The sequence below is a fragment of the Camelina sativa genome, chromosome 8, assembly GCF_000633955.1.
Source record: "Camelina sativa cultivar DH55 chromosome 8, Cs, whole genome shotgun sequence".
Taxonomy (NCBI): Eukaryota; Viridiplantae; Streptophyta; class Magnoliopsida; order Brassicales; family Brassicaceae; genus Camelina; species Camelina sativa.
The window spans coordinates 10,024,507-10,096,595 of NC_025692.1; the positions used below are offsets into that span (position 1 = coordinate 10,024,507).

The 72,089-nt window shown below is 34.8% G+C and overlaps 6 protein-coding genes and 3 pseudogenes across 6 annotated transcripts; 8 read left to right on the forward strand and 1 right to left on the reverse strand.

Moving 5' to 3' along the window:
• LOC104706851 (protein fork head-like) lies at positions 16,653 to 18,527 on the forward strand. The gene is made up of 2 exons (XM_010423078.2): positions 16,653 to 17,979; positions 18,092 to 18,527. Exon 1 carries the CDS (start codon positions 16,751 to 16,753, stop codon positions 17,423 to 17,425), a length of 675 nt encoding a protein of 224 aa, XP_010421380.1. The 5' UTR covers positions 16,653 to 16,750; the 3' UTR covers positions 17,426 to 17,979; positions 18,092 to 18,527.
• LOC104709377 (F-box protein At5g25290-like) lies at positions 21,119 to 32,342 on the forward strand. The gene is made up of 2 exons (XM_010426003.2): positions 21,119 to 21,216; positions 31,514 to 32,342. Exons 1-2 carry the CDS (start codon positions 21,119 to 21,121, stop codon positions 32,340 to 32,342), a joined length of 927 nt encoding a protein of 308 aa, XP_010424305.2.
• LOC104706852 (F-box protein At5g25290-like) lies at positions 32,809 to 34,644 on the forward strand. The gene is made up of 2 exons (XM_010423079.1): positions 32,809 to 33,037; positions 33,408 to 34,644. Exon 2 carries the CDS (start codon positions 33,422 to 33,424, stop codon positions 34,616 to 34,618), a length of 1,197 nt encoding a protein of 398 aa, XP_010421381.1. The 5' UTR covers positions 32,809 to 33,037; positions 33,408 to 33,421; the 3' UTR covers positions 34,619 to 34,644.
• On the forward strand, positions 44,241 to 45,866 carry LOC104706853 (F-box protein At5g25290-like). Its single transcript, XM_010423080.2, has 2 exons — positions 44,241 to 44,387; positions 44,639 to 45,866. Exon 2 carries the CDS (start codon positions 44,640 to 44,642, stop codon positions 45,843 to 45,845), a length of 1,206 nt encoding a protein of 401 aa, XP_010421382.1. The 5' UTR covers positions 44,241 to 44,387; position 44,639; the 3' UTR covers positions 45,846 to 45,866.
• On the forward strand, positions 47,015 to 48,193 carry LOC104706854 (annotated as a pseudogene).
• Positions 52,030 to 53,204, forward strand: LOC104709379 (annotated as a pseudogene).
• LOC104709380 lies at positions 54,658 to 55,713 on the forward strand (annotated as a pseudogene).
• On the forward strand, positions 58,988 to 61,438 carry LOC104706855 (probable glycosyltransferase At5g25310). Its single transcript, XM_010423081.2, has 4 exons — positions 58,988 to 59,335; positions 59,488 to 59,663; positions 60,312 to 60,660; positions 60,751 to 61,438. The coding sequence occupies exons 1-4, from the start codon at positions 59,048 to 59,050 to the stop codon at positions 61,417 to 61,419; spliced, it is 1,482 nt and encodes a 493-aa protein (XP_010421383.1). The 5' UTR covers positions 58,988 to 59,047; the 3' UTR covers positions 61,420 to 61,438.
• LOC104706856 (ACT domain-containing protein ACR2-like) lies at positions 61,611 to 63,940 on the reverse strand. The gene is made up of 7 exons (XM_010423082.1): positions 63,749 to 63,940; positions 63,583 to 63,634; positions 63,342 to 63,456; positions 63,190 to 63,257; positions 62,382 to 63,101; positions 62,187 to 62,291; positions 61,611 to 62,012 (listed from the first exon to the last, which is right to left on the reverse strand). Exons 1-7 carry the CDS (start codon positions 63,817 to 63,819, stop codon positions 61,629 to 61,631), a joined length of 1,515 nt encoding a protein of 504 aa, XP_010421384.1. The 5' UTR covers positions 63,820 to 63,940; the 3' UTR covers positions 61,611 to 61,628.

Here is a 72,089-nt window from a genome sequence, read left to right on the forward strand (position 1 = left end):
TGCAAGCAGCGGGTTTTACAAACCAGAAATCCAAACCAATTGCAGTTTTAACTCAGCCTTAAAATCACGATCTTATCAATACACACTCTGTTTTTCCTTTCGCAAAAGAACATAACAGGTCCGAGGCTCTCAAGCTCTCGCTAAGGTCTTTACCCAATCGCAACTATGGTAAACAAAATTGTGAATACACACACAACTTCTCCTTAAACGTTTATGAAATCTCAAATCAATTTGTTAGATGTATATAGAACAACAACAGATTCAAAGAGTTAAAGAATGTATGAGCTAGAAATTTGCCACACTACGTAAGAGGTATTGATTATGAGAAAACACACAAACGTTAAGGGAAGAATGGAGGCAAGACCGAAATCTCTTTCCTTAACTCTCTGAAACCCCCGCAGTGCGACGAGATTAGTGGTTACAACCATTCACAACCGGGCTTGCTAATCACTCAAACACACCGGCTCTATACGAACTACACTCTACGATACTCTCGAAGACACTTACTTTGTGAGAGAGAGATTGCTGGATGTTTTTGTGATTTTTCTGCGTGAGAACAAACGATTTGATTTCGTTAATTCACTATTTTGCAAGAGAAGAACTCGATGAGTATAAATAGAGGACTTGGATGACTTGGGTTTGAAATTGATTCTCCACAACTTTACTAAGTCCATCCCAAATCTAGGAGGTGGGCGACGTGAAAAAGCGACGATCTCTCGATGAAATCCAACTCTCCACTTGATCACCAAATCAAAGAGACCGAGTCTCACGGAGACGTGAAACAGAGTTTTGACTCTATTCAATCTGACCCATTCCTCTTGGAGCTCCAACTTGAGCAAGGCCAAACCATTAAGGCCTAATTTCTCATTCACACAATCCAATTTTATTAAGCCCACTAAGCTGAAAATAAATTAAGGTCCAACATATATATATTTACCCTTTTATGTTTTGAACTAAATTGACTCTTTCATTATATATATAGATGAAATAAACATAAATCAAATGTATATTCACCATGCTCCCTTATGAATCCATTGCTAGAAAGGTTGTATATTATGATTTTATAGCACTTAAAAGCATGTTTTATTAAAAAGACTGTCATTAAAAATAAATCAAAATTTAAAACGAAACAAAATCCAAAATGTTTAGAGCAACTCCAACATTATTAGTGTGAGTTTCTCGGATATAATATTTTAGTAGTATTTTATAATAAATCAAAATAAAATACAACTGTTAAAACAAATAATTTGACATGTCATTGTCATAGCAAAAGACAACTATTAAATGTGTTTCTCCGCAGATAACTGGTTGGCCCATTAGCCACATTTCTACATTCGTAAGAAGTGGGACTCGATCGCTGGTGTGATGGTGCCTTCTAAAAATGGACTTACCTTCTGCCACTGCACTAAGGTCACTTCACATCTCTTCTATTTTTTTATTACTTATTACTTTAAAAATCTTCATATACCTTCTATGAAACTGCCGTTAAAATGCTCTTAGAACCGTTTATACAAACGTCATTCTAAAATTGGTTTCACACTTTTTTAAAAAAGTTTACTAGGTTGTTATTATTTTTTCTGTTTCTTTATAGTTTATATTATAATATTATATATATATATCAAATTCCATTACACATAAGTTTAAGTTCTATATTAATCTTATTTAATTGATTTTAGTTAATATTAATAGAAATATAAAGTAATATTTTTAAGTAGTATAATATTATAATAAAGTTTAAAAACTGGAATTTATAAAAAAAACATATATATTTTTGTCAAAATTTGAAAATTTTGATAATGTGTAACTGAATTCATTTTTAATACAGAATGTCAAATGTAATTAAAAGTTATATGATATTTTGATAAAATAATGAGTAAAAATTGTCATTTGTTTTTTACCAAATGTCTAATAGAGCAAATGTATTTGATATGTTTAAAGTATAGTTAAGATTTGAACTAACATAAACTTTTTAATTAAAAATATCAAATATTATATTAATGAGATAATATAGGTATAATTTAAGTATGAGTTTCTCCAATAAAAAAAAAAAGAAAAAAAAAGGATATTAGAATTCTATCGGGTCCTCAGACTTAGGCTACTCTCAGAGGGTAAATAATTCCACCTATCTTATCATCATAGTGTGTGGCTCAGTGAAAGAAGCCTCTGAGATGATATCACTTTGGAGTTTGGAGATACAATTTTATACCGTCTCTATAAATAAATGTGTCTAAATTTCTAAATACATACACACATATCCAACATGTATATATTGAAAACATATAGGTACATCTGTTTTATGAACATGTCAACATTGAAGATTAATAATATTTCAATGACTTCGATCTATTTACCATTTGTTGAAATATGAATGCGATGTGCAAATGAGTCAATTTAGAAAATAAAGTAATTATCTTAAAGCACAATAGCGAATGAATGGCTTTTCGTGAAAATTTTGGATAGGTAATGAAATAAACCTTTCAATTCTGTAAAAGCCCTATTTATCAATCAGTGTTCCAGTTGAAAATGTTGGGGAGCTTTTTTCTTATTGGTGTCACTCTTTTTATGATAAATCATCACGTTTTTGCTAATTGTATTAAGACAACATATGAAGGATGAAGACTTTCATGACCTGTTTGAACAACAACAACGAGTTTTAAGTAAATGCCATGTATTAAGCAACACAAAAAGAAACACATTGAATAGGGTGTATCACTAGATAAAAAAAAAAAAAAGGGTGTATCACTAGATATCTGCTTGGGCCTGAATTAGAACCAACATGGGCTTATGAGTAGAGAAATCAGATTATTAAATCTAAAGCCCAGCATTTGCATCCCCTCACCCACTTGGCCACTTCTTACCAGTTGTCATTGGAGGAGGATAACAGATAGAGGAGTCCAACCAAAGTTAAGGCCAACATGAAATATAGCTTTTTGGCTGGATTAGCTGTTTGAGATTTTGTGCATTACAACGAGTTTGTTTTCTTTTGTAGTGTCTCCCAGTTTGTGCATGGATGGTTGGAACACTGATTTGGTGGGCTAGTTTGACATTTATAGTTTGAACAGGTAGATTGTGAGCTGGTCCTGAAGTGGGATCTTTTTAATTGGTGGTTACAGGATTTCAAACGTAACTAAGAAATATTATCTTATTGAATTATCTTAATTTTAAAATTAGACCTATTTGAAACTGAAAATGTTCATTATTTTATAGTGTTTATTAATATATCGAATATTTATTTATAGAATTTTCATTGTACGTAACACAAATGGTATATCGAAAAGACAAGAACCATCGTAAGTCGACCCGTTATCTTCCATCAAATGGGACAAAATAAGAAACAATCGCTCTTAGTCTTAGAAGTAACAGGTGAAAATACAGTTAGAACTTTTAATTGGTCATTACAGCTATTAAGCCATCAAAAGCCAACGGTTTACAAAACGAAATGATGAAAATGTTTTCATTTTAATATGGTGAAAGACAATACATAGGTTTAGGATACGACATACGACGAAATCAAACTAAGATTCTTTTAAGAAAAAGGTTATATGATTAGTTTACAGATTTAACATATAGTAAGAAGAGTAACGTTTTGATATTATTGGGAGGGAATACAAATTTCTATGAATAATTAAGTGGAGAAAAAAATGATTAGACTCCCGAGAGCGGAGGCTTTGGGTCTATCACTAATCAAATAATTAGGCGCACCTAATTGGCTTTATCTCTTAGCTGGAGTCTACTGTCCACTCTCTACCATATTTGTATTAATTATTTATTGGTACTCTTATTAATCTATCATATAGTGTCATCGATATTTAATCGGGACGAATAATTTTAGTTTTTATGAATCGGATACACCTTGTCCCTTTAATCATAATTTAAAATGCTTGATCATGTGGCGTACAAACACTTCCTAGTAAGCTAAATGATGATAATAATGAGGATAGTTATCACATGAGGCATGTTATCTCGACTCCATTGTCGGAATTGTTAACTCTAATTAATTAGTTTTGATTGTCACTTAAATCACGAATGTAAAAAAGTTTAGTGATATCAGATTTGAGAGATGATACTATAATTTATCTCTCTGAACGTTAATTTTTATAACTATTTTACTATAGTTTTTGTGGCAATTTTTTTATAACTATAGTTTAATGTTCACGAAATAGATATGTAGTGATGCAAGTGGATGGATACATGTGTCTTGATTGCGTTTCATACGTGCCATATTGTCTAATAGTTAGGCCATTGCTTAAAAAATGATTTGCTTGTCCCTTAACTTTATCCAACATGACACAACATTGTTGTTGTGTGCTTTGTGACTACTAAACTAGCTATCATTGTTTATTAGCCTAATTTATAGTTTAATTAAAGTTTGTTTAGATTCGTCGGAATTAACCGTTACAATGGGTGCAGTGAACCACATATGTATGAATGCGTATATTATAATTTAATTTTATAACATTTTTCTTAACGCCATGAAACTAATGTGGACACTTTTAGTTGTTTCGTCTTTCCTAGTAGTAGAAGGCTAGAAGCAACTTGAAGGTAATGGTTTTGATATGTGGCAACTTGAGGTAGCAGCAAAATGTTTTATCATCATCAATTGAAAGAGGGTAAAAGATTATTAAACATATCAACATTGCGAAGGAAACATGTTTTGTTATCTAATCAAACATGCCAGCAAATTTATAATTGGAAAAAAATAAAAACCTCAGACAAAGTGATCAAGACATATAATAACTTTTAGTAGTTTGTAATGTGTTAGTGTTGTCTCATATTCAAATCTGAAAAAACATGAACAGAAAATTTAAGATATTTATTTATTTGTCTATTAGTTCCTTTTTAAACATTTTTATTAATATTTCATTCATGTGTTTTTAAATTTTCTTCAAGCCTCTACAATTAAAATTGTTCATCATTTAGTTATTTGTTTTTTTTTTTGGGTCATTTTACAACTCCTCTCTATTTTTTATAATCTGGTTACCTTTATCTTTATTCTTTACTTACTAATAAGATATTTATTTTTGTTTGTCACACTATTAAAAAGATATTTCTCACTTTTTTTTTTGTTGCCCTACTAGAAAAGATATTTCTTTTTTCTTTGATATAAAACTACTAGAAACTAGAAAGATATTTGTTATGGTGCTTTTTTCCAATCATCGTCAAACAGTCAATATACAAAAATTTATTGATCGATGACAAATCTTACATCAAACTAATTATAGTATAATGGAAAAGTCTTAAAGCGAATGACTTGACTCCGTTGCCTAGAAGACTTGCTTTTAAAGACGAGTAGTCGTCAGTTGGAAAATATTGAAGCAATGTAGGCTCAAACCTCTCTCGTAATGTGTTCTGCTTTCTTAAGAAAAATAAGAAAAATATTTTACAGGTCTACTAAATTAATGCATCTAATACTAATTCAACTATTGGTAGGTGATAATGTACTAACTACAAATTATATATTGGAATTGTTGGAACTCCATGGTTCATACATCTAAAAAGATGATGTATTCTCATTGGACTATAAATACGTACTGCATATATATTCAAAGAGTGTATACAAGTTTAATACACTAACAAATAACCTCAAATCTAGAAAACTGATGTTTTTTTAATGAACAAATTATATGTTTAATAGGTTTCCAATGTTTTCAGCTATTCCACCAAAAATTTCCATCGAGTCCATCAAACTGATGTTACAGTTTACTGTTTATTTACCCACATCAAACAGTATCCATCTAAAGACAACATTTTGTTTCTAATTTTTACAAAAGATTGTACGAAAAGCCTAAAACAATATTAAAAAAGTTGATTATAAAAATTCATTACTTCTAATAAATATAAAAACGAGTAAAGTTTTTCAAATTCAACTATTCTTGATATTTTGTAATACATGATCTTTTGAGGAATTGCACTGTATAATAATAAACCATAGTAACCATTAAAAACTTATATGGTCTATTTTTATATAATATTTTAAAAACTAATCCTAAACAATCATTTGCTATTATCACCATCCCAGCCACCATCATCATCACCGGCCTCCATCTAGCCACCAACCTCTGTTCAGTCATCGTCCACTGTCCAGCTGTCCACCACCTTCACCTTTAGTCACCAGCCACCTTCGGCCGCCACCAGCCTCTGAAAGCCGGCCAACTCCAGCCACCGATCATCACCACCTCCAACTTTCGTTTAGCCATCAGCTGCCGTCCACCACCTACACCTCCGGTCGCCGGACACCACCATCACCTTCAACCTTCGTCCAACTACCGATCGCGGTCCACCACCGGCCGCCATCCACCACATACATCTCTGGTCGCCGGCCAACTCCGGTCATCGTGCAGCCGTGCAGCCGTCCACCACCTTCACCTCTGGTAGCCAACCACTTCCAGCCACCACCAAAACACCAAAATAGTAATTTTAAATACCTCTAATCCTATTTTTTTTCTATATTCTTAATTTAATTTAATTTATGATTTTGACTATCAAACAAGTTAGCCTTATATTTCATATATTTTTAGAGTATCTCCAACAACCCCTCAAACTTTCAAATTTGAAGGGGTTTTGAAACGACACGACCCATTTTTTTTATAAATAATAATAATAATAATAATAATAATAATAATAACAATAATAATAATGTACAACTAGTGGTCCCATATCCACTACCCACCTAACCACAAACACACACAACAGCGGATAACAATATCAATAAAACCAATAATCCAATAACCAAATAATATCCAATAATAAATAACCATTATTCAAAACATAAACATTCCAATAGTCAAACAATAGGAAACATAGAACCAGCAACCTAGCAATTTTCTAGTGACCCAACTCTAGCAACCTAGCAATGCCATATAACAACCAAGCGAGTCCCTAGAACATCCTCCTCTTTATTGCCTTGATTCCACGATCACACTTTGCCTTTACCTGCACCACAAACACATATTGAGATGCATGAGTATTTGATAAACACTCAGTGAGGCAATCCTCCCATCTATTGGGCTATACACACAAGCAACTATGAATACCAATGTCCAAAACAATCAACAAACAAACATACAAACCAGGGAAACAAACATCATCTCGCTGGAAGGGAGGTGTCGACCGACACCAGCCAAGTGTCGACCAACACTAGCTCTTGGTGTCGACCGACACTACCCCACAGTGTCGATCGATGCCGCCTCACTGGTGTCGACCGACATCAATTGGTGTCGATCGACACTACCTCTGCAACCGCGATCTGCACGAAGCCGAGAGTCAAATCTCGCTCCCAAACTCCACCAAATCGCCCAATACTCAAAACCCAAGCCATATACGTCCGTAGGAACCTGTAGCAATCAATCCAGCAAGCAAAACACACAAAAACAGCAACAAACAAGCAAGAACAAGGAATCACAGGCTTAGATCAGCCATGGTCATGCAATCACCTCTCTGCAGGAAGATTCTGACAAACAATGACGAATCCCACACTCCCAGTAAGCCTCTCACACGTTCCTACCCTTGGATTCTCACTCCCACAGCAAGATTTGACCCAGAAAGCCTTGAAATCTCACAAAAACTCACAAAACTCAAGAACAAACTTTTCTCTTTTGTTTCTCTCTGTTTCAGCGGCGAGATAACAATAAAACACGACCTAGGTCGTTTTTCTCACTTAATAGTCCGGTTCTATGGTTTTTCCTTAAACCAAACCGACCAAAATCGCCAATTAAAACCATCTGGTCGAACCAGACAGAAATGGTGTCGATCGATACCCTCTCCCAAAACTCACAGTTTTGGTTTGCGGGCGTTACAGGTTTTAAATTCCAACAAAATCTTAAGCCTGTAAATTTGAAGAGTTTGAATAGTGAACCTTCAAATTTGAGGATGCACTATTGAGACCCTCAAATTTTTTTTTACAAATTTCATTTTAGTTCTTATAATATATATATCTTACAAATAATTTTATTAAATTCAATTATTAGAAATATATTTATATAAATTCAAACACCCTAAATTAAAATTGAATTTATTGATATATAAGATATACCATTTGCAAAATATGGGGAGCATTATGAAAATAGTTATATTGAGTAATTTTATATTTTTACATGTAATTTTATTTTATGTTTTTTTTAATTATATAATATTTTGTTTTATCATAGAAGGTTTTGTATTTTTTTTAGGGTGAATTTGCTCACTGACCAAAACAATAAAACTATAGAAGTAAATAACTAACTATTTGAAAAAATTAGGAAATTAGGAATAGGGGTAGGTTGATATGCTCAAATTAAACCCTATAGCTACTCTCTCAAATTAGAGGTCACTCTAATACTTAGGGTCGAATTCCACAAGGACTCTAGACTACACAATAAATTATAGAGTTTTATAATTACGCTAAACAAGTTGATTTATATAAGAAAAGCAATGCAAAATATTAAAGAAAAGTGTTGTGAAATCAGAAAATCAGAAGGTTAAGCCTAGGGAATTTCGCTGGAAATTATGAAATATTATATCAATAAATTAGTTAAGGTTCAAACAATTAAAAACCAGATCTAGAACTCTAAATNTGCGGGCGTTACAGGTTTTAAATTCCAACAAAATCTTAAGCCTGTAAATTTGAAGAGTTTGAATAGTGAACCTTCAAATTTGAGGATGCACTATTGAGACCCTCAAATTTTTTTTTACAAATTTCATTTTAGTTCTTATAATATATATATCTTACAAATAATTTTATTAAATTCAATTATTAGAAATATATTTATATAAATTCAAACACCCTAAATTAAAATTGAATTTATTGATATATAAGATATACCATTTGCAAAATATGGGGAGCATTATGAAAATAGTTATATTGAGTAATTTTATATTTTTACATGTAATTTTATTTTATGTTTTTTTTAATTATATAATATTTTGTTTTATCATAGAAGGTTTTGTATTTTTTTTAGGGTGAATTTGCTCACTGACCAAAACAATAAAACTATAGAAGTAAATAACTAACTATTTGAAAAAATTAGGAAATTAGGAATAGGGGTAGGTTGATATGCTCAAATTAAACCCTATAGCTACTCTCTCAAATTAGAGGTCACTCTAATACTTAGGGTCGAATTCCACAAGGACTCTAGACTACACAATAAATTATAGAGTTTTATAATTACGCTAAACAAGTTGATTTATATAAGAAAAGCAATGCAAAATATTAAAGAAAAGTGTTGTGAAATCAGAAAATCAGAAGGTTAAGCCTAGGGAATTTCGCTGGAAATTATGAAATATTATATCAATAAATTAGTTAAGGTTCAAACAATTAAAAACCAGATCTAGAACTCTAAATTTTTGGTAAAATAAATCAGTTCTCACTGCAATTATTATCTAGATTTAAAACCAGAAAATCCAAATCTCTTTGTAAAATTCTAAGTTAAAAATCAGCTTTAAGAACAGGTTTAGATAAGTTCACAAAATTCTTAATTCAAATCTCTTTGTAATAAATAATTTTGCTCATCAATGGTTTAATCAGGAAAACAATTATATTCTCATATTAATTTATTTCCCTATGATAACAATTCTAGGTGATCAATCAAGAATTATTGTGAAGAACAAGCAAGGATGAAGATCATAAAAGATTAAGAACCCTAAAAATCTCAGATCTAATAAATCATAAAAACCCTATGAAAAACCCTAAACCTAACAATCAAATTACTCAGACATGTTTAATGAAGAACAAATCATAATTCTGAATAACATGCAATAGATTATTGAATAGTAAAAGAGGGAGTTTAGAATTTCTTCTCTCGAATGAGTTCAGATCTCTCTCCCAAAAGCTCTCAATATCTCTCTCTCAAAAACTGCTAGAAAAATAACTTGTTAGAATAAAACTTAAGGGTTTTAAAAACCTAAAAATACTATTTATATGTCCTAAAACACGTCAGAGACTTGTGTTGCAAATATGGAAAACTTTGGGCAGATGTATAAAATTTCCAAATTTGTGATTCTTCATCGGCAAAGAGGGTGTCGATCGATGCTCCTAAGTGGTGTCGATCGATGCTCCTAAGTGGTGTCGATCGATGTCATTGCTTTGATCCGAGTCCAAATTGATTCTTCGAGATTTATGCTCCAAAATGATCCAAATTGCTCTACTTTGCTCCATCCATGCCAAAATCCTAGAAAACCTGTAAAGATTCAAAAACATCCTAGAAAACAAATCAAAATACTCTAAAATACTCCTTATATCATGGTTAAAAACCACAAAAACCATGATATATCATAGGTAAATTACCAATTTAGTGTTAATAGGTGGTGGTTGATGGTTGTGATGGTGGCCGACGGAGGTGGTCGGAATAGGTGGCCAGAGTAGGTGGTCGGCCGGAGTAGATCGCTGAAGATGATCGCCAGAGTTGGACGCTGGAGTTGGTCGCCGGAGTTGGTCACCGGCAGTGTTCTAAAACGCGCTATGCACTTGCTACGCGGTGGACAAACGCCTAGCGCCTAACCGTATATGCTGGTGCCTAAGCGGAATCTAGGCGGATTATATATTTTAGATATATGAATATATGTTTATATAAAAATAATATTTACATATATATATGATGAAAACTTATACACTTTAATTTAAGAAAAACATAAAACAAAAATATAGTATCAACTATTATATTCAATAAACTCTTATCTATCAAAATAGTTTAAAATCTATAATAATCTCACATTTTAAACCAAAAAAAACATAATCCATTCAAAAACTTGTAAAATTGACAAAATGTAAGTTTATACTTACTTTGGAACCAAACTAAATTTCATAAGTTTAGACTTTAGAGGCTAATTATAATATTTATTTGAAACAAACATATTATTCTAAAAAATATTTAATTACAGTATTTTTAACCATTTTAGTCAACATACCGCCTAGAATCCGTACAGGCGGCCGCGTAGACCGCATAATGTCCGCCTAAACGCTATTAGGCGTCCGAATTACTTAAAACCGCCTAAATTACCGCATAACTAAAATTCGAAACGCTCGATCACCGTATAGCATATAAACGCCGCCTAGGCACCCGCATAGGTCGCATTTTAGAACACTGGTCACCGGAGTTGGTGGTCGGAGGAGGTCGCCGGAAATGGTGGCTGGAGATGGTAGAGAGTGATGGTTGTGGTGGTAGGGGGTGGTGGTGGTGGTTAAAATGTTAAGGGTAAAATATATAATTAATATATAATGTAAATATATAAAAATTAGAAATAAATTTGAGGGTTTGTTATTGGAATAAGTAACCCTCGAACTCTTATTTTGAAGATATGCTCCCCTTAAAATGAAGGCTATTGTTGGAGATGTTCTTAGAGCTTTTGTTTCTTTAATGGTGACAAAAATATCAATTCTCCATCGTAGATTTTAAACATTTTTTAAATTTGCAAATGCCTTCAGAATAAATAAAAATATATATATAATATATTTATAAATGTCTCGACTTTGACATACCATTGTAACTTTTATTAGTATCTTCCACTGAATTAATTTTGAGAAATGCATTAAAATAGCACTAAAACAAGTTTTATGCATAATTATTGCATACATTCCATAAATTTCCAAAATAATATTATTTAACATATTAAAATATTTAAAATTAATTTTTAGAATTGTCTTTTTTTAGGTTTAGGTTCTTAAATTCACATTTAGGATATAGTTTTGAGGGGTATGGTTTAATATTTTGAATTTAGAATTTAATTTTAAAAGATAAATTTTGAAATATAGTACTATTTTTGAAATTTTAGAGATATTGTGCTATATTTAAAAAAAAAAATATTTTGGTATTATTTGAGAATCTCTGGTTAGTTATTTGGCTACATAAAACAATTCTAAAGCAAACTGACAATATGAGAATAAAACCTTACCTTATTCGTGTATATGTTTTTTACCAAAAAAAAACTGAGAGAGAATAAAACATTTACAAAAGTGATATTATGAGGGTTAAAAAGCTAGAATAAAACAGTGAGTGTAAATGGATTCACTTTCCCATAGATTTTGCTATGAAGACTGCGACTCAAATTCTGACAGGCTGAGACATAATTGTGTTGAAGTCACGCTCCCTCACAGCTGGGAACATTATCATTCATCACCACCATGTCCATGTGCATTTATGTGCTCATCCCCCTCTCTATTTCACATTATTATTAAAATTATACGATCCATAATTTATAAAGATTAAGTATATTTTTTAGAGGTATTTAATAACTGGGGCAAGAAGGGTGCAATTTTGTAGTATGGAAGATTCTTTTCATAAGAAATTTCATACAATAGTGAAAGTAATTTAAATATAAACAGAACATTCGTAAAAAGGAGTATTAATGTGAATATATATTTTGATTATAGGGGTTTTTTTCAAAAAAAAATGCTATTCAAATCCATTGCTTCTACAAGATAGCTAGATGATTTGTTTAGGAATGCGGGGTTATTACGTGCTGATGAATCTTTGTCTATTCTAGAAGTTATCGATATAATGTCCAGAGATGCATTAAAAATTGTATCTTTTGGATTTAATAATAGTGGAGGAATATAGATACTTCTTGTTGTTTACTGTTTATGGTATTGATTGTAATTGTCAAAATTTCTCGGACGCACAAGATTCAAGAAGACCTCTCAAAGTAGGAGAAGTCGAGAAGATGACTACATAAAGATAGCTCGAAGACAAAATTTGATCACTCATTTTCTTTAAATAAGAATAGCATTATTTTGAGAGCGGTTTTTCCAATTTCGGTTTTAATTAATTTACAAATGGCCAATTCTCTTTTGTGAAAAAGTCCCTCGTTTTTTTTTCATATATCCGATGATATTTTCTACTTTATCTTAGATACTAAAAAAGATTATTGATTCTATGATTATAATAAATTTAGAAATCTAAATAAAAAATTTACGTTATGAAAATATATTTCTATTAAAATAAACATAAATTTATGTTCAAACTTTAAAGTCAGCAAAGTCCTACACATATATATTTGGCTGCGAAAACTTCATGCGTTCTTGTAGCCAATTGCAACATAGCGTTGGAAGTTAATTAAGTCTAAGTCTTATTAACTAAGATCGAGGAAAAGTATTGTTGCTCAAGTTTGTGATGACCATTTCCGCATTGTCAACTCCATATATTATTAATTTATTACTATACAATTTAGGTAACCGTACGTAATTAGTCACAACGGAATTTGATCTCACACAAATACGAATGACCACAATTTGATGATAGTCACATATGATAAATCTTTGTTTTTTTTTTCTTTTTTTTTGTGTGCCGATGATACATTATACATATACATTTTTAATGTACATTTTACCAATTAATTAATAAACTACATATTCCTGTGTTTGTTTTTTTTTTTTTTTGTTGTTGTATGGTCCTACGTTGGCAACAAAACAGTTATATACGTTAAACAAACAAAATTATAAAGGTCTCGTTGTACTGTACATGTAAACACGTTAATGGTTCGTCGGCCAGCCTTCTCAGACAAAAAAGAAAAAGAAGTAGACAGCACTATTAAGAAGACCGTGATACCAAAAAAAAAAAGAAGACCGATATAGATCCTTTAACAAAAAAATAAAAAAATAATGTAGACCGATTAATAAGTTTTCAGTTCTAACTTCTAAATGGCCGAATTATTTAAAATTATTAAGAAGATAGGTTCGAATATTCTTTTTAATGAGTTTATGAGTTTATGGCAGTAACAAATTAGCAGTTATTCATATTTTTCTGGATTCTTTCTTTATGTTGGAGAAGGGATCCTTAATTATTATTATTCAATTCGTTCATAGGGTTATTGTTTTAGAGACAATATTTACAAACGATTAATTCGTCTATGTATTTTGACCGTATACAAATAAAATGACACCAAAAAGAGCCTTTTTGTTATATATGTAGAATGTCAATTAGCATTTTCTAAGTTTTATTTATGTTAAAACTATGGACGGATTTAGAAAGCTTAATTGCCCCAAATGATCCTAAGTCCTAATTAACACCTATAAGCTTGTTCAATTTAAACATGCATTACAAACCCTACTTTTGTGATTAACCTAAAAATATAACTATGTATGTATATATCTATATCCTCTTTCAAGTTGTATGTTTTGGCTTTAGTTTCTTTATGCTACTTGATTTGCTTTTCCAAGTTTGGTGCGAATCTTTAAGTCTAAATGACTTTGAAATTCTACGTTTTTGGATGAATAATATTCTATTTTTAGTCTGATTCCAATTAAAATTTAGAATTAAATTTCTCTCTGTCGTAGATCTATTCAGGTTCCTAATAGTTTTTATCTCGTTACTAAATAAATCTATCCAGAGTTTCTAAATATTTTAATGTGTTTCGTATTTAATAGTGAGTTTGTTTGTTTCAGAGAAATTTGGATGTGCAATGGATACACCGAGATGTTGAAGGAGTCCAAGATCCGATAATAACAACAAGCCATGTATCCTACTATATATTAATTGAAAAGTACAAATATGAAACTAATCTTAACCTTAAAATATGTAAACAATTACATTCAATTGCTATTAGAGAAACTTAATTAAGATTAATTAATTAATTAAATAAATATAATTAATTAAAAAATAAAAACGTGGACAGATCAAATATAAAAAAAATATAGAAAAATAAAAGATATCTATTCAAATCCAAACTAATTTGTACTTGAAAAAAAAATTAACTGCTTAGATTTTTAAAAAATACGGATAATTTTTTTCAAGTAGAATTTATTTTATTCTTTAATTTTTCATTGTCATGCTATTGATTTTAAATAATTATTAGTTTAAAAAAATATATTTTCTCTCTGTAATAAATTATGAACGAAAATTACAAAATATTTTTTAAAAGATATGAAAAAAAATCAGAATTTCAAAAACTAAGATTTTATATCCAAGTAGCAATATAATTATTTTTAATAACTAGATTTCTAAGATTTTCTTAAAATTTCAAATTATGATTTTCCTCTCATCTTTATTTTATTTTATTTACAAATTGTTTGAAATTTTCATATAATACTTATGATTAATAAAATGCTGATTTCTTTCTGCATATGTTGTGATTTGAATTTTAAAAAATAAAGATATATTACTCGATCTATAAAAAAAAAATATGTGTTTCAATTTTCACATTGGCGGGTTGGTAAAACTAAATTTATAACGCTAATAAATTAATAAATTTTATTTGTTTATAATTATAGTATTAAAATTACTAATTCATATTTCGCAAAATAATAATGCAAATACAACAAACAAACAATATAAAACTGTAATATACATAAAAAATACTATAATATTCTAAATAATTAGTATTCAAAAAAGCATATATAGATTTATAGAACAATTATCTCAAACAAAATAATTTTCTTAAAAATATATAACAATAACTTTAAAAAAAATGTTGACCCGTGCTTTAAGCACGGGATATTTCCTAGTTATAACTTATAATATTAAAATTACTAATTCATATTTCGCAAAATAATAATGCAAATACAACAAACAAACAATATAAAACTGTAATATACATAAAAAATACTATAATATTCTAAATAATTAGTATTCAAAAAAGCATATATAGATTTATAGAACAATTATCTCAAACAAAATAATTTTCTTAAAAATATATAATAATAACTTTTAAAAAAATGTTGATCCGTGCTTTAAGCACGGGATATTTCCTAGTTTCAATCTATTTATCATAGTATTTTTTATGGTTGATTTTATCTTATTAAGTAAAACATTTGCACATTAATAACATTTCTATGTTATCAAGTTGCACCGTGACACTTATTTTCAGTAAACCATATCACAACATTTTCAAAAAATATTTATACTTTTTTTTTGGTCAAACAAAAAAAAATATTTATACTAATAATTATTATAATATACATATTCATCCTCAATACTATAAATGTAAAAAATATTAGTAAGTCTGATTGTAAAAAGCACTAGTCACTCCATTTCAGTTTAGTTGTTTTTTAGGACTCAAATTTTGTATCATAATAGTTCTCGTTTTAGATTTTTAATTACATATTTGGTAAAAAAAACAGCAACATATTTTCGGTTAAATGAGACGCTGTAAAATTAAGCGACGACCAACGATGGACAACAACATCAGTTATTTGGATAGAAAGGAAAGCAGCAACAGCAAACGTAAAATCAGTAATAGCAAAAAAAAAAAAAAGATCCATTACACTATCGCTGGAAGGTGTCGCTGCGACACTGAAACGAACAGGGTTTGTATCTAACAAATGCTAAGTAATTAACTAATTATCAATCAAAAACCATTACATCAATTAACAAATAACGGGGAAGATAAATATTGAAAAAATTGGTAACAGAGAATTAGATACAATGGCAACCCCGTAATTATTCACATCTACGTCAGGGTACTTTCGTAAATCAAAAGCTGACCGTTTCTCGAACCCGCTTACGTGGCAGCCATTACAAATGCCCACAAAAGCACTTTGTTTAGACTCATTCTCAGCCGTTAGATCAGAATCCGATTCTTTTCAATACGTCAAGTTGAGATCCCCAAACCTATCTTTCACTTAACCATGGTTAAGTCAATGTTAACCACACAACACAATAAAAACACGGAAAAGGTCATCCACTTTCTCGATAATTACGTAAAATTGCCACTCATCTCCTCTAGCTATATATTCTCCTTCTGAGACTCGCTAGGTTTGCCGAACCAATCACCCTTAGGGGACACTCAAAAAAAACAGAGAGCCTTCTTCAAAACATTTCTTCTCGAATCTTCTTTTCAAACAATGGCGATTACATCTTCTAGAACCACCACCACCAGATCAAACGGACCTGCGCTCCGATCCAAATCGCCGTCGGGACGTTTCTGCGGCGTTTACTCAAACGGTTCTTCCGGCTTCGCTTCATCCACAAGCTCGAGTTTCTCGTCTCCGTCGACGGCGTTTTTCAGCAGCCACAATCACCACAACAATAACAACCATAATAACCACCACAGATCTGCTTCCCCGACGCGTGTGAATCTCTTCACATCAGCTCCGATGACGCAATCGTTTCGTTACTCGATCGACAACAGCAGATCTATATCTCCGAATCGATCTATCGCCGTTTCGTCTAATCAGCCTAGCAATCACCATCATCATCATCATAAGATTCCGGATTCGAGGAGGAGATGTATGTGTTCTCCGACGACGCATCCTGGTTCGTTCCGGTGTAGTCTACACAAGAACGTAGCGAATCCGCACGGTCAAGGCGCAACGTCGTATCCTACGAATAGTTTGAATATGCGTAGATCTGCTATGACGAATTCGCTGGTGAGGATTGGTGGCGTTGAAGGTGAATGGGTGAGAAGAGCTTTGACTACGTTGATTAGACCGTCGTCTCATCAACTCAAGAGACGAGCTGCGTATGAGCCTCGTCGTAGCAGACTCGCGTCTATGTCGAAAGCAGAAGAAGATCATTAAAAAAAAAAATCCTCTGGTTGTTTTCAGGTTTGTTCCTTGTTTTTTGAAATCGGCCACAGGATAAATTTGCATTTCTGGATGAGCTTTCAAGATCCACGGCGAGGAATATTGTCAGATCTGCCGTGAACAAGCTGAGTCGAAATCGGAGCTGAGTTAAACCGGGTGCGAGAATTGTAAAACGGTGAAGGGAAACGACATCGTTTTTGTTTAGTTGGGTTGAGAAGGATGAGATGATGATTGTACATACAGATATTGCTTAATGAAGCAGACTAAAAAAAAAAGAAATTTCGCAAAGTCGAATCTAGAAATCTAAAAATTTGGAAAATAGTATAGTGACGAATTGGGTAACTAAAATCTGGAAAAAGGACTTAGTTGCAAATGTTGTGTTTTGGATCCCCAATATTTGCAATTTTTCTTCTCTTCATCGTTCGTTGCCTTCACTGTGTTCCGTCAAGTCAACGTTCTCCGTTCGTCGTTGACCAGTTCCGTTTGCCGTTAACCGTCGTCGTGTTCGTGTATATCCCCGTTAATGTGTGCTCCGTTATAATTTCCAGGTATGTGTCGTTCGTTCGTGTCAGGTATGTGTTTTCGATTTGTTTATTTTTTTCGTTTATTTTTTTTGTGAACGTTTGATCTGTTTTGTTTGTTTGTTTTTTTTTTTTTCAGGTTTCGTACAATGAGGAGAAGAACATAACTTACACTTACCGTTACGTTCAACTTTGGAATATTTTTGGGGGATTTTTATGGACTTTGAAAACTATGAAATTTGGAAGAGAAAAATCAAACATTTGACCTGAAAAACACGTTATGAGAGGAGGATGACCGAGTTTGGAACTAAAGTGAAAATGAGAGTGAATTTGATTCCTTAAAATGATTATTAAGGTTAATTTGGGAGCTACAGATATGAGAAAGATTCAAAGGATTCTGAATTTGGACATTAAAAAAGATTCTTGTGGTATAGATCGAATTTGTGAATCAGAGATTCCTAAAAAGGATTCGAGGTTAAATGTGAAAGATGCAAAGGAATCACACATCCTTCGGCATTAAACCGCTCATGAAGGAGATGACGATATATGGTAAATGATGAAAAGTTTAAAAGTAATTTAGGAAAGTGAAAGATGTTGGCCATAATTTTAATTATATAAATTATAATAGATAAATTCTATTATAATTGTGATATATTTTATAAATAATAGAAAATTATGTATTTTCTAGAATATTGAGTTAATACTGACCGTAATAGTAAACATTAAGTCATTACCGGCCATAACGGTAAGCATCAAGCCAATACGGGCCGTAACGATAAGCATCAAGCCAATATGGGCCGTAACGGAAAACATCGAGCCAATATGGGCCGTAATGGCAAACATCAAGCCGATACGGGCCGACACAACAATTAACGAGCCAATACGGGCTGTAACGACAAACAACGAGTCAATACGGGCTCTAATTGGACTTTGTGACCGACTCTGATTTGCTATGACATTATCAAGAAAATATTTGACTCAATCTCGTGTAGAGAATATTCGAAACGACCTTATCTCATCTAGAAGCGGTTACTCAATCCCATGAGGATTAGGGTAAAGAGACTATTCTATAAAAAGGGAGCGATATCGACACAATACGGGATGGAAATTGAGAGCAAAACAAGAGATCCAAAGCATAGCCACACGACTCAGTTCCAAAAGCATTGCTAGGGTTCCTAAATTGACTCGTTGTGCCTTAAACTCTTGTATTTGAGCTCGATACTTTGATCAATAAAAACGACTATTCAACATCTATTTCTTGTTTCCGTAGTCTCTAAACGAATCAATTATTTTTGCCTAAACAATTGGCGCTAGAGAGAGGGGCTAGAGTAAACTACGTGAGATGACAGGAAACGGAGACGATACGGCTAACATCGATGCAAATGTCGCTGCTCAGCTTGAAACTCTGACTACTAAGCTGAACGAGGCAGTGCAGAAGCTATCACAGATCGAGGCAGATAACGCTAGGTTACGGGAGGAGAACGCTTCGCTGGTGACAGCAGGGAGAGTTTGTGCCGAAGCAATCTCTAGATTTCGCGGCGTGCAAGTGAATCGGATGCAAGACCTTAACTCAACGCCTAGAACCAATAATAACACCCACAATGGAAGACGAACGGCTGGAAACTCCTTGTCAGGAAGAGAACAGCGGAAGAAACCTTGACACAAGGCAGACACTTGAAAGCCTAATCCAAGAAGAAAATTTGGATCAACAAGGAGTTGTCAACACACCGTGCATGACAGGAATCGACCATGGACAATTAGCCCACTTGGAAGCAATGTTCAACAAACGTTTGGGAGAGATGGAAGCGATGATCGAACGACTACCAGGTGTAGCTCAGCCAATCCAGAAGAGCAACTTACAGTCGTATTCCGACACACCGTTCTCTGATGAAATCGCACTCACTGAGATGCCGAGAAAATTTGTGCTACCAATAATGAAGATGTATGATGGAACATCTGACCCGGATATCCACATAGCACAATACAAACAACGAATGTTCACGACGGCCATTCAAAGATAATATCAAGAAGCTACCATGTGCAAAGGATTTGGCTCAAGCCTTACGGGGGTTGCGCTTCAGTGGTTTATCAACTTGCCAAATGGCTCAATAAATTCGTTGGCATCATTGACAGACCTTTTTGTTGAACAATTCGCAAGCAGCAGGAACCTCGAAAAGATAGCGGATGACCTTTACGAGGTACTACAGAAGAGAGATGAGTCATTACGTGCCTACGTGGGATGATTCAACAAGGAGAAAGTGTCGATACCAAGTTGCAACGTGTCTACTGCCATATCGGTATTCAAGAGAGGTTTACTCCTAGATGGCGACTTGTACAAGGAGCTAATCAAGTATCAATGTAGAACGATGGAGGATGTGCTCTCGCGGGCATGTGCATAAATAAAATGGGAAGAAAATACACTGTATCGACATCGACATTCGTCACATTTTGAATATCGCGTAGTGAGAAACGAAAGAACGACACGAGATGATAAACCTTACCAAAGACATCGAAACAAATACACTAGCGTCATAAGTAATGGTGAGGAACCTTATCAAACTTTAAACAAAACTGAAAGTGAGGAGCACAAATCATCAAAATGACAAAAACGTCAACGACGTCTCGATTTTTACGGCATGGTGATATCAGGTTATTGAAAGGTTTTAAAAGTTATCACTCATTTTTCGTTTTTAGTTCTAGTTTTACTTCTTTTTTAACATTGATAGATTTTGATATAAAATAACTAAGTTTTTAGTAGCTCATTACCCATTATGAGTGTATACTTTGTCAACTTGGTAGCCATGTGCTGATGACAAAAATCGGTAGAAAAACGCTTACCTTTGGAGAACCAGTGCTAATGAATCGACAAACTTGAAAAGTTTATGAATGCTTACCCATTGATGAAGCATTTTATAATATGATAGTCGCTGCTAACCAATTGAGGAAGCAAGCGCTAGCAAATTATGTGATGAATCACTGGATGCAAAAACTTGACAACGAAACACTCGTTAACAAGAATCTTATGGTGAGACACTTGATGCACAAATCTTCAAGACGTTCTCTACTAAAACTTAGAACTCATGTCATGAACATGGGCAATAAATCTGGTTGCAAAACAATAAAATCAAGTCATTCGATGTGAAGCTTGTCACGATACAAGATAAACATGACTTACAACACAGGACATGGTCCTAAACTTGTTCATATAGTAGTGAGGCCATTGATGCACGAATATGTGAACGATAGGCTTGCTACGAAAATTGGGTAATCACCTGAAACGCGAAACATTCGCTACAACTGCCTATTAGCGAAACATCGCTATAGGAATGTAACAAATCTGGAATCCACCTGATGGTCGGATCCAAAATTAGCAAACTTGACAGCAAAACACTTGCTAACAATAAATTTGCTATGAAACACTTTAATTGGGTCACGAACCCGGATCATGTCACGAGCATGGCATTAATGATTTGGCTATGACAAAATCATCAATGTACAACCATTATAATTCATCCCCTGAAGTTGCTACGAACAATTGTCATTTTGAGGCCAATGTAGAGTCAATGTGTAGCCAATTCAAGAAATTGGTTAGGAACAACATTGTCATTTTGAGGCCAATGTAGAGTCAATGTGTAGCCAATTCAAGAAATTTGTTAGAGACCACATTGTCTATTGAAAACCAATGTATAGTCAATGTGTAGCCAATTCAAGAAATTGTTTAGGAACCATATTGTCTATTTATAGCTGATGCATCAATGTGTAGCCAATTCAAGAAATTGGTTATGGCTGCACTGTCGTTTCTGAACCAATGTGGAATCAATGTAAAGCCAATTCAAGAAATTGGCTAATACCACATTGGCGTTTTAGAGCCAATCCTGGGTCAATGTGAGGCCAATTCAATGAAGTGGATATGGCCAAATATCGACTTAGACCAACACTGAGTCAACTGTGTATCCAATTCAAAGAATTGGAGCCAATGCGAAGTCAAGTTGTGGCCAGTTTAGGTAACTTTGGTTACGATAACTTTATCGTTTTAGAGATGATGTGAAGGCAATTCACCAAATTGACGAAGGCTAGACCGACAAATTGGAGCCAATAAGGAACCAATGTGTAACCAATTCCAGAAATTGGTTATGGCAGCATTTTGGTTTTAGAACCAATGTGGGATCAGTGTGTAACCGATTCAAGAAATTGGTTATGATAACTATATCGTTTTAGAGCCGATGTGAAGACAGTTCACTAAATTGGCTATGACTAAATTGTCATTGTTGAGCAAATGCGAAGCCAATTCATTAAATTGGCTATGACAAAATTGTCAACATAAAGACAATGCGCAGTTGATTTGATAAACCGGTGATGAGAAACATTGTCACAGGTCTTGCCATGGGATAAACATCGTCCCAAAGCTACAAAACTACAAGATCACGATGTGGATCACAACTTCATTAATGGAAGGCAGCGAATTAATTAAGTGCGAGAAAACGACTACATCTAAAGGTATGTCGTGACTTATACAAATATTTAGCTTTTCTATTTATGGTTTATTAAAATGATACCATTTGTCTATACTACTCTCTAAATTCTTACTAAGCAAATAAAGAGCGGGGGCAAACTGTTGGGCATAATTTTAATCATATAAATTATAATAGATAAATTCTATTATAATTGTGATATATTCTATAAATAATAGAGAATTATGTATTCTCTAGAACATTGAGTTAATACCGACCGTAACGGTAAACATTGAGTCAATACCGGCCGTAACGGTAAGCATCAAGCCAATACAGGCCGTAACGACAAGCATCAAGCCAATATGGGCCGTAACGGCAAACATCGAGCCAATACGGGCCGTAATGGAAAACATCAAGCCGATACAGGCCGGCACAACAATTAACGAGCCAATACGGGCTGTAACGACAAATAATGAGTCAATACGGGCTGTAATTGGAATTTGTGACCGACTATGATTTGCTACGACATTATCAAAAAAATATTTGACTCAATCTCGTGTAAAGAATATTCGAAACGACCTTATCTCATCTAGAAGCGGTTACTCAAACCCATCCCATGAGGATTAGGGTAAAGAGACTTTTCTATAAAAAAGGGGTGATATCGACACAATACGGGACAGAAATCGAGAGCAAAACATAGCCACACGACTCAGTTCCAAAAGCATTGCTAGGGTTCCTAAATTGACTCGTTGTGCCTTAAACTCTTGTATTTGAGCTCGATACTTTGATCAATAAAAATGACTATTCAACATCTATTTCTTGTTTCCGTAGTCTCTAAACGAATCAATTATTTTTGTCCAAACAAAAGATTGTGGAGAAAAAGACAGCTGATTGATGAGTAGAGAACAGAAAAACATGAAATTGAAAGGAATAAAACAAATGGAGAAAAAGAATATTACGTTGGGAGGTTCCAACTAATACGAAAAAATAAGGTAGAAAAAGTGGGAAAGAATATAAGAGAATTGGTGGTAGAGACACGGCTTCCTTATCTCGTGGGATTGAAGTTAGGTTCATTATAGTTTACTAGGTTCGGACCTGCACGTACGTGCGGAATTAATTTCAAAACCAAGTTTATTATTAAGTTTATAATATATTATGTATGTGTGGGATTGTGTTTGTAAAAGTATTGTTTTAGCAGTTGTATCAGTCATAATCCAAACTCATACCAGTTTAGTATTTGATTTGTTTTTTTTATTCGGATTAAACAAAAGGAATTATCCAATTTGTTTTTATTATATATAAAGACAATTTTGTGAATACAATAGTAAGAAAATATGGTATGTCTACTTCGGGACAAAAAATAGTAAAAGAAAGGTGGTATCTTATTTTATCATAATAGTTTAAATAACGTTATATTATTTTTTGAATTACCTGTTTCCCTCTAGTATCCATTTACTTGTCATGATATTTGACATAAACAGGTCAATGAATTTTTTTGAATATATAACCAACCTGTCCTATCTTATAAGTATATATTTTTCTAAGCTTCTGAAATTATATTCATATTAATAACTTTTTAAATTATTATGTCTATGTGACTATGTGATTTATATTTAATGGATTATATAGGTTACACCATTAGAATTTCTTTAGCTTTTAAAAATTCTAAATGGTAAGGATTGTAAAAAAATTTAGTTGAGTTGTGGTTATTTTCATTTTTGGGAATCCTTGGTTTTGTCAATCTCTAATATGGAAATCTTTTTTTTATACGGTTAGTCCTATATATTAGGATATATATATATATATATATATATATATATAATGCTGAAATTTAGGTTTTGCAATATGTTTTTTTTATAAATAAAAATATAAAATTATGATATTTCTATATCTATTATTCAAATTTAATTAAATTTAGTGAAAGATATTGAAATTGAATTTAGCATGTGGCATAGGAGGAGATAGAGTGTTTAATTTTTGTAGGATAATCGGCAAATAAACAAATTGTTACTTATGCATTGATTTTGCTGAATTTGATTCTAAAGACTGCGAGTGCCATCTTCAACTAAACTATTTGATCGAGCAAAACTTCTGAAATATAATACTTATATTGGCTTTCTTTAAATATAATACTTTGATCGACCAGTAATAACCTAAACTTCGGTGTGTCGCATGTTTTCCTCGACGCTTCAGTTTGTCATATGTGGCTATGGCCCTGTTCTTTTACATGTCGTTAGCGACATAACAAATTAACACTGATTCTTTAATAATTTTTAAAACCAGCGACTAAATATAGTGAGAGAGTCGAAGAAAATCGACGCTTGTGTCGCTTAAATACGTCGCCGGAAAAACCAGCAGCAGAAACACGGTGCACTGATTCATTGTAGATGTCGCTGGAAATGATAAAAGGTGTCGCTGGAAATAATTTAAAGAGAAAATTGCACTATAATTACAGTCGCTAGACGGTGTCGCTGAGACTCACAAACGAACATAGACTCAACGGTGTGTTGAACATGATCGACTCTCCCTCCATGCGCTTGTTCTTTGGGTTATTGAGCTTGTTCTTGTATGGGCTTTACCCTTTATTTTTATTTTATTTTTTGTCGATAATTTCATTTTGTTATCTATGTTACCCTTTCTATTTTAATAAAATGAGATGAAAAAGGGAAAAAAATAACTAAAAGCCCTAAAATAAAGAAACTGTAAACGACATCTTCTTAGTTAATCTCTTGTCGGCAACATACCCTTCTGTGTTTTGAATCTACTTTTTTGATTCGCAAAATTCTTAACAAAAAATGAGGAAGCGCACTTGACTCTTCACGGGAAGACCCACCAAACAAAGTTACAATCGAAGTTCTTTGGCGATTTTGAAAACAAAAATCTCCAAATTCATTAATGAGGTAATTCTATTCTGCATATTTTAGTTCTATGTCTGAATTGTTATTTTAATTTTCATATCTTCTGGGTTTTCAATCCACTCTGTAAATATTGACAGAGATGTGAATTTGGAATTTTGATTTGAGAGATAGGTGATTACTAAAATTGTTTTTTGGGCATCGAATTATACTCCGGTTTGGTAACTATGTTTAAATCTATTTCCATCTCCGATTACCATTTGGTATTTGATTTGGATAAAAATACTCTATATACTTTCGATTACGGGGTAAGATATATAGATTTATTTAACCTTTTGATTAAATTTTATCTTTTTAGAATTCAGGACAACAATTAAATATTCCCTCTGTTTCAAAATATAAGATGTTTTGAGTGAAAGCACGCAAATTAAGAAATAACCACTTTAAAAAAGTTCAACCAATCATAAACAAGACTGCATAAAATAATTAATAAGAAAATATAAAAATAATCTAAAAGTTACTTAAAAAGTTGAAAACATCTTATATTATGAACCAAAGAACATTATAGGAACGTTTCATAATACATTAAAACATCCTATATTATGAAACGGAGGGAGTAATTCAGAACCGAGAAAAGAGAAAAGGCGTCTCTTTAAACTCTGGTTTGGTAAAATGTTCTTTTTCTTTAAGATGAGTTCTTCACGTGACTGGATGGATTGATATGAAGCAGATGGTATGTTTTAATGTATACATCAAATACCGTTTGGACCAACAACTCTAAGGTTAGTTCTCAACAAAGCTATATTTTTAATACAATGACTATTCTCATATTTCACTTAAATTGTTTAAGTAATAATAAGTCTTAAACTTTATGAAGACTAAGGAAAAAAGTTTATTTATTGATAATTTTCAAACATAATTAAGAAAATACAAACAATTAAATAATAGAAAAATAAGATAAAATTTTAGATTTTCTTTTTAAAGAAATACCAGATCATCCGTCTAATAGACTTCTAAACATGCTTCCTTGTATGTCTTGTAGACAAATATTTGTAAGACATTAAATCTCCACCCCATGTTGAACCTTTCAGAAAAGGGATAGGAGTTTCAACTTTGATTCTTGTTCTTTGCCTTCTTTGATTGTTGTGTTGCCCTCTTTGAGTGCCTTTTTTTCTTCTTTGATTCCATGTAAAAACTGTTTTCGTTTTGTTATAAAGGTTAGTAATAAGTTGTTGTAACTTTTATGCTAAATGAAATGTAGATACATTGAAATAGTCCAATAAACAGAAAATACATTAGAAAACTTAAGTTGATGTTTGATTTAATCATGGTTTTAAGAATAACTTTACCTCAATCATCTCAACGACTCGTTGATTTGCTTCGTGGGGAACTGGAGATAGAAATCATGCTTCAGTTTGCTTTCAAGTATTGATGAGTTATTAGAAAGGTTTACACATAATAATATTTAACCCGCGAGACATGTTATGATTATACCTGTAATAAGATTTGTGAGTGTTTGAAGATGCTGTTTTAAAAAGAATAATCACTCTAAAGATTCATCTTATCGATGCTTGTTGGGTATGATTTTCAGGTATGCACTTCAACTCACCATGTTGGGTATCATACTCTGAAGAATGCACCATTGCTAGATATTGAGTGATACTATCATTGGCGGCCATCTATACTATTAAGGTGACTTTCTGGTTTATTACTTTAGGTTTGATGTGTTTGGTTGTATTTGCCGTCTTCTTTGGTTTTTATAGTAGTAATGGAGCTGATTTGTTGCGAGGATAGGAATAATGAAGATCATCGTTTGTGATAAGATTAATTAGTCGAATATTCTATGTAATCAACTAAAGATTTTCAGTTAATGTTTTGTAATTTGTTTCCGTTTGATGTGTTATTATAGAGGATGTTTAGGGATTTCATTATTTTTTTTCTAGTTTTGAATGTTGATTGTAGAGATGATAGGTCCGATTTTGTTAGTTTCAGAAAGGAGTAAGTTTTGGATTTTAATATTTTTGATTTGGGATTTGGAGTTTAAATGTTGAAAAGATTTTGATATGGTAAGTACTTAATGTCGGTAATACACAAATTTTTTATGATTAATTTGAATATTCTTTTTCCCTAATTATCCTTTCAAATCGCTTACAGGTTTTGTGAGAAGTCACTGATTGGAAACTCTGATAATCCATCCACGATCCGAGTAATGTTAGTCTGGGTCATGTAAGGTCGGCGTCTTTTTACGCGATCAGATTACTAGTTTGTCCCTAATTTTTTTTTCCTTGTTCTTTTGATTTTGGGATGTTAGGGCATTTGTATGGTATACTTGTTTTGTTTATTTTTTTATCCCTAAGTGTACTTCCCAATTAATAGTATAGATAGATCCTTTGATTAGTTTAGTCACTAATAATTATAAATATGCTACTTAGGTTTGATTTATTGACCGAGTATGAGATAATATTGTAATCTATACGTACTAGGTATGATGATGGGTGCACCTTTGATGGATTCGGTTTTTTGAGTGCGTTGGATTTATCTCTTGGTTAGATTTTTTTAACAAAAGAAAACGAAGAACTGAAGAAGAAAAGAGCAACCATTTTTAAACTATGATTAAGTAATTTAGCAACCATTTTTTAAAAATAAAACCGTAAAGCTTACATATTAAAAATGGACTAATCATATAAAACTAATGGTCGTATTTTTTTTGGATTAACTGGAAAACCCACCAGGATTAATGTTACTTTAACTTTTATTGGGGATGATAAAACTAATACTTTCGCTATTTCAAAAGATTTGATTTTGTACAGTTTCACATAAATTAAAAAAAGATTCAATATGTAGTTATAAATACACTATTTTTATATAGTAAACCATTTTCAATAACATTAACCACTAATAATTCACCAAATTTAATTATTCTTAATTAATGGTTCTTCAAATTTACAATTTATTAACATTAATTGATTGAAATTCATTGAAAATTAGTTTTTAAAAACAAGAATTAAAATCCATAAATTCAAACTTCCGAAACAGATAAAGTATCATTACTAATTGTTTGTTCTCTAAGTTGGAGTGTGGTGAAAAGATCAAACATAAATACATTTTGATAGGAGCAATTGTTTTACTATTTGAATCCCAACATGCTTTTGGAGTGAAAAAAATTCTGTAAACATTTGTAGCTTACATCTGAAAATTTAAAGAATTATTTTTATTTGAATATTGTAATTATATTTGACATTCTTTTTTTTATTATTATCTTAGTTGACATGAAATAATTTAATTTAATTTCTATCCCTTTTTTTTTATTTTTAAAATCAGTAGTTAATTTGTGAAATTAATTTCATATTTTTATCGAATAAAAAATAATTTTAATCATATTTTATTTTCATTTTTCTCTTAAATGAAATTGGTTAATTTTTAAAGTTTACTAGATGACTTGTATATAACCATGCGATTATTATACAATTAACGTAGGCACTAAAAATTTTGTGCAAAATAAGTAAACGATGAATTACTTCATGTCAGTTTTATAGATTAGATGGGTCAATTAATGACATGACTTTTAAAAATATTTAATTATTAATTATAAACAATATTCTAAAATATGTTAGGTAGTAATTTGGAGTTAAAGTTGGCCTCCTGATTAACTAATATTGGAGAATTATTTAATATTTTCATATTTTATTATTGTAAATATATATTTTTTTATGTAAACATATACATTTTGATTTTAGCATATATTTGATATTTTATATTGTTGAGGTTCATGCTCATAAAGTCCAAATCTATTGAGTCAAAATTTCTCGTCAAGCTAAGTGCAAACTGGTTTAGGATTGATCAATTCTCAAGTGGAGATTATAAATATGAGAACTTGTTTCCCGAGCTAAATAAAGATAAAAAGTAACTAAGGTTCTAACTCTATCCAAGTAATCAAAGTTTTAACTCTACTCAAGTAATCAAGGTTTAACTCTATTCAAGTTAAACGGTTTGAGATAAGAGTTTGTAGAGGTTTATGTTCATCAAGTTTTTAGATAGCTGTTAGTGTTACATATATGCGGATTTGAAAATGTTTAAACGGCACATTTTTGGAATTTAAGTAGAGTAGAAGCTGTTACAAGTTTATTGTTCAAGTTAGAAAATTTCATTTTTAATTTGGAACAAACTGGTTATACTTTACATAACTCCACAATCTGTATATAGACAGAGCTATCAATATTATCTTAATTACTGTAATAGAAAATGTTATCATGAATTTTAATTCAAGATTATAATGATGTAATCAGTTTTGTTTTTTTTCGTATGATGTTATCATTATCGATAGACATTAGAGTTGTTTGCAAGATAAGATATTTGTAAGGTTCAACCGACCTCCTAACAAAGCCAAACCTTAAGAGATGAGCTTTGTAGGCTGGACCATTATACTATATGTAATTTATATGGACAAAATTATAGATGCACCATTATTTGTGGGGGTCTCTCCCTTTTGCTTTCGCTTCTCTCTATCTTTCAGTTGTAACTTTGCTAAAATCGTCTCCTCCAAGTTTAAACGTTTAGAGAAAAAACAAAAACAAATTCAACTTGTCCTCAAAAAATATATTATAATATATTTTCACTACTATTCTAATACATGATCATTGAAGACTATTTATTTGCTTATTATCTGGTTACAATTCCTTAGAGAATTACTACGACATATATACAATTACTCATCCGATCACGTCGTCGTTCGTATTCGTAGCATATATACTAGGTCACACGTTTGTTTCCACAAAAAAGAAAAATATATATCATCAATAATCAACCATGGGTTTACCACACAATTTTTGAAATTGTTACTCACATGCCATATTCTAGATGACCTCTTCGTGGAATGTAAGCAAATTCTAAAATCTTTTTTAACCTCATCTAACACGAAACTCTTAAAGACGTCCTTGAAAACATAATTAGATCCTATTTTCTTTTTAAAACTGCCAAATATTTCTTTCATTAAAAATGGTGTATTAAGATTAAAAGAAATAACAAAAATCAATACATGATGTATATAATGGTGGTGGAGGCTATCAATTTCTCATCCACTCGACAACAGCTCATCACAAACTAAGCAACTACTATTGCTCCCATTAAATTATTAGCAAAGATTCTCATAAACGTAAAAGTATTCAAAATGCTAAAGTTCTTAATTAGCCTACTTATCTATATGTTGATGTTGCTATCAATTTCGTCAACATGTTATTATCAGAAATTGAATTTTTATATAATGGAATGTCTATAGTACTCTAGGATAAAAGAAAAGATAAAGATGAAAAGAAAATGATTCGGATAATGTCTTTGTTCTCATACATTCATGCACTTTATGATGAATCCAACAAAAAGCAAAGCAAAAAATCAAAATTTTTAGGTCTATGTAACAAAGAAATAGGCGTTGGGATGTGAAAAGGACTCATGTCCCACAAGCCACACCAGTTTTGTGACACCACATGGTGATGCTTCTGATGAGACCACAAAGAGATAAGGTTTTCTGTTTTTGTGTTGTTTGAGTTTTGGCCATTTCCTTCACCAAATGTCAAATCCTTTTGAAACTTACAATTTTCATTTTTGGAGGCATTGCTTTAAGGTTTTATCGTTTTAGAAGTTAGGAACTCTTTCACATGTATGACCCACTTCCCATATATGACACTCTTCTCATCTATTTAATTTACTTGTCTAATTATTAATTAAGCATATTTTAGGCTAATCATCAGATTCAAATATAAAGTAAGCCCAATAAAAATAAAAGAATCCAATGATTGAGCTCGTCGTCACCTTGCTGGTCCATAACATATTATGATGTACGAGACTGATGTAAGCGTAACATAGATTCTCGATAATGATTAATGATGAATTTAAAAGACTTTCCAAATACATTTTTTTCATCTTATTTCGCCATATGCACAAAACCATAGTTAGTTCAATGAAGTATACAATTTCTTTTTTATGTAGGAATATGTGGTAAATTCGTTTGAATTCGGATTATGGCAGTTTGATCCCACCAATTGAATGCAAAACTTTTGAATTGTGCAACCGCAACAAGCTTATTGTTCCTACTATTTCCATATCTCTCATCAAAAAAATCGTTGTCCGCAAAGATCTATCTATCAAGACAAAATTCGAAAATTTGTTCTCCAATATTGGGCTTCTTTATTAATAACGAGAGAGGCCCTGGTGACTGATTCTTGATTCTAAATCCAATCTCTATATCATAGATTTGTTTAGCGAGAAAACGATCAATCTTCCACCTCTAGAGTCAATCAAAGGTGGCCAATATAATCTTGAGCGAGTTGGAGATAAAGAATTCAAGGAGGTAGGAATTAGAGATCATACCTCTTGTATCATCCAAAAAGCCAAAAATTTGAGAGGTCTTTTATGGGTAGATGAGAAGAAGGAAGAGTACGTTCTTGTTTGGTACTTCCACATCAGTCAAAATCATATGATTGAGTATATAGCCGTTTGCAAGAACGGTGAAGATCATTACCGTGAGATACTAACACGCTTGGGGTTACCAGTCATATATGATATGGTACTATTACCTTTTGGTGACAGTCTTTACGTCTCAACGACTAGTGGTTACATTTATAAACTTGATTTGTCTGGAAAAGAAGTTTTAGAGACTATATCATTTCTTCGGCCACCATATCCTTCGAGTGATGATAAAACAGTACTTAGCAATAACATTGCTGTTACAATATCAGGAGAGGTTTTATTGGTTCAGAGGATCTTTTACCAATCAAAAGGGCAAAACATCTTCCGTCTTTACAAAAAGGATCCTAATCATAAAAGGAGGCCGCTTGTTAAGGTTGATTCTCTAGGTGATGAGGCCATGCTTCTTGATTTGGGTATCACCGTGCCTGCTGATCGTAACCTTGGTATTGAACCAAACTCCATATATTTCACTCGTCATGACCGTTCTTGTAAACGTGGATGGGGAACTTTGCACCTGGACATATGTGTGTTCAACCTTGCAACCCAGAAAATCAAATGTTTCCCGTGGCCAAGTCTCTCCAAATTAAAGCTCAAGGATCCTCGATGGTTTCTCCCATCTTGATTTTGTTTTATTTTTGCTGCAGTTTGGTGTTCTTGAGAGATTTGCACACTGATTCTCTTCTTTTATTTTATTTTTGCTTTGAAAACATATTAAGGACATGAATTGAATCGTAATCTTAGTTGGCAGTCTTCTTGAGATGGTGAGCGAAACATCATAAAACACATGTCATCATAAAACATCATAGATACTGAGCATCCATATATCTTTTTATACATCATAGTACCGGACAAAATATATTTGATTTGTATAAAACAATCATATATCTTTTTATAGACTATACAAACTTCATAGAAAGTTAAATTTTTAAACTAAATTAGGTTGTTGCAAGTTGTCAACTTATAACGCAATGTCTCTTTCCAAAAACCATTACTCGAACCTAGTAAGAAAGCATGGAATTAACCATATCTTTAAAACTCTATTTTTCCTTTTGATAACCTTTGTGTGTGTGTGTGTGTTTTCCTTTTAATTCCTTTGTGAACTTTTATTTTTTTCCTTTCAAACCACAACTATTCACATTGATTTGATGGGTTAAAAAGTGAATAAACGGGCAGGCCCAAAACGATCTCGTTTAAATAAGGGATTTTTACTTTTCCCAATACGACACTTTTATCCGGCATCTTTCTTTACTTGGAGTCTTGGACGGCAAGCAGAGGCAATTCTGAGTTCTTCGAGCCTCTCTGTGTTTGGGTACCGAGGTTAGTTTCACTAATTCGTGCATTGATAGTTGGGTTTGTTTGTTTCAATAGGAATTATATGTGAATCCCTTGTTTCTGAAATTACACGTTTGAAGCTTACGTATATAACGATTGCGTTACATTATTTGTTAAAACTCAAGTATATATGTTGCCATAGTTGTACAAGACTCATGATTCAAATATGTTAAGTAGCGTGATGATCTTTGATTTTAATGGTTCCCTATCCAATTTTGAAGATTACTCCGAATCAGATCCTAATGAAAAGCTTATATAGAACGATTAATACTCACTTGCTCGTTTTCTTACTTTTGTTTGCTACTGTGTGACTCATCATATTTAGCTTTTGATCAATGTATATTTTTTTTTTTAGGAACGTATAAAAACATGGAGACTCCTAATTCTAGCCTTTGGTCGGAGCTTCCGATGGACATATTAACATCTGTGTTCGAACGTCTAAGTTTTGTGGATTTACACCGCACTAAGATCGTGTGTTCGAATTGGTACTCGTGTTCGAAACAAACATTGCTCTGTAAGGAAAGACCTCCATTGCTGATTCTGTTTCCAGAGAACGATGTTTGTGCTCTGTATAACCCGGATGAAGCTAGGGTTTACAAAACTAAACGAGACTTTTCAGGGATCAGATTCTTGGCAAATTCAGGCAAATGGTTCCTGGTGCTAGATTCTGTTTCAAATCTCTATATCATTGATTTTTTTGGCGAGAAGAGGATTGATCTTCCACCTCTAGAGTCGATGAAGAGGGATCACTATAGTCTTGAACGAGTCGGAGATAATGAATTCAAGAAGGTAGTAGTACACGGAGTCGGACGTCCCTCAATTATCTTCCTGAATGCGAAAGATCTAAGAGGTCTTTTGTGGGTAGATGAGAAGAAAGAAGAGTACGTTGCAGTCTGGTACTTCAACGTGAGTCACAAGATTCCGATTGATTATATTGCGGTTTGCAAGAACGGGGAAGATCATTACCGTAGGATTCCAACACGCTTGTATTATCCAGCCATATCTGATATGGTACTCCAGGGTGGTGGTGGTGATAGTCTTTACGTTTCAACGAGTAGTCAATGTATGCAAAAACTGGATTTGTCTGGACAAGAAGGTTTCAAAGATTTGACCAAGAATGATGATACCCTTATGCCATTTCGTCCGCGTGATCATGTTTATGAAACAACAGTTAGCTATAACATTGCAGTTACAACATCAGGAGAGGTTTTGTTGGTCCGGAGAATCTTTAACGAAACAAGGCATAGGATCTTCCGTTTATACAAAAAGGATCCTAATCCAGGCCCTGATGCTATTATCAACGACCCGAACCCGCTTGTTGAGGTACATTCTCTAGGTAATGAGGCACTGCTTCTTGATTTGGGTATCACCGTGCCTGCTGACCATACCCTTGGTATCGAACCAAACTCTATCTATTTCACCCGTCATGACCGTGCTTGTAAACGTGGCCGAAAACCTTCATGCCTGGACATATGTGTGTTCAACCTTGCAACAAAGAACCTCAAACGCTTCCCCGGTCTCTCCAACTTGAGGCTCACGGATGCTCGATGGTTTCTCCCGTCATGATCTTGATTTGTTTTCCTTTTCTTGGAGAGATCACACCTTTTTGTCTTCTGTTATATTCTTTTTTAATTTTATGTGTATCGAATAAGCTTCGGAAACATATTCAACACTGGAAACTTTTTCTTTTTGCAGTTTCGTTTTTAACTCGCATTAGTCTAATTTTAGTCTAACATTAGAGACAATTGGAAAAACATACGTTTTTCAAACTTAAATTGGTAAACTAGTACATACACTATTCAAAATTTGAAAAAGAGTCAATGGGATCCGTCAATGAGATAAAGCAGCTGTAAGATAGAAAAATAAGGAGAGAATGGTTAATTACACCTCTCCTATCTTGTTATATTCAAATATTTGGTAACATAATTTTTTTTCTTCAACTTTTTTCACGCACAAAATATTTATGTTTTTTTCTCTACATTTTTACATCCATTTTGTTTGATGATTTTAATTGTTTATGTTAAATTTTTTTTATAAGTTTTGTATCTTTACACCTATTAAGTGTAAAGATTCCATCTGTACACATTATTAATTGTACATATATAATTATTTAATGTGGTGATGTTAAACACAATGATTCTTATGTACAACAGTTGTGGTGTACATGATTATTTAGTACACGAGTTGTGGTGTACGCAATAATTTTGTATAAATTACATCTCTACACTTAATAATGTGTACATCTGTACACTTAATAAATTGTACGGATGTATATAATATATTAAAAAATTATTAAACAAAATGTATATGAAAGATAGAGAAAACTATATATATTTTTTTTTACTTGAAAATTTTGAAATAAAAAGTTATATTACCAAATAGTTGTGTAATAATATTGTGTACAGATCACATCTGCACACTTTATAAGATGTACAGATACAAAAGATATATATAATATTTTTAAAAATTATTAAACAAAATTTATATCAGAAGATAGGGAAAAACATATAGATATTTTTTGTTTGAAAATTTTTGGAAAAAAATATTATATTACCAACTATTTGTATAAATAAACATGAAGGGAATGTGATGACATAAGAAAAAACAAAATAATAAACAAAATATTTTTTTATATAACTCACTAGTTGTTGTTTTATATATAGTGATATATCATGGTTTTTAGGTGTTTTTAGCCATGATATAAGTCTTATTTATAGAGTCTTTTTGGTATTTTTAGAGTCTTTTGAGTCTTTATAGGATTTAGCATGGATGAGAGCATAATGGAGCTAAATAGGAAGATTAATCAAGCATTGAGGCTGAGTTACGAAGTTGGGAGACAAGTTCAGAGACTTGCATCGGTCGGTGCAAGTGATGGTAACGATCGATGAATCATCCAGCAGAAGAATTGGAAGTTTTCCCACAAGTTTTGAAGATTTACAAAATTGCCCCAAAGTTTCCATATTTGCATCATTAGTCCTCATTCGCGTTTTTAAGAATATAAATAGGATTTTTGGGTCATTGTTTAGACCTAAACTTTATTTTTCCTGCAACCTTTTGAGAGAGAAATCCCTGAGAGATTTAGATAGTTTTTGGAGAGAAGAATCAAGACACCTTCCAGAGAAGATTCAGAACTCCTTTTCTACTTCTTTTAATCTCTTAATGCTATCTATTTTATTCATGATTTGTGTTCTTGCAATTATGTCTGAGTAGATCTCTTGTTAGGTTCAGGGTTTTCATAGGGTTTTTATGATTTATTAGATCTGATATTTTTAGGATTCTTTATCTTTATAGATCTTCATCTTAGGTTGTTCTTCATATTAATTCTTGATTGATCACCTAGAATTAATACCTAGGAAAATGAATTGATATGAGAATATAATTGATTTTCCTGATAAAACCTTTTGATGAGCAAAATTACTTTCTGCAAAGAGATTTGATTTAGTGATTTTGTGAACAATCTAAACTTGTTTTTAAAGCTGATTTATTACCTAGAATTTTGCAAAGAGATTTGGATTTTCTGGTTTTAAATTTAGATAATATTTGCAGTGAGAAGTGATTTATTTTACAAAAGAGTTTAGAGTTCTAGATCTGATCTTAATTGCTTGAATCCTAATTTATTGATTGATTTAATATTTCATAAATTCCTGAGAAATTCCCTAGGCCTAACGTTTTTAATTCCTGAATTTACAACACTTTTGAATTCTGTTTTTGCATTGCTTTTAAATTAATATTTCTGTTTAGCATAATTAAAAGATTATTAAATTTATTGTGTGATCTAGAGTCCTTGTGGATACGATTCCTAAGTACTACAATTGATCTCTTAATTTGAGAAAGTAACTCTAGGGTAAATTTGAGCTTATCATGTAGTGTCAAATAAAGAAATAAAAAAATAAAGAAAGAAGATAAAAAAAAATGAGAGACGAGAAGATGGAGAGATAGAGTGTGTGTTAATATAAGAAAAAAACAAAAAACACTAAGGGGGAGGTATTGATTTAGGATTTAAAAAGAATTTTAATGACTTTAAAAGTTAGGTAAAATATGTTGTTATTCAATCAAGACTTTTAAAAACTCTTTAAAAATTTGGTGTTATTGGTTGTGGATTTGTAAAAAGTTATCTAAAATCTTGATAAATCTAGTGTTATTGGATTAAGAGTTTTATAAAGTCATTAAAAGTTTTATGTTATTCAAGTAAAACAAAAGAATCTTGGATTGTTAATGAATTCAAATTTTATGTTATTGGTTTAGGATTTTATATTATTTCCTTCATAACAAAAGTCATGAAAACTCTTTCATCAAATAAAAAGATTTTACAAGATTAGAAAAAACAAAATCATCAAGATTTTAAAAAACTTCATAAACAATCTCTTAGAATCCTTCATTTTTAACTTTCGATTTTCTATGATTCTAGCAATCAGCAAGAACATAAAGTCATTAAAATTCTTTCTAAATCCTAAACCAATACCTCCCCCTAATGCCCTTATTCGTAATTTAGCATATTTCAACACTACCCCACCATTTTATCCTATCTCACTCATATCTATTACACAAAGTGAAACATGATTGTTTCTCTAAATTTTAAATAGTGTTTGTACTAGATTTCTAATTAAGTTCTAAAAATGTACTAAAATGATAAGAGACCCTAATCCTAATACTCGATAGTTAATTTTGTGTAATTCTAGGTATCGAATAACTGAATTAGGTTTCTTAAATATACAGTAAAACCTCTATAAATTAATAATGTTGGGACCAAGACATTTTATTAATTTATAGTGATATTAATTTATTAATTTATAGATATATTTTTAATTGTTTTTTTTTTAATTATGAATTGGAACAATTATAGCAAAATAAGATTAAACTTTCGGATGTTATAAATTTTATGGTTTAGGAATTGAACTTGTAATATTTATAAAGCATTATTGACAGTAAATTACAAATACTATAAACAAATTGACTTATACACATGACATACAGAAATTCAAATTTATGAATAATAATAATATTAATTCTCATATTTTAATAATCTGTCTAATTATCAAATTGTAAATGATGCATATCTAAAAATTAAAACTTTAAAATTTAATTATTTGTATGACATGTTATAAAATATTTTAGAGATATCATTATAGTTTGAAAATACAACATTACAAATGTTCTATAGAAATGAGTTTTAGGAGAAACATACACTATTATATCAGTATATATATATATATATATATAAAAATTTATATGATTATTAATTTATTATATTATTGGGACCATATTTTACATTGAGATTTCAAAAAAATTATTATCTTATTATCTTATCGAATATTGTTAATTTTTACACTGACCCGACTTGGGACCAACAAAATTTATTAATTTATAGTGATTATTAATTTATAGAGTATTAATTTATAGAGGTTTTACTGTATATGCATGTTAGAAGCTTATACATTGCTAATAAAACTGTTAGATGTTGTATTGTGATTCATGTAATTGAGAATACGTTCTTTTATCTTTTTTAATATGGCCTTGGCATTTTCTTTAATCGGGTAGATGCTGTATTGTGATTTTTGGGCAGATTCTTGTTTAATTTTGATGTTCCGTTGCAGGTGTTTTGAACTTGTCTGGTTTAAATTGACAACGTAAAGCTGAAGTGGTGACACCAAAATTTTATATATTCTCTTAGCTCGTTTTGATTACTTTTGTTATATATTACCTCTGATTGTCTATAACTCAGGTCTGCAGCTAACTTTTGGTCAGTATAAAAACTAAAAGCATATGGAGACTTTTTATTCTGGCCGCTGGTCGGAGTTCCGTATTGACATCTTGAGATCTGTGTTGGAACGTTTTAGTTTTGTGGATTTTCACAGTATTCATGTGTTCGAATTGGTATTCGTGTTCCAAACAATCGTTGATCCGAAAAAGCTGATCTCCTTGGCTGATTCTGTTTCCAAGGAATAGTGGTTGGTTGTGCTATGTAACCCGGATGAAGTTAGAATTTACAGAATTAAGTAATAAATCGAAGACAATGAAAAGAATATTTCTTGTGTATTATTCAATGGTATTTTACATGGCTTTATAGAATACAATGAGATCTTATAATATCTAATTACAATCAATGTAATATACGATCACAATCGTATCAATTAACCTTGACCAGATATTCGTTAACTTGTTGCACAAGTGCGGAGCTGAATCCGTAATACCCTCCCTCAAGTTGGAGCGTGCAAGTCTTGTATGCCCAACTTGAAACAAAACTCTTTATACTCTGGTCCGCCTAACGGTTTAGTGAATATGTCTGCAAGTTGTGAGTGACTGTTAACGTGTGACAAACATATGTTCTTGGAGACGACTTCATCGCGAACAAAATGACAATCAACTTCAACATGTTTGGTGCGTTCATGAAAGACAAGATTTGTGGCGATATGAATAGCTGCCTTGCTATCAAAATGAACAGACATGGACTCAACATGTTGCACCCCAAGCGCTGCGAGAATCCTTTTAAGCCATATTAACTCTTGTGTTATATATGCTAGAGCTCGATATTCTGCCTCTGCAGATGAGCGACTTACAACCTTTTGTTTTCTCGTTTTCCATGATATAGGTGACCCTCCAAGCTGAATGAAATAACCAGTCACTGACCTCCTGGTTAACAGACAACTCGCATAATCACTATCGCACCAACCGTCGAAGTGAAATGGTGTATCTGCTCTCAATAAAATACCTTGACCTGGATTGCTCTTCAAATAACGAACTGCTCGAAAAGCCACATCCCAATGGTCTTGTCTCGGCTTTTGCAGAAACTGAGCAAGAGAGTGAACGCAATAAGCCAAATCAGGTCTTGTTACTGCCAAATATATCAACCTGCCAACAAGCCGTCGAAAAGGAGCCGGATCTTGCAATAGTGGTGATTGAGACAAGGCTAGTTGATGATTCGATTCAAGAGGAAAAACGACAGGTTGAGCACCTAACAGACCTGTGTCAGAGATAATATCTAGAGCATATTTTCTTTGACAAAGATACATACCCGTAGCGTTGCGTGCCACTTCAATCCCCAAAAAATACTTCAACTGTCCCAAGTCTTTCATATGGAAGCATGTGGAAAGATATTGCTTGAATTCAGCGATGACTTTCAAAGTGCTGCCACTAATGACTAAGTCGTCAACATAAACCAACACATTGAGCTGTTCTCCATTCTTATCCAATGTAAACAGTGAATAGTCAGAACGATTCTGTTCAAATCCATACTCTTTCAAACTTGTAGACAATTTAGCAAACCAGCATCGTGAACTCTGCTTTAATCCATAAATCGATTTTCAAAGCCGACATACCTTACCCGAAGCAGACGCTTTGAATCCAGGTGGTAACTGCATATAGATCTCTTCTTCGAGGTCGCCGTGCAGAAAGGGATTGTATACGTCCATCTGATGAACATCCCACTTGTTCTTCACCGCTGTGTCGAGGAACAACCGTACAATACCCATCTTTGCAACTGGTGCAAAAGTGTCCCCATAGTCAACACCTTCAACCTGTTTGTTACCGAGAGCTACTAACCTTGCTTTATGTCGTTCCAATGTGCCATCAGATTTGTATTTCAGTGTGTAAACCCATTTACAACCTATTGCTTTCTTGCCCTTTGGTAAATCACCAACATCCCACGATCGGTTCCTTTCTTGAGCCTCGATTTCACTTGACATTGCTTTGTTCCACCGCTCGTCCTCCATAGCCTGTTTAAACGATTTAGGCACTACTCTAGAAGTAATTGCAGCCAGATAAGCTTGATGTTGAGCATAAAATCGTTCACAGTCCACGTAGTTGGCTATCGGGTAATTCGAGGTGGAACCAGAGCTCTCAGATTGTGGAGATTTCTTATTAGCCGTTTGTACCACAAATTCTCTCAATTTTACGGACTGAGTCTTTTGGCGTTTAACTCGACCTAACTCTTCCGCCGGGGCAGGCTTTGTAGAGATCAATGTCGTCGTTCTTGGAGGAATCTCGGTCGACGGCGCCGGTGAGCTGCGGAGAGAAACCTCTTCAACGTCGCTATTACGTACGACCTCGTTTTGGTGTGGAGAGATGGTGGTGTCACGTGGGTTTTCATTAACCAAAGATGGGCTTTGAGGCCCATTAGTTGAATTTGTAACGCTTTGGTAGGCCTGAACCACCAAATCGACCCAGTCTTCTGTCTTCTTCTTCATTTTCGTGAAATAGAGAGCTCAAGTTAAAAACATCGGGTTCATGCTCTGTTTTGGCTTCTTCTTGGGCAGGTATGAATGGAAAATCCTCCTCATAGAATACAACATCTCTAGAAACAAAAAAACTGATTTTTCTCCAAATCGTACAACCGCCATCCTTTTTTCCCGTAAGGATATCCGACGAAAACACATCTGCGGCTGCGAGAGGCAAACTTGTCGCCTCTATGAAATTGGTCATGGGCGTAGCAGAGACTATCAAACGTCTTCATGTGTTCATATACAGGTTTTTCACTGTATAACCGTTCATAAGGAGTCATTCCGTTTAACACCATACTTGGTGTTCGATTGATTAAGTATGCCGCCGTTAAAACGCATTCACCCCAAAACTCAATTGGCATATTGGATTGAAACCGCAGTGTCCTAGATACGTTGAGTACATGCCTATGCTTTCTCTCAACTCTTCCATTTTGTTGAGGAGTTCCAACACATGACGTCTCATGCAAGATGCCTTGTTGCTTGAAAAACTCGCTTAAACAAAGAAATTCTGACCCGTTATCGCTTCTTATGACTCGAACCTGAGTTTGAAATTGTCTTGCAGTCATCGCTAAGAAGGTTTTAAGATGATTTGGTGCTTCTGATTTTTCAGACATCAAATAAAGTCACACTCCACGAGAGTAATCATCTACCACGGTTAAGAAGTAACGAGCACCAGAATGCGTTGGTGTCCTATAAGGCCCCCATATATCACAATGCACTAAATTGAAAATCCTTTTCGTTTTATTCTCACTTATTGGAAAAGACAATCTTGTTTGCTTAGCGCGAAGACATACATCACATGCTTTATTTGAAATTTCAGAAGCAACAAGATGTGAAACAACTGGAAGTAGACCAACTACTTTAGATGAAGGATGTCCCATCCGCTTATGCCAGAGTTCCAACGACTTCACGTCTCTAACCATCACGGATGCTGCTAACTCCATACTTTGAAAGTGGAAGGTCCCTCCCATACGCTTGCTAACTCCAGTCACCATCCTCGTAGTACGGTCCTGAACAACAAGGAAATGATCAACTAACTGTACTACGCAATGGTTCTCATGCATTAACTGACATAGAGAGATCAAATCTTTTTGGAAATCTTCAACATAATAAACTGAGCGAAGTATCAGATTAGGTCCTAGCCTCACAGATCCTTCCTTAACTGCTACTCTTTCTCTACCATCAGCTAACACAACCCCAACTGATAGTATATCCTGAACATCCGTTAAGATATCTAGTCGACCCGTCATATGGTGCGAAGCACCCGTATCCATTATCCAGAAATGTGAAGAAGACGTACCCGTTAATTTTTCGGTTGCTTGAGTTTTCCCAGCATTAAGAAGACTCTTAATAGCTTTCCACTGCGAGTCGCTGAGTCCACTTACTCCATCTCTGTCCTTATCCGTTACCACATAGTTAGCTTGCTCATAGCCAGCTGGTTCGTTGATGTGAACGGCGTTGGCGTACGTAGTGATACCACGACCTCTTCCTACCACTCCACTTGTGCCTCCACGCCCACGTCCGCGACCTGGCGTTGTTCGGGATCTCGGCCTATCTCCCCACCACTCTGGATAGCCTATCACTCCATAGCAACTATCGCTTGAGTGACCGGAACGATTGCAATGTTTACAGAACATTTTTCTGCTCACATCGTCTCTTCGAAATGGTTGTGCGGTTTGGACAGCAAAAGCACTCACCGCTTAATTTTCTTCAGCCCCTTTTGTTCCGTTTCTCATCAAATCTTCCTCTTGCCTCACGATGTTGTAAACCTCCTCCATAGGCTGAATGGGAATTCGTGAAACAAGGCTAGATCTTACGGTTCGAAACAAAGTGTCATCAAGACCAAAAAGAAACTGATGTACCTTGTCTTCCTTCTCTTGAAGTTCTCCAAGATCACACTCGCATTTCCCACATTTGCACAACCTCAAGGGACGGTAGTTAGCCATGCTATCCCAAATTCGAGTCAACTTCCCAAAGTAGGTTTCAATTGCTAAACCTCTTTGTCTGCAACAAGCAAGCTCTGCTCTGATTTGTTGAATTCTCGGTCCATTGGTGACAGAGGATCGCTTCTTTAGATGATCCCACAACTCCTTGGCCACATCTCGGTGAAATATGTTAGATCGAAGCTTTGGATCAATGGACATTTTAATCCATGAAACAAGAAAAGCCTGGATGGTCCACCAATCCTCCAAGTCGGGAGATCCTTCTTCAGTTTTGGCGATGGTGCCGTCGAGAAAGCCAAATTTTTTTCGAGAGCACAACGCCGTCTTCATACCGCAAGCCCATTTGTCATAATTCATTCTCATCAACAACGGATAAGAAATGACCGCACTAGGATTGTCAGCCGCCGTCAGATCATAAGGCGAGATGGTGCGTTGGACTTCAGTGGTTGTCGGGTTCGTTGTCTGGTTTGTGGTCGGGTTCGTGTTGGATCCACCGGTTGGCATCGTAGAGAATCAATATCTCTGTTGCTAAAAGAAAAATTTTAGAAGTACTCTGATACCACAATAAATGGAAGACAATGAAAAGAATATTTCTTATGTATTATTTAATGGTATTTTACATGGCTTTTATAGAATACAATAAGATCTTATAATATCTAATTACAATCAATATAATATACGATCACGTATCTCAATCACAATCGTATCAATTAATTTTGACCAGATCTCCGTAATATTAAGAGAGACTTCTCATAGATTCGATTTTTGACAAACTTTTGGTTTTTGATTCTAGATCCAATCTCCTATATCATAGATTTATTTTGCGAAAAGACGATCCGCCACCTCTAGAATCAATCAAAGATTACAAATATAATCTTAAGAGAGCTCATGAAGTAAACATAGCTAGATGGACAAATTTTTAAATATTTATTATTTATTTTCACTTTTCCCATCATGAGCTTATATAAAAAACTTGACTTTTTTATCAAACATTTTTTTTGGCAAAACAAAAAACGCACCGATCCTAACTCCTAAGCATCTCTCTCTCTCTCTCTCTCTCTCTCTACTTAAGGACGAGAAGCAGAGACAATTTTGAGTTCCTCGATCATCACTTCATTACAGTAATTGCGGATTCAGTATCTTCTGTGTTTTGAGGTTTTTTCCTAGAATTCCAAGGTTAGTTCTTCTCCCAGCTTGTGTTGTTTCGATTGATATTTTAGGTTTTTGCTCGTTTCACTCAGATTCGTGTTTTCGATATTTAGTTTTTATTTCATAGCGAATCTGAGGGTTAGAGAGTTTAGGGCCGCTAGGCTCATGCTCATGCATAGCGATTTTTTCTTGTCTGGTTGGAGTTGATAACGCAAAGCTGAAGTAATAACCCTATTTACATTCTCTTGCTCGTTTGCTTATTTTTTGTATGATAAAAGCATGAAGACTCCTAATTCTGGCTTCTGGTCAGACCTCCCTATGGACATCTTGACATCTGTGTTTGGACGTTTGAGTTTTGTGGACTTACACCGCGCTAAGATTGTGTGTTTGAATTGGTATTCGTGTTCGAAACAAAGGTTGCTCTGTAAAGAAAGACCCCCATTGCTGATTCTGTTTCCAGAGAACGATGTTTGTGCTCTGTATAACCCGGATGAAGCTAGGGTTTACAAAACGAAAAGAGACTTTTCAGGGATCCGATTCTTGGCAAATTCAGGCAACTGGTTCTTGGTTCTTGATTCCAAATCTAAGCTCAACATCATAAATTTGTTTAGCGAGAAACAGATCGATCTTCCACCTTTAGAGTCGATGAACAGGGATCACTACAGTCTTGAACGAGTAGGAGATAATGAATTCAAAGAGGTCACTACAGTACTCCGAGTCGGACGTCCCTCAGTTATCATCAGGAATGCGAAAGATCTAAGAGGTCTTTTGTGGGTAGATGAGAAGAAAGAAGAGTACGTTGCAATCTGGTTCTTCAACGTGAGTCACGAGATTATGATTGATTATATTGCCGTTTGCAAGAACGGGGAAGATCATTACCGTAGGGTTCCACCACGCCTGTGGTTTCCAGCCATATCTGATATGGTACTCCGGGGTGGTGTTAGTCTTTACGTTTCAATGAGTGATCAATATATGCAAAAACTGGATTTGTCTGGACAAGAAGGTTTCGAAGATTTGACCAAGAATGATGATACCCTTATGCCATTTCATCCATCAAATGCTCGGCGTGATTTTTATGAAACAACAATTAACTATAACATTGCTGTTACGACATCAGGAGAGGTTTTGTTGGTCGAGATCTACTTTTACAAAAAAACAATGCAGAGGAGGTTCAGTCTCTTCAAGAAGGATCCTAATCCAGGCCCTGATGCTATTATCAACGACCCGAACCCGCTTGTTGAGGTACATTCTCTAGGTGATGAGGCACTGCTTCTTGATTTGGGTATCACGGTGCCTGCTGACCATACCCTTGGTATCGAACCAAACTCTATCTATTTCACCCGTCATGACCGTGCTTGTAAACGTGGCCGAAAACCTTCATGCCTGGACATATGTGTGTTCAACCTTGCAACAAAGAACCTCAAACGCTTCCCCGGTTTATCCAACTTAAACCTCACAGATGCTCGATGGTTTCTCCCCTCATGATCTTGATTTGTTTTTCTTTTCTTGGAGAGATCACACTTTTTTTCTTCTGTTATAATTCTTTTTAGTTTCTATGTATATCGACTAAGCTTTGAAAACATATTCAGGACTAAAAATATCATTAATCAAGTTATTTATTCATAGACACTGATAACACTGGAAACTTTTTCTTTTTGCAGTTTAATTTGTTTTTAACTCGCATTAGTCTAATTTGAATCTAATAATAATACTTGATAGTTAATTTTGTGTAATTCTAGGTTTCGAATAATTGAATTATGTTTCTTATATACATGTTAGTAGCTTATACAATATTTTATAAAACTGTTGGATGTGGTATTGTGATTCATGTAATTGAGAATACGTTCTTTAATTTTATTTTTAATATACCGTGGCATTTTCTTTAATCGCTAGGATGCGGTATTGCGTTAATTCAGAATTTAATTAGCCTTTTGCAAGAATAGGGACAATCATTACCGTGAGGTTTCAACACGGATTGCGTTACATAACATATCTGATATGGTACAGTACTACGAGGTGGTGACAGTTTTTAAAACTCCACGACTAATGGTCACATTGAAATAAGGTTTCAAGAATGTGTTCAAGAAGGATAATATATCAGGTTTCAAGAATGTGTTCAAGAAGGATAAAACTCCACCGGTTCTGTATATTTATATTCTCTCAACCGGTTGAATTACTATTCATAACCGGTGGTATAATTTAATTCCAATAGTTCAGCATAACCTAGGAAGATCATCACGCATGCAGTATATAACATCTTTTTATCCTTTTTTTTTTTTGGCAAAACAAAACGCACCGTCCTAATCATCTCTGTCTTTCTTTCTACCAAAAAAACAAAAACCATCTCTCTCTACTTAAGGACGAGAAGCATAGACAAGTTTGAGTTCTTTGATCATCACTTCATTACAGTAATTGCGGATTCAGTATCTTCTGTGTTTTGAGGTTATTTCTTAAAATTACAAGGTTTGTTCTTCTCCCAGCTTGTTTTTGTTCCTTTGTCTCGATTGGTATCTTAGGGTTCTCGATCAGTTCTTATATGTAGCGGTTGCATTAGAACGATTTTTTCTTGTCTGACTGGAGTTGACAACGCAAAGTTGAAGTGATAACCATATTTACATTCTCTCGCTCGTTTGCTTACTTTGTATGATAAAAGCATGAAGACTCCTAATTTTGGCTTCTGGTCGGACCTCCCTATGGACATCTTGAGATCCGTGTTTGAACGTTTGAGTTTTGTGGACTTACACCGCGCTAAGATTGTGTGTTTGAATTGGTATTCGTGTTCGAAACAAACGGTGCTCAGTAAAAGAAGACCCCCATTGCTGATTCTGTTTCCAGAGAACGATGTTTGTGCTCTGTATAACCCGGATGAAGCTAGGGTTTACAAAACTAAACGAGATTTTTCAGGGATCCGATTCTTGGCAAATTCAGGTGAATGATTCCTTGTTATAGATTCTAAATCCAAGCTCTATATCATAAATTTGTTTAGCGAGAAAAAGATCGATCTTCCACCTCTAGAGTCAATGAAGAGTGATTACTATAGTCTTGAACGAATCGGAGATAGTAAATTCAAGGAGGTAAGATATTCCTCATCAGCTGTCATGCATTATAATGCGAAAGATCTAAGAGGTCTTTTATGGTTAGATGAGAAGAAAGACGAGTACGTCGTAGTGTGGTACTTCAATAAGAGTAACTTGTGTATGATTCACTATATAGCCGTTTGCAAGAACGGAGAAGATCATTACCGTGTGATTCTAACAGGCGTCTGGTTACCAGGCCTATGTGATATGGTGGTACTCGAGCGTGGTGGTGATAGTCTTTACGTTACAATGAGTTATCATCAATGTATGAAAAAACTGGATTTGTTTGGGCAAGAAGGTTCGTCCATGAAATATAGATTAGTACCATTTCATCCTCTGAGTGGTGATAAAAAAACAGTTAGCATTAACATTGTTGTTACAATATCGGGAGAGGTTTTGTTGGTCGAGAACATCTTTTGTGGAAGAACAAAGCATAGGATCTTCCGTCTATACAAAAGGTATCCAAATCAAGACCCCGCTAGTATTATTGAAAACCGTATCCCGTTTGTTGAGGTTGATTCTCTAGGTGATGAGGCACTGCTTCTTGATTTGGGTATCACCGTGCCTGCTGACCATACTCTTGGTATCGAACCAAACTCCATCTATTTCACCCGTTATGACCGTACTTTTAAACGAGGCAAAAAACCTTCATGCCTGGACATATGTGTATTCAACCTTGCAACAAAGAACCTCAGACGCTTCCCTGGTCTCTCCAACTTAAAGCTCACGGATGCTTGATGGTTTCTCCCCTCATGATCTTGATTTGCTTTCTTTTCTTGGAGAGTTTCACAATTTTTCTCTTCTGTTTATAATTCTTTTTATTTTCTATGTATAAAAAAATATGCTTTGAAACATATTCTGGACATGGTGACTAAAAACATCATAAATCAAGTCAATTCTTCATAGACACTGATAACACTGAAAACTTTTTTTTGCAATTTTTACTCGCATTACTTTAATTTATTCTATCTAAAAACGTTGTCATTGGCCTTTTTTTTTTTTTGCGGAATCAGTAACTATGCACCGCGAACATGCATGGTGATACCAAGTGTGAGATCTTATGTATGGAGAGGTTAGTTGTTCAGCCAGCTTCTGCAATAATTTTCTAGATACTGTAATATACATACCAATAATCCAATTTGAGTTCATACAAAAAAAAAAAAATCCAATTTGAGATTAGTTTGAATCAGAGGAAAAATGAAGGGATTGCATTTTCTTTAATCAGGGTTCTGAAATTACTGTTATTTTTTTTGGACAGATTCTTGTATTAATGTTCTGCTGCAAATTTTTTACTGTTGTCTAATTTGAATGATAACGTACAGCAGAAATGGTGTAACCAGGGACACCTTCTCTTGCTCGTTTGATTCCTTCTGTTATATATTACCTCTGATGGTCTATTTCTCAGTTTTGCAGCTAAATTTTGTTCGATATAAAAACTTATGGAGACTTCTAGTTTTAGCCGCTGGTCGGAGATCCCTATTGAAATCTTGAGCTCTATGTTGGAACGTTTGAGTTTTGTCAGATTTTCACCGCGCTAAGATCGTGTGCTCGAATTGGTATTCATGTTTGAAACAATTGCTGATCCGAAAACCAAATCTCCGTGGCTGATTCTGTTTCCAAAGGATGGTGGTTGTGCTCTGTACAACCCGGAGGAAGCTAGAATTTACAGAACGAAGAGTCGAAGAGAGACTTCTCAGGGACTCGATTCCTGGCAAACTCAGGAAACTGGTTCCTAGTGCTAGATTCTCGTTCCAATCTCTATAGAAGAGGACGGGGAAGATCATTATAGTCACATTCCAACACGAAGCAATCTTGACTTGAACTTACAGGGCTTATGGACATGGTGGTGACAGTCTATATATATATCAACTTGTATCAATTCATTCGAAGACTAAAATTTTTTGGACAAGAAGGTTTCATGGACGTGTCCAACAGTGATACATTTTCATTAAGTATGGACAGTTGGACACAATGAATTGAATACATATTAGCAAGTGTTAGCAATCACATTGCTGTTACAACATCATGAGAGGTTTTATTGGTTCAGAACTTTTTTTACAATGTAAGAAGATATAGGATGTTCCGTCTCTATAAGGATTCTAATCCAGGCTTTCGGAACTCAATGTTCAAGGTAATGAGACCCTGCTTCTGGATTTGGATATCACCATGCCAGCCGACCATACCCTTGGTATCGAGCCAAACTACATCTATTTCACCTAATCATGACCATGTCCATAACTGTGGCTTGAAACGTTCATGCCAGGACATCTGTGATATGCTCAAATTTAACCCTGAACTACTCTCTCAAATTAAGAGATCAATTGTAGTACTTAGGGATCATATCCACAAGGACTCTAGATCACACAATAGATTTAATGATCTTTTAATTATGCTAAACCAAAATTGTAATTTAAATAGCAATACAAAAACAGAAAATAAAAGAGTTGTAAATTCAGAAGGATTAAACGCTAGGCATAGGGAAATTCTCAAGAAACCATGAAAAAGCAGATCAATTAATTAAACAAGCAGGATTCAATAATTAAGCACCGTTTCTTGAACTCTAAACACAATTGTAAAATAAATCAGTTCTCACTGTAAATATTATCTAAGTTTTAAAACCCGAAAATCCAAATCTCTTTGCAAAATTCAAGTTAAAAACCAGCAATAAAATCAAGTTTAGATAAGTTCACAAAATCCCTAAATCAAATCTCTTTGTAAATAGGTATTTTGCTCACCAAAGGTTTTTGTCAAGAAAATCAATTATATTCTCATATCAATCAATAATCCTAAGATCTAAATCCAAATGACTAATCAAAGATCTAACATTAAGAACAACCTATGGTGAAGAACAAGAAATATAATGAATCCAAACAATTAATCAATCTGACAATCCATGAAATCCCTAATGAGAAACCTTAAACCTAACAAGCAGATCTACTCAGACATAATTGCAAGAACACAAGTCATGAATAAAATAGATAGCATTGAGAGATTAAAGGAAGAAGAAAAAAAGTTCTGAATCTTCTCTGGAAGGAGTCTTGATTCTTCTCTCCAAAAACTCTCTAAAATCTCTCAGGGTTTTCTCAATGCTATCTATTGCTAGAAAATAAAGCTTGCTAGAAAATAACTTAGGTCTAAACAATGACCCAAAAATCCTATTTATATTCCTAAAAACGTCCAGGGACTAATGATGCAAATATGGAAGACTTTGGGGCAATTCTGTAAATCTTCAAAACTTATGGGAAAACTTCCGATTTCTTCTTTGGCCCAGCATCGATCGATTCCATCACTTGCATCGACCGATGCAAGTCTCTGAACTTGTCGCCCAACTTCACAGCTTAGCCTCAGTGCTTGAATGTGCTCCAAATCCTCCTATTTAGCTTCATTATGCTCTCATCCATGCTAAATCCTATAAAAACTCAAAAGACTCTAAAAATACCAAAAAGACTCTATAAATAAAACTTATATCATGACTAAAAACACCTAAAAACCATGATATATTAATCTGTGTGTTCAATCTTGCAACAATGGAACAGAAACGCTTCCCCGGTCTCAATGTCATCGACTTAAGGCTCAAAGATGCTCAATGGTTTATCCGGTATTTGATTTTGGTGTTTTTAAATTTCCACACTTTTTTCTCTTGTTTTTTTGTTCTAGTTCTATGTCTTGTTTAGCCTTTTTAATATTTTTTTCTCTCTTTTTGGTGTATTGCATAAAAATATAGCATAAAACTTTCACCTTACCCTTCGTATATAACATTTTTCATATAAATCTAGGTTGCACTGTTGAACAAATTTTCGAAATATGAAGAAAAATTTGCATGCTACATATAATTGAGAAATTTATAAAAGAAGATATAGTTATCGTTGTGAATTGTGATGAAGACTCCATAGTTTTATCAAAACTTAAAAATTTAGATGAAGAATTTTGAATTTTTTAAGATTTTCTAGACATGTATACGAAGGACATACATAACTTTTTTTTATCAACACTTTTTCTTTATTACAAAGTTTTATACAGTATATTGTATTTTTGGGTCAAAAGTTATAAATCTTCCATAATTGGTGAAATACCAAACAGTGTTGCAGTACTAAATTTTGATCGATGGTACAAAAGATAGCAGTATAAATAATGGTGTTACGAAAACTAGCATTACAAATAGAGGAGGTACAAGATGACAGTACAAACGTGATTTCGAATGCCTTTGTTTTGTAATACACAGTCTTATGATCGGTAACATTAGAGACATTACAATCCTTACCAGTTATCACTACCATTTCATGTAAACCAATCAATTAAGCTTCAATATTTAAAACTAAGACTTCTCTCTCACTTAGTTTGTTTCATTTAAACCAATAGCCTAATATATTAGTATAAAAGAGGCAAGTTTTATAAAATGACTTTACAAAACCTAATCTTTTGACTCTTTCATGCCGTACGTTGGGCTTGTTTACGAGAGGCCCAAATGCTTTACGCATTCTACAGAATCGCATATTGTTTGAAAAAACCCTAGTTCTGCATTTCTACTCAAGAACTCGATCTCAGCAGCAACACATTCTTCTACACCACCCTTTGTCTCCTTAACCCTAATAATGGCCGATGTTCGTTGGTCGGATCTTCCTATGGACATATTAAGATCTGTGTTGCGACGTTTGAGTTTTGTCTATTTCCACCGCGCTAAGATGGTATGTTCGAATTGGTATTTATGTTCGAAACAAACCTCGCCTCGATTAAGCGGATCTCCATTGCTTATTATGTTTCTAGAGAGTGGTGATTGTCGTCTATACCACCCGGAGGAAGCTAGGGTTTTTAAAACGAAGAGAGACTTACCAAATATTAAATTCTTGGCAAACTCAGGTAACTGTTCTTGGTTCTGGATTCTAAATCCAATCTCTAAATTATAGATGTACTTAGCCAGAAAAAGATTGATCTTCCACCTCTAGAGTCGATCAAAGGTTGCCAACATAATCTTTAGAGGGTCGGAGATAAAACATTCAAGGAGGTAGGAACCCATCGCTGTGTCATCCAGAAAGCGAGAAATCTGAGAGGTCTTTTGTGGGTAGACAAGAAGAAGGAAGAGTTCGTTGTTGTATGGTACTTCCATAAGAATATAGTCCGCAAGTATATGACTGAGTATTTAGCCTTTTGCAAGAATGGGGAAGATCATTACCGTGAGATTCCAGCACGCTTTGCCTTACGAGACGTGTCTGATATGATACTACTACCTCGTGGTGACAGTATTTACGTCTTAACGACTAGTAATCACATTCGAAAACTCACATTTGATTCGTCTGGACAAGACGGTTTCAAGAATATTTTATCACCATTTTGTTTGCCAGGTCCTCCGATTGAATTAAATTATCATGATGATGAGTGTCGCTATAACATTGCTGTTTGACCATCAGGAGAAATTTTGGTTGTCATGAGCATCTTTTCCGAGTCTTCAAGGCCTTGGATGTTTCTTCTTTATAAAAAGAACCGTTATGTATTCCCGGGTAATAGTTTGTACAACATGCTTGTTGAGGTAGATTCCTTAGGTGATGAGGCTCTGCTTCTGGATTTGGGTACCACCGTGCCTGCTAATCCTGACCTTGGTATCCAACCACACTCTATCTATTTCTCTCGCACTCGCCATGCTTGTTTCTCTTTCCAGAAACGTTCATGCCTTGACTTATGTGTGTTCAACATCGCAACAAAGACCCTCAAACGTTTCCTGGGTTTCTTCAACTTAAAGCTCAAGGATGCTCGATTGTTCCTTCCGTCTTGATGATTTGTTTCTTTCTGCATTCCTTTTGTGGTGTTTCTTAAGAGATTTTTACACTTTTTGGTTTATGTCTAGTTGCCTTTTCATTTTCTTTAGAAAATAGTTTTGGGACCTGAAGGTTCTTTAGTTGGGCAATGTTGACATGGTGAATGAAACATTCTAAACATAGACACTACTAAATAATTAATTGCCTGCCAGAAAAATTTCAAAAAGATATAGAAAATTTTATTTTAAATCATTGCGAAGTCTAATTAGAAAATTGAATTTACTAAATAATAGAACTAAAATCTAAAATTTATTATTACATAATTAAATAAAAATATTTTAAAAGAAAGATATTGATCATACATAGAATTTCATTTTACGATAGGAACCGTGTTATGTCCACAATGTGTAAATTAATAATTGAATGTCTTTAACATCTTTTATTTTGGTTCCTTTCAACATATTTTGACATTTGTCACCATCTTAAATCGATAATTTAGCATATGTCATCATCACACGTTAAGGACTGACATTAGAAACTGAATTTTACAATTTACATGATAAAATTGTTAGTTTTCATTTTAAAATTTTGTTGACATGTGTCAAAATCTTATTGATAGATTTAAGACATGTTTAGTGACTAATTTTTTTGAGTATGTAATTTATATTAATTATTACTTATGTATAGATTTCCTTTATATAATAAGTTTAGAATTTTTACTTTTTTTTTTCTTAATTATTTTCATAAATTTAGAATTGACACATATCAAAATTTTATCATATAATTGACATATGTAACAGGTTTGTTTGAAACCAAACTTTGTATAATAAGATAATTAACATCTTTTATCAACTTTTTATTTTGGCTAAACTAAACGCATCGTTTTAAGCAATCCCTTTCTCTATTTAAGAACGACAAGCAGAGATAATTTTGAGTTTTTCTTTCATCTTCACTTCATTACAGTAATTGCTGAATTCGGTACCTTTGCACACAAATCTCGATCGGTGATCTCGTTTGTGTTTTAAGGTTCTTAATTTCCTAGAGTTCCGAGGTTAGTTCTTCCCCCACCTTGTGTTGTTCCTTGGTTTCGATTGATATTTTAGGGTTCTCGTTGTTTGCTCGTTCCGCTCAGATTCGTGTTTTTGATATTTTGGTTTGTTTCGTGTGACCGTTTCATTGGAATTCTATGCATAATAGAAGCTTATATATTCGTAGCTATATGAGGGTTTAGAGTTTAGGGCCTCTAGGTTCATACATAGCGATACAAGGGTTTAGGATTTAGGCTTATTTACATAGCGAGTGCCCCTTGTTATTACATGTTAGAAGCTTATATATAGCAATTGCGTTAGAAATTAAGAACGTAAAGCTGAAGCTGAAGTGATAACCAAAATTCAAACAGTAAAATATCAACGTTTACATTCTCTTGCTCGTTTGCTTACTTTTTGTTTGGTAGCGTGACTGAAAAAAAGCATGAAAACTCCTAGTTCTGGCCGCTGGTCGGAGCTCCCTACAGACATCTTGAGATCTGTACTAGAACGTTTGAGTTTTGTTGATTTTCACCGCGCTAAGATTGTGTGTTCCAATTGGTATTCGGGTTCGAAACAAACGTTGCCTCGAAAAAACGTATTTCCATGGCTGATTCTGTTTCCAGAAGATGGTGGTTGTACGCTGTACAACCCGGAGGAAGATTGTATTTACGGAACAAAGAGAGACTTCTCAGGGACTAGATTCTTGGCAAATTCAGGAAACTGGTTCTTGGTTCTAGATTCTCGTTCCAATCTCTATATCATGGATGTGTTTAGCGAGAAGAGAGTTCATCTCCCACTTCTAGTGTCGATCAAAGGTGGCCTTTTCAGTCTCGAGCGAGTAGGAGATAAAATATTCAGTGAGAGATCAAATGATTGTAGCAGCGTAGCTTTAATCCAGAACGCGGAAGATCTGAAAGGTCTTTTGTGGGTAGACGAAAAAAAGGAAGAATACGTTGTTGTTTGGTTTTTTGGCATGGTTTCCAAATATATAGCCTATTGTAAGAACGGGGAAGATCATTACCGTGACATTCCTACACGAACCAATGTTCCCAGGGAGTTACGTGGCTTATCTGATATAGTACTCCATGGTGGTGACAGACTATACATCTTCACGGCTCGTCAGCTCATTCGAAAACTTGTATTTTCTGGACAAGAAGGTTTCATGGACGTATACAAAAGCGATACATTATTATTACGTAAAGTTACATCGGATCACATAAGTGGAGGAATATTTCGCAGTAGCATTGCTGTTACAAGAGCAGGAGAGGTTTTATTGGTTCACAACTTTTTTTACGAGATAACAAGATAAAGGAGCTTCCGTGTATTCAAGAAGGATCCTAATCCAGACCCTGATGCTATTATTGACGACCCGAACCATATTGTTGAGGTACATTCTTTAGGTGATGAGGCACTGCTTCTTGATTTGGGTATCACCGTGCCTGCCGACCATACCCTTGGTATCGAGCCAAACTCCATCTATTTCACCCGTGATGACTGAAAGACATATATATATTTTGTTACACGTATCTAGGAAATTGTTTAAGTTGTTAATATTGTTCCAGATTGTGTGGAACCTCACCTCGATCCTCTCCTCTATTTGTGTAATTATTTTGGCTATATAAGCCTTGTACGTATAATGTAAACAGATGAGGAATTCCACAAGTTTTCATGGTATCAGAGCATCTAGGACTTTGATCCTCTTTCATTTCTTTTCTCTCTCTCTCTCTTTTCCTTTATCTGTTTCTTTCTTTTCGCCATTAATGGCTGCTCCTAACAGCTCTAATGAACGCTGTTTTGGTGTTACAAACATCAAAAATCAAATACCTGTGCTCCTTGATGAAGATGAGCACAACTATGATGCCTGGCGTGAGCTTCTTCTCACACACTGCATGGCTTTCGACGTCTCCGGTCATTTGGATGGTTCTCTCCGTCCTGCCAATGCCAACGACGATGCTTGGTCGACCCTTTGGTACTCCATTTTGTGTATTTTTCGTTATTTTATTAATAAAGGGTAAAATAGTCTTTTCCAGGTCATCTTCTCCACCGACTTTTTGCAAACCTGCAAACTTAGTTTGTCGCCGTCAGTCATTTAAATACTTGTTTTTCATTAATTTCTTCTTCAAATCAACTGTTTTTAATAATTAACTATTAGATTCAACATCTATCATCCTATTTTCAGCAAAAAAAAAATCAATTTTTTTCGTTTTCCCGATTTTAAAACCGATTTGGCTACGGCGGAACACCACCGCCGAGCGATTAACCGGCGCCTCGACGGCCTCGGCGGCCGCGTTTTAAAATAGGGGTTATGATTATAGTAACATCCATGACAAAGAAAACGAAGCAAAAGAAACTGTCGAAAAAGCAGATGACGAAGAAGAAGACGATAAATTTTCAAGCCGATTTGATGTTTTCGATGATTCCGATGGTGCGTCATCTGATGATGATAACTTTTCTGTATTGGGCGAGCCTCAGAACAAACCACAGTCCCCAGATATTACATACGATTATGATCTAATGGTAGTACCACATTCGGAACGACGTCCTATTTCCCCCTCAGAACTATCATATCGTCCCAGATTCACTTCGATCTTTGGCTCGATCTATATCTCCTACGAACTTAAATACTCCACCTAATTCTACCTGAATCCATACTTTTATTGCTATTTTCCCACTAATCTGGGTTTAAACGGTTTTGGAACTAAACCCGATATAAATATATTATAAACCAATATAAAACCAATTTATAATCTGAGTAATATATAGAACCCGACCCGTCATGTTCTTCACTTGAAATCCTAATTCCCAAATTTGTTTTGTTAAAACTCTAACCAGAAGAAATCATTAACAGTTTTAAGATTAAAAACATTTAATCGTTTCAAAAATAAAATGCATTGGATTATCCATGAAGGAGCTTTTGAATTTGCAAACACAAACACGAGTGCATAACTGCATATTGATCTCTCTACAAACGAATCAAAGAAGATCACAAAGATTTATGTTCATGAGTGGAGCTTCTTGGCCAATCCCGACGGGTCCGACCCCATCATCATCATTACCCACTTTCACGTCCCTAAATTATTCTCTTATCTCTCTTTTTCCCTAAACCCATATCAAAAAAGAACAAGATCATAAATTATTCTCTCTTGTTTTGCTTTTGCTTTTTAATTCTTTTCATTTCACTCAACAACAACAAGAATGCCCAGATCTCCCGATCCATCCACAAAATTAGAAAATTTCTGAGATTTGATCATATGGGTCACCTAAAAATCTAGTCTTTTTGATCTGGGTTTAATGCCAAGATTCATCATTTTATATGGGAAACAACAGCAATGGAGGACGCCATTGGCGGCGAAACCATACGGCTCCTCCTTCACGTTCTCTATTTTGTTGATTTTATGATCAATTTCAAAACAAAACAGAGCGGATAACACGTGAGACTGTGTTCTTCCTCATGAGTCGTGACCAATCTGAAGTTTATGGTCTTTTTGTTGCAATTTGACTTCTCTGATTGTGCTTAGAAGATGAAAATAAATAATATCAACCTTTGGTCAAATCTTCATGTGTAATTATCTAAGTTTATGTAATTCATTATCTGTCTAATTATGATTTTTGCAGGTTTTGAATTCTAATTCTAATGAAAAGAAGAAAACGAGAAGAAGAGAGAAGAAAAATCGATTTGGGAATTTTTGTTTTTCAAGTTTTCTTGGATTAGTTTTGTAATTGGGTTAAATTTTGGTAAAATCCGGTTAAATGAGTTCATTAGTTGGTTAATCAAATAGTAAACCAATAACAAACCATATAAACCGAGATTCATGGAGCAATAAATGATATCTGATATTCCGAAGGGGAAATAGCAATAGAAGTATGGATTCAGGTAGAAATATGTTGAGTACTTAAGTTCGTAGGAGATATAGATCGAGGTCAAAGATCGAGGTGAATCTGGTACGGTAGGATAGTTTCAAGGGGAAATAGGACGTTGTTTCAAAAAACACATAAAAAAAGGTAATTCTTAGTTCCAAGTTATCCAATATTAGTTACAGGGCAGTTTGGTTATAAAAAAAACACATAAGCAAAAAAGATAGAAAAAAAGTATTGAAAGTAGGTGTAAGTGAAAAAGTTTGATATAAAGTAGGTCTAATACAATTCACCCTTCATTTTGTTCTATAATATTTAGAATTTATAAATTTTGCCACATGTTGAGCATAACTCAATTTATAAAATGTAGTATTACAAAAAGAAAAAAAAAAGAAAAAACACTTGACCAAGCCTAAGTACAAAAATGGCAGTCCATATGTTAATTAATACGAATAAAAACTGTATTGGTAAATACGAAAATAAATTCATTTATTTCTGTTTATGAAAGACAAAATAGTGGAATAAGAATTTATAGATTTCGTTTCCTTGTAAAAAAAAAAAATTCTAAATACAGATATAAATTAAATAGATCAAATGGTAAAAGATATATATGTAAAAAGAGTATTCAAATATATTAAATATAGTCACACTATACATTGTATTCAAAAAATAATTATCAAAAACACAGTAGAAATTATCTGAATCATGAACACTGAACAAATCTGTTTTATAAGAATAAATTGTGAAAAAAAATTCTCATTTTTTTTTTAAACTCTCCTTTTTAAAAAAATTCTCATTTTTTTTTAAACTCTCCTTTTTTAAAATTCTCATTTTTTTTTAAAACAAACTTTGGCACATACCTCTCCGCGCCTTTTCATTTCGTCACACACTCTCTCTCTCTCTCTCTCACACAACTCTCTCTTTCTCCTTCTCTCTCTCTAATAATTTTCCCGGGAAAGCGTTTTCTCGGAGAAATCATGGAAAAGTTTCAGAACCGGTACACGAGATTCGGATTCATCCCGATTTGTATCGGATCGATCGCGCTCGTTGTATTGTTATCTCGTTGCTCGACTTCGTTCTTCGATTACTCTCTTCAGAAATTCGAATTCTCGTTCCCAGACACTGAGCTTCTCCAAAGAAACGTTTACACTACTAACGCCGGCGAAGAAGAAGAAAAAAAAAACAAAGCCGCCGTCGTCGTCGTTGATTCTCGCGATGTTTCTCAACAGATCCTCTCTCTCCGATCTACTAATTCCTCTGTAACAGTAAGCTTCTTCTTCAAAATTCGAATTTCAAAAATTTTCTCTCTCTCTCTCTCTGTAACCGTAAATTTTCAAAATTCGAATCTGAGCTTTTTCTCGTCATCGTCATCTTCATCTGATTCCGTTTCGTTAAATTTTCAAAATGTTGGATTCAGTTACAGAGTAAACCGGGAAAACCAAACCGGAGAAATTTAGTGGAAGAAGGATTAGCGAAAGCGAGAGCTTCGATTCTAGAAGCTTCTTCTTCTTCGAATCGTAACAATACTACTACATTGTTCAAAATCGATCTTCCAAACCCAGAAATTTATCGTAATCCTTCAGCTTTACATCGGTAAATTCTAAGTTTCCATGATTTTTTTTTTTTTTTTTAAAAAAATTTTAATTAGATTCCAAAAATTCGAGTTTAACTTTTTTGAAACTACTTAGCTTTAAAGTCACTGCGCACGGCTAATTTTCGTGGATTTTAGTTTTACATTTTATAAAGATTCTTGTAATTGACGCTAACGAATCCATGAATTTGAATACACACCACTGGTTTTGTATCATAGTTTCTGAAAAAAAGCATGCATACTTTTTTTTTATACATGATGATGATGAACCTGCTTTATGGTATATACACTAAAGATCAAGATTATGATTTTTTTTTTTTGAGCCTTTCTCAAGCAATCAATACATTAAGATTAGAGATGATTATGTGAATCAAATCAGTCTACTATGTATGTGCAAAATATTTATAATACTAGGCGGTGCAATTAAGGTTAAGGACTGTCATGTGTCATTTTCACTATTAAATTACTGCGCAAGCTATATAGCTTACAGTTACACTAATTTAATATTTGTATGGTCCGTAATCACTTTTAGTCTATATACTTACAAAGAGTGTGTCAGAGAGTTCATCCCCTTTTTAACAATGAGTTTATCATACGTACCGTTTAGTTTATTTATTGGTAAGTGTAATGTGTTGTTACTATTTTTGTAGGAGTTACTTGGAAATGGAGAAGAGGTTTAAGGTGTATGTATACGAAGAAGGTGAGCCGCCTTTAGTTCACGATGGACCGTGTAAGAGTGTATACGCGGTTGAAGGGAGGTTTATAACGGAGTTGGAGAATAGGAAGACGAGGTTTCGTACTTACGATCCGAGCCAAGCTTATGTTTACTTCTTGCCGTTTAGTGTTACTTGGCTGGTTCGATACTTATACGAAGGCAATTCTAATGCTGAGCCTTTGAGAACGTTCGTTTCTGATTATATTAGATTGGTTTCTACTAATCATCCTTTTTGGAATCGTACTAGTGGAGCTGATCACTTTATGCTTGCTTGTCATGATTGGGTAATAATTAATTAACAATTTCATCATCTCTGTTTTTGTTTTGGTTTATACAGAATTTGGTATGAACTGTTGTCTTATTTACTAATGCAGGGACCTCTCACTTCACATGCTAATAAGGATCTATTCAACACATCGATTCGAGTTATGTGCAATGCTAATACATCAGAAGGGTTTAACCCTGCAAAAGACGTAACTCTTCCTGAGATCAAACTCTATGGTGGTGAAGTTGATCCCAAGCTCAGGTCCTCTAAAACCCTATCCGCTTCTCCGCGGCCTTACCTCGGGTTCTTTGCAGGTGGTGTCCACGGTCCTGTCAGACCGATCCTTTTAAAACACTGGAAACAGCGTGACCCGGAAATGCCTGTATATGAATACCTTCCTAAACACTTAAACTACTACGATTTCATGAGAAGTTCAAAGTTCTGTTTCTGTCCCAGTGGCTACGAGGTTGCTAGCCCTAGAGTCACTGAAGCCATCTACTCCGAGTGTATCCCCGTCATTCTCTCGGTTAACTTCGTGTTGCCGTTCACTGATGTTCTTCGTTGGGAGACTTTCTCTGTTCTGGTCGACGTTTCAGAGATTCCTAGGTTGAAGGAGATTCTCATGTCGATCTCTGATGAGAAATACGAATGGCTTAAACGTAACTTGCGGTCTGTGAGGAGACATTTCGAGCTTAATGATCCTCCTAAGAGGTTTGATGCGTTTCACTTGACTCTTCACTCTATTTGGTTACGTAGACTTAACTTGAGGCTTACGTAAGGATATGATGACCACTCATAGGTAATTTTCTGTTAGATTTTCATATATCTCAGAAATGTATGTAAACCTTAAAGTCTAGATTTAATGGTGAAAAGGATAATATTTGATGTTATAATTAGTTATAATGAATAATGAATTATTGCAACTTACTAAGCAATTAAAAGATTTAAATCTTTATACCATACCCATAATTACTAACTATCAATCAATCATTTGGTTGGGACGAAGTTGAGAGAAAGGCGTTCCATCTGCGATCGAAGGATGTCACCAAGGGAGAGACGGTGAGGTTGAGGTTGTGGTTGCGGCTGCGGTGCAGCTGAGGATGGTGGATCATCAGGTCCAACTATGTCTGTTCTTGCGTCTTCATTCTTGACCTCGAGATGGATCGGTCTCATCTCTTTCTTCACTGATTCCACAAACTCCATATCGATTTTGTTGCCGGAAATATCTCTGACGTAGAAAGCGTTGAGAGACTTCTGACCGTGCGTCTCCACGTCTGCTCGGACAACAGTCAAGCCGTTCTCACGTAGGACACGGGTTATGTCAGAGAGTAAGCCTACTCTGTTCTCAGCGCATAACTCCAACTTCACCCCCTGCATTAGCCACACACACCAACACACCCAAATTGTTTTACCATTCTTAACTAGAATCCAAACAGTTTTGGTGAATCTTCCTCTAAATTTCTTCTGTCTGAGACATCTCAAAGTTAGTAATTGTGTAGATTGATCTATTCTGGTTTTAAAGCATAATAGAAATGTTAACATTACCTCGCAAACCCGACGTTCTATCGCAGCCTCTAAGCATTTAATCACCCGTTCTTTCTCGCCTTCCGTGTTCAAAGCTCTTCCATCTATGTGTCTTATGAAGTATTCCTACAAGTTTCAAAACATTAGATAAACATTTGAACCCGAAAAGGGGTCTAATGGTTTCAAGGAAGCTATAGATATATTTTCTTGGTCTACCTGAAAAGCATCAGCTCCATCGGACCGTAGAGCGGCGTGGAAGATAACATATTGCATGTCAACTAAAGTGCATATTGTATCAAACATGAGCCTTCTTCGATCCTTAGACTTTACTGTCACAATAGAGTATCCTCTCTCTTCGCAATTCCCAATCGAAACTATCGTTGTCTTCCTCTCCTTTTGATCACCGTACAATAACTTGGATGAAAATAATGACAGTGGTGAAGGCTCACAAAACGGTTCGTCAAAGTCTCTCACAGATAGCATTAGCTGATGCAACCGTCTCTCTACGTTACTATTCATACACCCTTTGCCTTGTCCCGCAAGAAACCCATCGGTCTCGTTCTCCTTGTGACCCACGTGTGTAGAGTTGGAAGCAGGATCTGCTGTGGCACGTATAACAGTACTGAGGTGGTCCTCAATGGAAGCCAAGCGGCTCGGGTCATCTATGGGAGCGTGAGTGTTGTCGTCAGAAACATAGGCTATGCAAGCCAAACGAGCATTGTGGCTCCAAGCATGAGCTTCCAATACGTTGCAATGTAAGTCCGCAAAAGCAGCAAATATCTCTGAAAAGAGTCCAGGTCGGTCTGTCCCGGTCATCTCTATCGCTGTGTGTTCGCCGTGATCAGCCAGTGGAGGTTCCAAGACATTGCTGTTTGGGTTGTTACTCGCTTCACTAGCCTTTATAAAATCTGATTCTCGCCTACTCGTACCAATGGCCTATACATTATTAATTTCATCTAACTCATTACTACACTCAAATCAAACATATATATGATTCATTCAGGGATTAAAGTTTAAGACAAACATGTGTGATGTGATTGATGACGCTTTTATCAGTGAGTTTATTGCCATGCTCGTCTTTAACATGGAAAACTGCACACATATATACAAGTAAGTTCTCAAAGCTAAGCTCCTCAACTAAATTAAATTGTAAGGAAATTAATTTATATGTTATACCATCCATGAACCAACCACCATCGGAAGAGATGTAACTCTTGATGATAATAAGATTCATGTCTGTCAAGATTTGCACCACTTCTAAAAGAAGTCCTTGTTTGTTCTCGCTGTTCACCTTCATTATCAACCGTACGTTTCACATTAATTAGAGGACACCCCAACCAGATATGCACAATGGAACCACAAAACAGAAGAACAATTCGCACAAAGAACACCATTGGATCCAATATTTTCTGTGTACCTTCACAACGGTGCAATCTTGGATGCTGTCATTGTCAATGTAGACCCTGCACCTGAAAATAACACACACAAAATATAAAGGTGATGATTAGAAAATTTTATACACATGCACTCATATATACATTGATGTTCAACAGATCTATTAGAGATGAAAATAAAAAGCTTACGGTGGACCGTATATACGTTCACCGAGATTGTCAAAATCAGGATCAAAGTAAGGCCAGCAAACTTTCTGCATCGTCCCTATCACACGATCTGTATTAGAATTAGGTCAGGAAATATGTGTTTTTGTAGATTTGAGGGTTTTTTTTTTTGTGTGTGTGTATATATGAAACCGTGTAGGCAAAAAGGTTAGATTGGTATCTTAGACAGAGGAGGCTGTGAATGAAGAAGAGATTTCAACCTTCTAATACAGAGGATTTAACAAGATGGTCATTTACTAAATTTAGCTTGGGGAATAAGTGTGAAATAACGTGTGGAAGAAGTTATTCTAGAGATAAAACTTTTGAAAAATATCTAATAGAAATTCTATTATAGATACATCAAGGATAATGATTAAATCACATTCTAGAATCGAATTCAAATATAGTGTAGAGTTAATTAGTAGTATAGGTCAAGAACTTATCAAAGTCAAATACTAAGAATTGGTAAGAGACTCAAGTGAAATAAGGTGTTCCTTGTTTTCTTGCTTGTTCCTCTCTTCTTATTCTTTGGTAACCTCCACATGTTTTCCTAAGTTTTTGGGGGAAACTAAAGTTGCAAAAATCTCTGTTTCGTAATAATACTAATAATATATATTTTCCTAAAGTTTAGTAGAATCGAGAGCATTAACTCCATGGGACTAATTTAGAAACCACATACACAAAAACGTGTGATCTCTTTGAAACGGTCTCCAAACTTCACCAAATATTGAAAATTTCCCTCTACAAGATTTAGTAAATACTAAATACCACAAAAATGAAGTTGCATGGCGCAAAAACGACCAATGGTGACTTGACTCAGAGAGGTCGTTTTTGGTTTCCCCATGTTTAGATCTAGATCCGTGATTCAACGAAGAAAGGGATGTGTGATCGGTAAAAGTTCCTAATAGTACCAAACCACAGAGGCCCTGGTCATCTTCTTCTTATTAGCAATCAAGTCTTAGGAAAATACAAGAGGTTTACCAAACAAGCTGCGAGGCGCACTAGCTATATCCTGTATATCATTAAAGCTTCTTTTATAAACATACACACACTAATCACATGAACTCGTACATCAATCACAAAAGTGACTTCTTCTTCATTTTAGATATGAAAATTTGTTAGGCGCTAATCAAAGGTTTGATGCGAACTTGATGTTTAACTACGAAATTGGAGAAATTGTTAAACTTGGCAACTTCTCCAGTATATGATTCGCATTGAGCTCGCACTTGTTCCGGTGAAGAAGTGGAATAAAAAATGAGGCCACAAATAAATTTCATGTTGTTCACTGGATGTTTCTTCCCATAATTCACACATGTTAACAGTTATTTATTTTTTACACATGGTCATTTATTTTTTATAATAAATTCTTTCCCCAAAATTGGCAGTTGCCTGTAAAAAACTTTTTATAGTAATTTTTATATTTTACTAATGTACCCCTTAAGATTTTTTTATTTACAATTTTTTTTTTGTTTTTAAATTGTCTATATATAACTTACATACATGCACTACATCACTCACTCACTACCCCTCCTATAGAGAAAAGAAACACAAATCACAAGTAATTCACACTCTCTCCCCTAAGTTTTCATTCTTTAATTTTTTTTTGTTTTAACGATTTTTTTCTTTTTTTTTGTTTAAATTAAGAGATGCAAGTTTCCATTAAGACTAAAAATGGAAGAACGTACACCATGGAAGTGACATCGACGAACACGATCGCAGACATGAAGATGAAGATCTATCAAGCCACTTAGTGGCGGAGCCAGACCCACATTTTAGAGAGATCAAATTTTTTTTTTTGGTGAAATGGGTAAAAATGCAAATATTAGAAGGTTGAAATGAAAATTTATTGGAGAATAAAAAGATGGGTAAGAAAAATACTTCCAAAAAAAGTGCCTGAGAAACTCGTGCTTGAGAGAAAAAAGGCGATTTGCGAGTTCCTCTCGCAGATCTCCATCGGTGGTCGGCCTCACGCCGGTCCATTGAAAATAGCCGCTTCTTTTCTTCCGCCTCCTGGATTCCCCGAAATGAAGATGCGCATTGCTGGTGTGGGAGTTCCCCTGAGACCTCCGGATCCGAATTCTGTTCAACCCCCAGATCTGAGTGTTGTTCAACCTCCAGATCTGAATCCTCTTCTCGACACTCAGTCGCCGCCGACAGCTTCTACGACGACTCCTTTAGTTACTCAAATCTCTTCGATTCCTGTCAATATTCCTTCTACCGCAGCCCCTACTCAAGCAGAGTGGTTCAAGGCGTCATTGAGGAATCTTCAAAAAGTTGAAACTCCGGTGGTCACTGATGATGGACTACCAGTGGTACAAGCTCCAGCCTCATTCTTGCTAAAAGCAGCAGACCAGTGGAAAGGTCACATAGTGGCGAGGTTCCATGGTCTAATCCCACCCTCCTCAAAGATTTTCTCAGATTTGAACCCAGTTTGGGGAAAGTTTGGAAACATTGTTATTCGACAAGTTGACGAGAAGACGTGCCTCATTATGATTCCGTGTACCTCCACTCGAGAATGGGTTATGCAGGTTGGGGTAACCGCTAGTAGGGGTAAAGAGTGTTAGGAAGCTTTCCAAGCTGGAATCAAATATGCTATTTGTGAAGAAGGTTCAGCGACGTTTTTCTCCTCATCCGGTGGAGCAGGCTGTTGAGAAGGAGACGATATATGGTGAAATCTCTGGTGTTCAGGCTAGCCGAGGTAGCTCCTCGGGGAAGCCTGATACCGAATGTTAGAGCGTAGCTCTACTTCTTTTGGCAGTGTGAATAATGAAAGTTTTTTGTTAGAATATTAGAGGCCTGAATGGTCTATCTCGACAGAGATTTTTGCGGAGTTGGATCAGTAAGCATAAGCCCATAATGGGAGGTGTGTTGGAGACCCATGTAGCGGAAGAGAATGCAAGGCAAGTTTTTGAGGCTTCTTTCCTGGTTTGGAGGTACGAATTTAACTATGAGTTGGTGGAGAATGGTAGGATCTGGTTGGTGTGGGATCCGGCAATCTCAGTTATTTGTTTTTACAAGTCAGCACAAGTGATGATGTGTGGGGTGTTTAACCCAGCAACTGGAGAGAGCTTCTCAGTTGGTTTTCTCTATGCTTATAACACCCAAATTCAAAGGAGGGAGCTTTGGAGGGACATTACACGAATTGTCCAGGAGTCCCCTGCTAGAAACCTTCCACTGTTGTTAATGGGGGATTTCAATCAAATATTGTCTGCTGATGAGCACTATTCGGCGATTCCTTATACTCTCTCGTTGCTAGGGATGTCTGAGTTCAGAGGTTGCTTGGAGGATAATGAACTGTCGGACATGCCTAGTAGGGGAACTCTCTTCACGTGGTTTAATGGTCAACACGATGATCCTATAATGAGGAAACTCGATAGGGCGGTAGTGAATGATGTTTGGCGCAGTAAGTTTCCAGAGTCAGTTGCCATATTTGAGTCTCCAGGAGACTCAGATCACTCTCTGTGTTTAGTTCACACCTCATCGGTGGTACAACACACAAAAAAACCTTTCAAGTATTTTTCCTTCCTCTCTAGTCACCCACAATTTCAAACTAGAATTAAGGAGGCTTGGCTGAGAGAGGTGTGTGCCAGCTCCAAACTGTATACCCTTGGTCAGAGGTTGAAGAGCACTCGTCTAGTGTGTAGGAGGCTGAATAGAGAGGGTTTTGGTAATATACAACAAAGAACCAAAGAAGCTTTGGAGCACCTAGAGCAGGTTCAGGCGATTCTTATGTCTACTCCATCAGATGCAAACTTTAGGCAAGAGTTTGTGGCTAGGAAAGCTTGGAAGTTCTTTGAAAAAGCTCAGGAATCATTCTATCGACAAAAATCTCGTATTAGGTGGTACAAAGATGGTGATGCCAACATGTCTTTCTTTCACAAGACGGTGATAGCTAACCAAGGAAAGAACTGCAACAAGTTTCTAAGGGGAGCGGATGAGGATCTGATTCATAATGCAAACCAAATCAAGGGCATGATCCTGGTGTATTATCAGGGGCTCCTAGGAACTGTAAATGATGAAGTCGAACCTATGTCTACAGAGGAGATCAAGGAGCTTACTTCCTTTAGATGGGGTATATCTTTGGCCAACCAGCTGCTACAAGTGCCTACACCTGAAGAAATCAGAAGGACAATTGCGTCAATGCCAAAGAATAAGGCACCGGGTCCTGACGGGTTCCCAGTAGAGTTCTTTTGGGAAGATTGGGATGAAGTGGGAGCTCTAGTGATTCAGGCGGTGCAGGAATTCTTCATCTCAGGGGTCTTACCGAGAATCGTCAACACCACAGTGATAGCCTTGATACCAAAGATCTCAGGATCGGACAAGATAAGTCAGTTTCGACCGGTTTCATGCTGTAATACGGTGTACAAAATCATATCCAGACTTTTAAAGCAGAAGTTGAAGTTATTTGTCTCAGATTCGGTGCAAGGGAATCAGGTGGGGTTTATCCAGGGTCGCCAATTGTGTGAAAATGTCATTCTGGCCTCACAGTTGGTAACTGACTTTCATGTTGTTGGGGAGACTAACAAGGGGTGTTTACAGGTAGATTTAGCCAAGGCTTATGACAACCTGGATTGGCGGTTTCTTTTGAACGTCCTCCATGCCTTTGATATCCCGGAGAAGTTTATTGGGTGGCTTAAGGTCTGCTTCACTACTCCAACCTTTAGCATTGTAGTGGATTGTAAAGTGGGTACATGGATCACGTGCAGTTTTTGGAGTGATAACTGGACAGGTTTGGGGCCGTTATTGGACATCACGGGAGAGAGGGGTCCAATATCAACAGGGCTACCCAAGAAGGCATTGGTTGCAGAAGCTTTGAGGAATGGTGACTGGTGGATCTCCGCGAGTCGTAGTAGAAATCCCATCATAGTCCTGTTGAAGGATTGCCTACCGCCTGCTTCTGTAGTCAACCCACAACCGGATGGTGAAGATGATGTTTTCCTGTGGAAGGTGGGAGATACCGAAGCTTTGGATAGGTTCTCCACGGCCAAAACATGGGATTATTTAAACCCGCCCGAGCAGAGAGTTGATTGGTGAGATTCTGTGTGGTTCAAGGGAGGATTCCTAAGCATGCCTACACTACTTGGCTGGTGGCGAGACACAGATTGAAAACGAGAGACAGGCTAATCGGGTGGGGGTTGGCGGTTCCATCGATGTGCCTGCTTTGTGGGTCATTGGATGAATCCAGGCAACATTTATTCTTTGATTGTAGTTTCTCTAAGGAGGTGTGGAGGTATTTTTACTCAAGGGCAAGAGTTTGGCCTCCAACTCGGTTTCATGATTGTCTGCGGCGGGTAAAGAATCCGTCTCGAGACAGGAATGTGGCAACCATTTTAAGATTGGCTTTTCAGGCTTCGATCTATCTACTCTGGAAGGAACGAAACTCAAGACTTCACACAGCAAACTCTAGGACCTGCACCGCAATCATTGAAGAGATTAAAGTAATCATAAGGAGCCGGCTGTAGCCCTTCTCAAGGATTCAGCGAGCAGGAAGCATTCTCAGTCCTCAAGGCGATTCTCTACTCATCACGTGGTTTGGCACTTTTCAAAACTAATATGCTCTGGTTGTCGTGGCTTGTATTTTTTTTCTTTTTATGGTGTTGATTGTAGGGGAGAGTCCACTTATCAGATAAGGTGGAAAAGCAGGTTTGTTTTTGTACAACAGGAGAAGGTCGGGCCTGTGGTCCTTTTGGGCCTTTGTCTGTAATTTTATTAATTAATGGGAAGTTATTAAAGAAAAAAAAAAGAAAAGAAAAAAAAATGATAATTTATTTAGTTAATAGGTACAAATCTAATCTTTTAGGAGGGTAAAAATGAAAATTTTGATTTAAATGGAGTCAAAATGTAAAATTTGAAGGGTCAAAATAAAAATTTATTGAAGTCATTTTATAATTTCTACATAAAAATATATTCAAAAAAAATTAGAGGGGTCAGCTCATCCCTACCTCTTTCACTGTCTCCGCCTCTGAAGTCACTGGTATTGTGCATGCGATGCAATATCTAACATACGGTGGATAGATCTTCAGCGCGAACAGGGGAGCAATCCTTTACGACTACAATATCGGACCGTGTGCCACCATTTATATGAAGAAACGGCGGATTTTGGGCTAAGTAAGTAATGGAGCTGTCGTCGAAGTTGATATAACAAAGTTTTTTGAATAATTAATCTCGAATAATAATGTTAGGTCTTTTTGTTTCTTGCTCGTCTAATATCTCTATTGTAAAATAAAGTAGAGAGTTGAATAAATGGAGGGTTGTAAAATAAAGCATAAAAATATCTTAAGTAATATTCTATGTAATATTCCCAAAGACTTGTAATATAAATACTAAGGCTTGGTGAAGAGTTTCATTCAAGCTGGAGTGAGTATGTTTGAGTGTGAGAGTCTTAAGAGCCTTCGTAATCCTTTGAGTGTTTCAATAATAAAATATATCCTCTTGGTAAAAGATCTTTCTTATATCCTTACATAATCATATAATCATTTTCTAAAATACTTCCTAAACACTTAGCATTGATCCTAAAAACCTCCTAAGTGGTTGTACCACTATGTGTGTGTAATTGTGGTATCAGAGCCATGGCAGTCTAAACTCTAGCTCTTCTCTTCCAGAAAGGTAATACGCCATGACGTTGTCTTCTACCATGCTAGTATGAAAGTATGCTCTGTGGTTGCCATATTAATGGATCCTCCACATCAGAAATCTAACTATGCTAAGAAAAAACGGTATGGAGAAAAATTTCTATGAGGTTGTAATGCTCGAAGTACCTTGAGGCTTTTTATGTTGCAAATATGTTGCCTCGGTTTGCGTAGCTAAGCACCTCTTGATTTATTTCTCTATATTCGTGGTACGTAAAAGAAAACAGGGAGACAACTTATGGATTGTTATTACTTCAATGGCTAGAAGAGAGTTATAGTATTTTGTCTTGGTTTCTGGTTCTATCATATATTATGGAAAGTTCATCTTCTTTGTCTAAAACTCCCTCTTTTCGACGATCAAATTCTAAAAAGGTTGATTACTTATATGAAGTAGAGTATGTGAGTGATGATAGCAAAGTTCCTATTACCCAACTCCCATTACTTAATCCTTACAAAGATTTCACTAAACCAAATTCCACTTTTCCAAAAGTCATCCGTCAAGTGTTTTTCCCTAACAAACATAATGCAAAGGAGCTCGTTCTAGCATCTCTGTTAGAACAGCATCTCATTCCAGCGACAGAAACAGAACAAATGATTCCTCTCAGAATCAATGAAGGCATGATACATCATTGGCGAACTCAAGGATATACCCATCTTCACTATGGAACGATACGTTTGGCGCTAACACTCCATGGCAGGAAAGGCTTACCAGTTGTAGCACGGGTACCTCTCCTCGACACCCGATACAAAGAATACCAGCATGCTTGTATTGCAACTATCCAGACAACACTAAACGCTGGCATTGTTTTCGTCACCCTCTTCCCAAATTTCAACGTGGCATTGGAAGACCCTCAAATATATCAGAACATGCAAATCCAGCTGCAAATCACAGGAGCTCCACAAATTGGAAACACGTATGCAGCAACGCTTCACCATCAAATGGCGTATAGAGTCCAAAATCATGCAATGGACTTAAGTCTCCCTAGAGACACTGAAGATGCGCTACTCATACAATTGGAATCCCAGCATAGCCGTCGTGCATCCATATTCCTAGACAGATTCCTAGAGATGAGCTTGTCAAGTTGCTTCCAGAATCATGGGTTACCAATTACGAAAAGCTCCATGACCGTAGCACCCCAATACAATCGGTGGACTCTTCTATTCATAGGAGAAAAGATGGAGCTGTAGAGATTGCTTTTAAGCAACAAGAAGAAAAGTCAAGACCAACGGCTTTCTGCACAGAAATCAATATAATTACTCCTTTTGAAGAAGCTCAAACTTTGGAGAACAATCCACGTTTAGATGGTGTTCCAATCTCATCTTTTGATTCGCTGGGAGATCTCATTTACTCTTTTCAAGATGAAAAGGGCCACAAATTTCTTTGATGTTTGTGATTGCCAACACTGCCAGATGAATAGTTATGATGATGATGACACCCCAAGGCGAAGGAGAAAAAAGAAAACTACACAACAAATCCTCAAAGAACGATTTGAGTCTGGAGACACACAAGTTGGCCTTCTCGGAGAACCAAGTGGCAAGAATTTTGAATACTATGTATTGTATTCAGGTGGCTCAACTCCCACAACACCTGACAAAGAAGAGGTACAACTAAGTTACATGTTCGGACCTCCATCACAGCAGGATTCACCATTTCCATCCAAAGAGTTTGAAGAAAACAATATAAAACACTCATGGAA

Coding starts and splice junctions, on each gene's coding strand:
- LOC104706852 (XM_010423079.1), top strand. CDS start 33,422: ATGGAGACTCCTAATTCTAGCCTTTGGTCGGAGCTTCCGATGGACATA.
- LOC104709377 (XM_010426003.2), top strand. CDS start 21,119: ATGACTTACAACACAGGACATGGTCCTAAACTTGTTCATATAGTAGTG. Junction 21,217..31,513: donor AGGCTTGCTACGAAAATTGG/GTAATCACCTGA, acceptor AGATTTGTTTAG/CGAGAAAACGATCAATCTTC.
- LOC104706853 (XM_010423080.2), top strand. CDS start 44,640: ATGAAGACTCCTAATTCTGGCTTCTGGTCAGACCTCCCTATGGACATC.
- LOC104706851 (XM_010423078.2), top strand. CDS start 16,751: ATGGCGATTACATCTTCTAGAACCACCACCACCAGATCAAACGGACCT.
- LOC104706855 (XM_010423081.2), top strand. CDS start 59,048: ATGGAAAAGTTTCAGAACCGGTACACGAGATTCGGATTCATCCCGATT. Junction 59,664..60,311: donor AATCCTTCAGCTTTACATCG/GTAAATTCTAAG, acceptor CTATTTTTGTAG/GAGTTACTTGGAAATGGAGA. Junction 60,661..60,750: donor TGCTTGCTTGTCATGATTGG/GTAATAATTAAT, acceptor TTACTAATGCAG/GGACCTCTCACTTCACATGC.
- LOC104706856 (XM_010423082.1), bottom strand. CDS start 63,819: ATGCAGAAAGTTTGCTGGCCTTACTTTGATCCTGATTTTGACAATCTC. Junction 63,635..63,748: donor GAACGTATATACGGTCCACC/GTAAGCTTTTTA, acceptor TGTTATTTTCAG/GTGCAGGGTCTACATTGACA. Junction 63,258..63,341: donor TGGTGGTTGGTTCATGGATG/GTATAACATATA, acceptor ATATGTGTGCAG/TTTTCCATGTTAAAGACGAG.